This window comes from Sceloporus occidentalis, unplaced genomic scaffold, assembly GCF_023333645.1.
Source record: "Sceloporus occidentalis isolate IW3139 unplaced genomic scaffold, rSceOcc1.0.p SCAF_2, whole genome shotgun sequence".
Lineage (NCBI taxonomy): Eukaryota > Metazoa > Chordata > Lepidosauria > Squamata > Phrynosomatidae > Sceloporus > Sceloporus occidentalis.
The window spans coordinates 50,078,135-50,131,605 of NW_028316982.1; the positions used below are offsets into that span (position 1 = coordinate 50,078,135).

The 53,471-nt window shown below is 40.0% G+C and overlaps 1 protein-coding gene across 1 annotated transcript; it reads right to left on the reverse strand.

The window, feature by feature from the left end:
• Positions 1 to 15,125: 15,125 nt before the first annotated feature.
• On the reverse strand, positions 15,126 to 50,052 carry UBXN7 (UBX domain protein 7). Its single transcript, XM_089509337.1, has 11 exons — positions 49,871 to 50,052; positions 41,166 to 41,313; positions 39,654 to 39,721; positions 36,622 to 36,687; positions 32,663 to 32,775; positions 23,964 to 24,110; positions 23,661 to 23,751; positions 21,922 to 22,049; positions 21,261 to 21,651; positions 18,510 to 18,589; positions 15,126 to 16,231 (listed from the first exon to the last, which is right to left on the reverse strand). The coding sequence occupies exons 1-11, from the start codon at positions 49,941 to 49,943 to the stop codon at positions 16,070 to 16,072; spliced, it is 1,467 nt and encodes a 488-aa protein (XP_089365463.1). The 5' UTR covers positions 49,944 to 50,052; the 3' UTR covers positions 15,126 to 16,069.
• Positions 50,053 to 53,471: the final 3,419 nt, after the last annotated feature.

Consider the following 53,471-nt stretch of genomic DNA (forward strand, 5'->3'; position numbering starts at 1 on the left):
CCATCCAATTCAACTTCTTTTGGGAGGAAATCCCACAATCTGGATGCTGCACTAGGAAAATCCTTGTTGCAGATCCCAAACAATCATGCTTTTGAAATTTGTGGGAGACATAGTAGATAGAGCCTCCTAACTCATGAGTGGTGCATAACTGGTATAACAAGAACAGTGATGTTCACTATCTGTACTTGTTACTCTAGTATGTGTAAAAAGTATGATGCTTGACATGTAAACCAAGATTCTGCATGAAGGAGACACCACAACTTTATGCTGAACGAAATATGTCTAGGCTGCATTGTACCACCTTGTTTCAAAATCATAGATTCCTAGAGTTGGAACAGACCACAAGGACTATCCAGTCTAATCCCTTGCCATGCTGGAATATACAATCAAAGTACCACAATCAAAGCACCACTGACAGATGGCCATCCAGCCTCTGTTTAAAAACCGCCAAAGAAGGAGACTCCACATATTCCATGGTCAAAAAGCTCCTACCATCAGGAAGTTCTTCCTAATGTTTAAGTGGAATCTCTTTTTCTACAGTTTGAATCCATTTACTCCATGTCCTAGTCTCTTCTCTGGAGAAAACAAGCTTGAGCCATCCTCAATATGACATCCCTCCAGCTATTTAAACATGGGCCTGGTACAGACAGGGCTAATATGCCGTGCTGGCACCGTACTAGAGTTAAGGGACTGTGCAGCAACCGCATGGTTCCCAATCCTAGTATGGTGCAGCGCTGTAACAATGGTGGCACCCTGTATACACGGGTGCCGCCATTGTTAGGTAAGTGCTGTGCGGCATCCGCACATTGCCACGTGGCGCTTACGTAACCAGTGCGCCAGTGGAGCACTTGTTGCACTACCCCTGCGGCTTTAAAAGAACCCGCTTTTTGCGGGTTCTTTTTCCTCCGCAGGGAAGCCACGCAGTTTGGCGGCTGCGGCTTCCCTGTGGAGGAAAAAATGCCGCCGCCAGCCCAGATCACATGGAAGGTATGTACCGGGCCATGGCTATCATGTCACCTCTTATCAGAACCAAATGGGCATTGTGCATTGATTGTGCAATTTGCAACCATGTGCAATCATTGCACAATGTGCAAGAATGCACAGTACACACATACACATCTCTGCTTTTATAATATTTAACTGACTATGATAGTTATGCATTAACCAAAATTACCCGCTCCCTGGTGAAGTTGTGCATGTGTGAGGTATCAACAGAATGCACCCAAGATTGTGAAGAACATGCAACAACAAAGTATTAACATGTCAGCATTCTAACTGGCATGGCATGTTCTCAGTGACGAAACAGTGCAGTTTGGGATGACAAAAAGACATACTATATTACCAGTCAAAATGTGGCACTGGAGAAATGTGTCTAGATTCTCCACAGAAACTGGGTTATAATAGTAGAATAAAATACAGTGGTCCCATTTGCTGGGGTTAGGGGCACAGGACCCTTGGAAAGTGGAAAAATCACAGATAAAAAAACAACACTATTGTGAAGTGGAAGGCTTTCATGGCCGGCATCCATCGTTTTTTGTGGGGTTTTCGGGCTATGTGGCCATGTTCTCGAACATGGCCTGAAAAACCCACAAAAAACTATGGATGCCGGCCATGAAAGCCTTCGACTTCACAATAGTGTTGTTGTTTTTTTATAGCCTGAAAAACCCACAAAAAACTAACAACACTATTCTTTTTTCCTAAGAGAACACCCCTCTAGAAATCTCCAGGTCTCCCCGTACAACTCTATGGTGAACATCTGCCAAAGTTGATCATAGAATCATGCTGGAAGACCTACAAATGCCTAGAGAAGTGTTTTCTTTAGGAACTTCTAGGTTCTTCTCTAGGTTCAATACCGCAAATAAATCTGTAAAAATCAAAGCTACAAATGTGGAGGGACAAGTGTAGTCTGAATCAGTCTCAGCAAGACAGTAACAAATTACAGTGTGGTTGAGATTCCATGACTGCATCCACACTGCAGAAATAATCCAGGTTGACACCACTTTTACTGCCATGGCTCAATGATATTGAATTCTGGGAAATGTAGTTTTGTGAGACATTTAGCCTTCTCTAGCGCCACAACAAACTACAAGTCCCAGAATGTCATAGCATTGAGCCATGGGAGTTAAAGTAGTTTCAACCTTAATTATTTCTGCAGAGCAGATGCAGCTCTTGACTAGTCACTTGATCAAGCCACCATCAGCTGGACCCCAGACCATTCATTCATCCCAGCAATTCCACTTACCTGTAGGGGGAAAATAGATTACAGTAATACAGAAGAAAAATCCTGGTGGTGTCACTTTGTCCCTGCCACAAAGCACAGTTTGCACCACCAACAGCTAGTGTCAGTGTTGCTCCAGACCGCAAAACAGAGATTTCTTTAACCGAGGCAGCAGAAGTTGATGGCTATTTAAAGTCTTCTGGCTGTGGCAAAACGCATTCACTTCTTTTCACCCTAGATGGTCACAGAAATTAAGTTTTTACACATCAGTCATATGTCCCATCTTCCCATGATAGGCAACTTCAATAATTCAGTTGATGGGGAAAAAATAGTCCACAGAAGGAAATGAGTAATTCAAGAAGAAAGCAGTTTCTAAAAGGAAGTGGACCTATGAATGGTTGCATAAGGAACAAGCTTTAAACAGACCACGTGGTCAAACAAAACAAGAGTGTCCATCTAAAAGGACAGCTGTGGCTAAGGATGTGACAATAATTTGTTATGGTTTGCTAAATATAAGGAGTGTTGATTTCTTGGCTCCTTCAACTGTTTTATGTATGAGCCAAGGAATTTGCCACATGGTCATCTAGGTGAAAGAATTTTCAGATGGTTCATTTGCAAATGAAGTAAATGGTCTGAAATCCCTTTTGAAATTCATTGTTCTAAAGGTTCTGTTGTTTTATTGCATGACTGCAATAAAACAGCAGGGGTGCAAGTGTGTGTGCATTTTCATATTGGAAAAGTTTAGCAAGTGTCATAGGAAGCCATCTTGCCAATGAGGTGTTGAAATTGTGTGTTGTCATTTTGCAGTAACTGGATTCAAATTTGTCAAAGCTAAAACAAAAAATGTCACACAAGGGAAGGTGAGTTAGCACCAATAAAATAAAACAGTAACACTTTTAGAACAATGAATTTCAAAAGGAATTTCCCACCCCTGATTGGAATGAGTGATCACTGCCCCTTGTAAGGGATGAGACATTGTAATTATCTCATACTTCTCATGTGGGAAGAACAGTAATTTTTTCCCCTACCATTCTTCAGGCTCAAGAAGAATTATTTTGTCAAACAACAACAGAGCCTTAGGGTTATCTACCTTATCTGTTTGTTTGTTTACTGCCTAGATGTTCATCATAGGATAGGGTTGCTATAACCCGGCGGGGGGTGGGAATTTCCCGCTTTTGGACCATCTGCACGGTCACGGTACGGCTTGCCCCCGCCCCCGGGTTTGCTCCCGCCCCCGGGCTTTTTTATTGCGCCACTATGGCGGCGCCTTTGGCCGCTCTTGTGGCCGCCACCGCCGCCACCACCAATGCAGCTGTCGCTGTGTGGTGGCCTGCCTGTGGCTGCTCCTCTGGCCGCCGCCACCACCGCAGTTCGGTAGGTGCTCCAGCGCGCCCACACTCACAGTATTTAATTTTCCTGGGTGCGCTGGAGGAGCACCTACTATTGGCTGGCAGGCTGGCCAATAGCGGAACAGCCCGCCCCCTGCTTCAGGAGTCTATGACTGCTGGCAGGCGGTGGGGCTGTTCCAGCTCTCTGCCCCCATTGGCCGCCCAGGTTAAAGAGGAGGAGCTCTCCTCTGTTTACTTCCTGGGCCGGCGAGCGGCGAAGGACTGAGGCGGCGGGCAGAGGAGGGCACCGGGCAGCCCCCGCCGCAGCAACAAAAGTGGCAGCCGCAGCAGCAGCAAAAGCGGCAGCCACAGCAGCAGCAGCCAAAGGGAGAGGAGAGGACCAAAAGTAGGCCTCTGGGCCGGGGGGGGGGACATTTTTGGCTAGCTGTGTGAGTGTGAATCAGTTTGCAAAGGGACCTTCCACGTTTATCATCATCATCATCATCATCATCATCATCATCATCATCATCATCATCCAAAGGCCTAGCTGTGTGCGTGTGAATCAGTTTGCAAAGGGACCTTCCACGTTTATCATCATCATCATCATCATCATCCAAAGTCCTAGCTGTGTGAGTGTGAATCAGTTTGCAAAGGGACCTTCCATGATTATCAATATTATTATTATTAGCATGCAAAGAGCTAGCTGTGTGAGTCAGTTTGCAAAGGGACCTATTATTGTTGTTGTTATTATGCAAAGACCTAGCTGTGTGAGTCAGTTTGCAAAGGGACCTAACATGATTATCATCATCATTATTGTTGTTGTTGTTGTTGTTGTTGTTATGCAAAGACCTAGCTGTGTGAGTCAGTTTGCAAAGGGAACTTCCATGATGATGATGATGATGATGATGATGATGATGATGATGATGATTAGCATGCAAAGAGCTAGCTGTTTGAGTCAGTTTGCAAATGCCCAAATGTGTTTCGTGTGTGTTTTGGAATGGGGGAGGGGGGTTGGCCAGAAAGGGAAGTACATTTCTGCCATCTGTCTAGGAATAATGCCAAAATGTCCTCCATTTTGATCATGCCTAAGAAACATGCATTTATATTAACATTTTTTAAAAAAAAAAATCATAATTTTTTCGCATGTCCTCCATTTTTATAAAATGTGTCCTACATTTGAAAATATTGCCCTACATTTGTCCTACATTTGTCCCGGTTTGGAGGTCCAGACTTATGGCAACCCTATCATAGGATGATGTCTAGATGAAGGGCTCTCAACTTGGGCTTTTCATTTTATTTGGATTTCAGCTCCTAGAATGCTGGCAGGGTCTTCTGGGAGTTGCAGTCCAAAACATTCGAAGGATTGAAGGTTGAGAACCTTGCTTCAGCCCATGAAAATATAGGCTCTACGTCTTAATCAAGAAATAAATCCAATTGAACTGGGGTGACCTCCAGCTGCCCCTTTTACAGCCAGCTTGGGGCTGTGGCAACTGCACACTGTGGCCCCAATCTGGCCTTTCCAGGGTGCAATAGCTATGGCGCCACAGCTTTATGATATTCTTTCAGTGCTACATTGGGCGGATGCAGCGCCAGAGGAGCACTGTGATGCCACGTGCCATGTGGTGCAGTGCGCAGCATCATGCTGCCCTGGGGGCAGAGCTGGGCCATGCATCGTATGGATGCTATGCCCCAACTCCGCCCCCAACCCAGCCTTTCTTAGCAAAAAGCATGGTGTGAAAATGTTCTTTCTTTAGCTCTGTGTAGGCACTTGATTCTTCTAATGCTTACTTTCATTGTTTTCTATTATTATGTTTATTTATATCCCACTCTTTCCCCAAAACTGGGAGTCAGGACAGCCATGATGTATAATCTGTTCTATGTATCATCCTCTCTCTCTCTTTCTCTCTCTCTCTCTCTCCTTGCTTCCCATGACAATTCCTGTTTACAATAATCTTCAGTCTGATTCTTGTTCACTTTCTCCTCCTCACATTCTCTCTCTCATCCCACTTTTGTCCTTCCTTGTCACAACTCCTGGCTAAATATCTTACCCTCTCATTTTCTTGCTGCTTCTCCCTTTTCACATCTCCTAGTTTAGGGTTGCCATCCCCAAGGACCTCCAAACCGGGAAAAATGTAGGACAAGGTTTTAAAATGTAGGACCTTTTTTTTTAATTTCCTCACCAGGAAATTAAAAAAAAAGGTCCTACATTTTAAAACCTTGTCCAAGGCCTCCCTGGGGCCTGGGAGACAGTGTCTCCCAAGCCCCAGCGAAGCCTTGGAGGACTCCGCGATCGCGGAGCCGCCTCCAGGGCCTCGCTGGGGGGGAATCCCGGGGGAGGTGCCAAACCGGGGCGGGACCGTGCGGACCCGCCCCAAACCGGGAAATTCCCGCCCCCAGGTGGGATATGGCAAGCCTATCCTAGTTGAACTCATTTTCCCCCTTTATCCTTCATGCCTCCCATCCTTTTTCCCCCTCCCCTTTTCAGTTCTCCTGAGTACAGGTTTCTTCTTTTTCCTCTCCTCTTCTCTCTCTCTCTCTTCCTCTTTCTCCTTTCTCCTTCTACATATTCTCATCACCTTTCTGCTATATCTTCCCCCTTCATTCACTCTCCAATTATTGTTTGTGCTGCCATCCAGAAAGAAAACTTCATAATCATTACTATGTTGTTAGATCTTCAGCACCAGAAAGATGACGATGATGACAATGATATCATCATCATCATCATCATCATCATCATCATCATCATCATCATCATCAATCTCCCCCTCCCCATGTGTTCTTAAAAAGTAGCAATTGCAATGGTGTTCAAAACAGAGCTAGGACAAGTTGACTTGCTTCTGTTCAGAGTAGATCCTAGAAAACATAATTTCGAACCAGAGACTTCTTTTTAACAACTGTGGCTGATGCTTGATGTGTCTTTCCTAATATTACCAGAAGCCATTTTTAGAGCTCAGGTTTTGGTCTCAGAGCCTGGATGCTCCTGACCTGGCATCCCATGTGACAGTTGTGTCATATGCATTTTCCATGATGTTTGCTGGGGTGATGTCATCTGGACATGTTTGTCATCTTGGCATAGTCCATTTGTGGAAGAAGAATGTAGCAACATTGCTTTATAGCCAATGAGTGGCCAATGCACTGCACTTGTTCCTTAAAAGCCCCCACAAAACACCTCTGCCAAATTTGTCAACACTACCACTTATCTAGTCATGCTCTGGTTAAAAAAAGATTCCAGTTTCACACAGAAGAAAATAAAATTTGTTTTCTAATGTTTTTGAGGAATATAACGCTTTCATAAAATAGTACATTTTCCTTCGGGATTATACATAGTATCTTGGGCTAATAGCTATTCTGAGTTTCTTTTAATAGCATCTGACAGTGTGTGAATGGTGTGCAACCAAATAAACTCAGTTTTGGGGACACCAACTGGAGAACAGTCCCCGACCCCCAGTTTCTACCTCATCATTTCCAGCACTCCTGTATTTGAAAGAACTGTTTATTTACTATATATACTTGTTTATAAGTTGAGAAATTTTAGTCAAAATAGACCCCCCAAAAAACTGGTCAATGTGAGTACAGTGTGCCCATGTTATATGTGGGCACGCTATACATGGACTTGAGCGTATGTGCTCAAGCTGTGGGGAGTGCATGGGGCGCAAGGGGTGGCGCATACCATTCAAATGAATGGGGTGTGTGCCCGTGGTGCCCTGTGTGCTCCTGCACCACCACACCGCCACACTCATGAGCCCCATTCAAATGAATGGGCTCAAGCATACGCGGAATTAGCCTTAAGCGGTGGGGGGGGGGGGCGGAACAGATCCCCGTGTAAGGCAAGGGTCCACTGTGCTATACCTTAACTCTTATTAAACAAAGGAAAAATCCCCTTCTCTGAGTAGAGTGGCAAAAGGAAAGAGATTAGTCTGTCCTGGGAGAACCTAAAATAATAATAACAACAACAACAACAACAACAACATATTTATATCCTGCCCATCTGCGAAACTCAATTGGGGCAGCTTACAATGTTTAAAATATACATACCAAAGTAATTCAATCACATCCCCCCTTAAAATACAATTAAACAGTTAAGAATTAAAACATGTTAAAATATGTTAAAAGTAGTTAAAATATGTTAAAAGTATTATCATTATAACAACAGTAACAGGTGAAGCACCAACCCTCTGAAGATGCCAGCCACAGATGCAGGCGAAATGTCAGGAATAGAACATGGCCACATAGCCTGAAAAACCCACAAAAAACTATTCTTTGACATTGCTTTGCTTTTCATCCTTCACATCCTTTGTTAAATGGCCTTAAGTTTTACCCTCAATTTATCCACAGGCTGTATCAAAATTCATAATGTTGGCCTCCAAACCTGCCCTCGTGAGGTTGACTTTTACATGGGTATATACAGTATATCACATGCCCACATATTCTTGCTCAGTTTACCAGCGCCTGGAAAGACCGTGGGTGAACCCTGTGTGTGTACGCTAGTTCTTATTCTCCTCCGGACTGTTTACTTTAAATAGAAAATTAAATCTCATAAGAGTTTCATAAGAACTGTACACCCAGCGTCCATAATCATGCCACACTTGAATCAGCATTTCTTGTTCCTGCCACCACCACCTTTGTCATGGAAACTATTACAATTTCATTTTCATTAGCAATTTGCAGGTTTCCTGGAATGTGAAAAATGTGATCAAGTAGCTTTAACTTTTCAAGCAGCACAACAGAACCAGAAAATCACAACAGGGTCCACTCCAAGACTGTATGTGTGGGACACAACTTTCTCTCACCCATTTTAGGACCGTGACACAATAAAGGGGAGATTTTTTTTCCCTGTTTTGTAACATGGGTCCAATTTTTCACTCTAATACAGATCCTATCCCTACAAAATTTATACAGTTGGCCCTCCTTAACCACATATTTTTTTATCCATGGATTCAAGCATTCACAGCTTTAAAATATTCCAAAAAAGTATAAATTCCAAAAAGCAAACCTTGATTTTGCCATTTGATATAATGGACACTATTTTGCTATGCCATTATATTTAATAGGACTTGAGCATCCACTGATTTTGTTATCCGCGGGGCAACCTGGAACCAAGCCCTAGTGGATAACAAGGCCCCACTGTATCCAGATTATTCCAAGGTAAGTCTGAGACATTTGATGTGTCTTACAAGCTGCCTCCTTATACCAGCATGACTTATTTGGACAAGAAATCAAATGTCAGCTCAGGACCTTTATTCTTCTCTCGGGAATCAACTGGCCATCCAGATATCTCTGAATTGCAATTGTCAGCATTCCTCATATCCATGCTAGACAGGGTTGTTGCAGTTCAACCATGTCTGGAAGATATCATAATTTCTACTCTTGTTCTACATAATGAAGTCATCAGTACAGCACTGAAGAACTTGCTTGGTCTGCACTCATCATACAGTGTGACCTTGCACTCAATTGGTATCACCTCAATAAGCACATTGGGCACTGTTTATACAGGGTGGGTCTAATATGTTTTTGTCCGAGACAGAAAAGATGGCACTCATTTCCCCTGTCCAAGTGAAGGTTCATAGTACACAGGGCTGGACCAAGGTATTTTAAAGTTCTGGCCTGTCTATAGAAACTGATAGAACTAGCAGTTGAATCTTCAACATTTCTGATATATCAGCATGTTCCTAAGGTAGTCAGCTAGCCCACTGGGCATAGAGAAGACTGATGTGTTTCACATAGCTTGTTTTCCAAAGAATGTTCCTGCCCCCCCCCCCACCTGCTGCCTGAAGCACCTTTCAGTCTGCCTAATGGCAAGGCCAACCAAGTATATATGATAGGATGGAAGCACATCTACTCATTCAGTATGACATGCCCATCTTACTTGGTTTTCCAAAACCAAAAACAGATCCTTTTCTTTTTATGGAAACTATTCAAGTCTTATATTGATTGAATGCATACTATTGTTTCCCCCAATGTTTGACCTAACAAGAGAGCCAGAACAGCGTAATGGTTTGGACACTAGACTACAATTCTGGAGACCAAAGGTTCATCCCCCACTTGGCCATGGAAGCCCACTGGGTGACTTTGTTCAAGTCACACACACTCAGCCCAGAAAATCCCATGATACGTTAGCTTTAGGGTCGCCATAAGTTGGAAACGAAGAGACACAACAACAACAAAGTATGCCAAAAAAGTAATGCTTTAGTCTATAAAAAACAGTTGGCCCTCAGTATCAGTAGGTTAGCCATCTGCCGCTGGCCCAGCCCCATTACTGTCAATGGTGGTGTGTGTACATAAATAAATAAAAGTATTACAAATAAACCTTGTTCCTTTCTAAAAATACAACAAGCGAGTAATTAGTAAAAAGGTCTGCTTTATTTCCATGATGAAAATATTACAGTAGGAAGGGCATTTACATGTATTTATAAAAATGCAGCACTTGTATACATAGATCAGAAGTTGCCTTGAGTTTGGTCCTTCCCATCACAGCAAGCTGAAATCTTCTCTTCCCCCACTTTTAAAATTCTTATAATTATGAAGAAAATGGCTTCTACTGAAAATGTAGCAGATTCGTTTTATACAGCTTAAGCTATAAAGCTTTAAAGACAACAATCCAATGTTTAAAGTTAACTCAAGGTCCTGAAAAGTATCATAACCTAGATTATAACAGCATCCCAAATATATTCCTCAAAATTTATACTGTAACGTAACACCTCAATCCCCACATGCTTGCAATGTCTATCAATTTACAGTTCCAGAAATCCTTCTGGAATTTGCCTTTTACTGTTTTCTGCAGACACTAATAGACATTTGAAGAAGAACTTTGTTTTTAAAGTCATTTTTCAGGTGCTCTGCTAGTCAATAAATGACTAGCTTTATAATTGTTTACATGTGTTACATCAGACACACACACACACACACAATTTCAAATGTCAGGAATGGCTTATACATTGGTAACAGATCAGGACTCAGAAGTTTCCTGCACAGCTTTTTGAATCCAACCCCTCAGTCTGAACAGAAAAATCATCTTTCAGGAATGGCTTTTACCAGAGATAGGGTCAGCACTCAGAAGTTTCCTACACAGCTTTTTTGAGTCCAACTCCAAAGTCTGAACAACAAAATCAAAACAGAACTGGAAACAGAATTTAGGATTTCAACATAATCTACAGCAAAAAGCTTGCAGAAGCTGCTTGTTGATGGTTTACTGGGGAAATTATTTTAGGAAACATGGAAGAAGATGGTGTACTTAAGTCCACAGATAATCCAAAAGCAGGAATAGACAACATGTCTTAAGTTATCTGAGAGCACATTTTTGAATGCTTATTGATGAAACAAAGTCTGTAAAATATATGATTATGCATGGCTGCAAGTTTCAAATTAGTATCTTTGTTAAGTTATTATATGCTGCGTTTCTGCTCTCAGAGCACTTTTTACAGGAACCTATGGGTCACAGCTCCCCCAGCACCTTGAGTATCTTAGAGCATCCTTGTATCACTTGATTTTCTATTAATCTCCTAAACTGCACCAAGGATAGGATGAAAAATGGAAGAGAAGGGATGAGGCTTAAGTAAATAACTGAAATCTAATTCACCAGAGCAGCCAAATTAGAATGTAAAAACTATCACCCATTTCAAAAGGCAACTGAATTATCTAGCCTATCAAATCAAGCCAGAGGTCCCCCCACATGTCTGCATCTGTATTTGAGCATGAACATGCATGCCTATTCATGCATGAGCACACAAACACACAGCTTTTCCCAGTCTAGTTACAATTTTGTTACATAAATATAGTAGAGCTTTCTGAAACTGTTTTACTGCCTGTCTTCTTTCTGGTCAGTTTTACAATCCACTTAGAAGCATTAGTTACTCAAAATCCACCCAAGTCATTTCTGTACCTTGGAAGAACCTGCATATGAAACAAACTCCCAAACACAATTCATAATACTTAAACTAATACCCCAAACAAAATTGCAAAGCACTTGTCAGAGAGAGCAAGATGAATCCAGACATGTGCTAGTGGAATTCACTAATGCTAGAGAAAGGTATTGGGATGGGATAATAAAACTGGCACACTGCTCTATCTCCCTCCTTCAACAGGAAGCCCTTGTTAGATCCTGGTTTGCAGTAAGTTTTATCGATGGTTTGCCTTAGTGAAGATGCTTTAGCTCATTCAGGCCTGGATACTCAGTTTTCACAGATAATCTTTACCATCTATAGTTCAATAACTCATTCTGACATGGAGGGCCCCCTAATACTAAGGTGCAGCTTGGGACAGAGGTGTTAGGGTTCTTAATTCTGTAGAGAAACTCTGGCAAAAATGCCACAACATGCATGAGTAAGGATTTTTTCCCCTAATTTACGCAAAACCCCACTGACTACAACTTACGATTTTCACTGAGGAAATTGCATGTCTACTTAGGTTGCTGTAAAGGGACAATGTGAGATGCTGATAAGATTACTTATACACACATGCACTCACAAATAAATGATTTAAAAACAACAGAACTTCCAAGAAGGGAGAATTTCTTGATTCACAGACTTAAGACTTTAACACCACATGGTCTCACTCGAGAGAAAAATGAACCATCACTCACTTGAGAAGGGAAATAAAAAGTTCTAAAATGCCACTTCAGATGCAGCTCACATTTGTTTTCAGCAGAAGGTAAAACTTTTTGCTAATTTATTAAATTATGCATGCATGCATGCGCATATATATATATATATATATATATGCGCATAATCTCCCCACTGAGGATGAGGGAAGGATGTGAAATTGTCTTCTTAGTCATAGAGCTTGAAAAGCGTTTTAAGGATAATGATATATAATGGCACAGGTTTCCCCACATCACCCCATAACTGCTTATAGATTATTTCAATGTGTAGATATATTTATCCTAATTAAAAGTAACTTTTCATGGTCTTAGTGGTGGTGCTCAGTCTATGGAATTCCTTTCCTAGAAAATTATGAGATACTAAATCTTAGGCAAAATACATTTTACAGCTCCTTAGTGTATTATTAATTATTGATATTTAAAACAACACTGGAAGCTACACTGCAAGTGCAGTATAGAACATTTTAAATCAAGTTAAAACAAATGCAACAGTGCTGGACATTAAGCACCAACAAGCTTGCCCTAACAAAGGCATACATAAATAAACTGAAGCAGAAATAAATTCATGCAAAATATGGAACATTACCAGAGCTCATGGACTCTGAAAATGTTGACATTTACCATGCTGTAATATGGATTGCAGGTTGAGTCTGCCTCATCTGGAATTCTAAAATCTGAAATATTCTAAAACCTGCAACGTTTTTGAGTGCCAACATTACAGGGAAACAGCAAAGGCAGGAAGGGAGATGGTGTGACTGAGTTTACAGCCAAACTTTGCACAAGCAGCAGTGGCCATGGCTGCTGCTGTACCACCCAGCTGAAATGAGCTTTAGAGTAGGCTATGGCAGTAGCAAATGCTGGCGACCAACTCAAGCTTTGTCTGAGAAGTGGGCCCCATACCAAGAAGTCAACTCCCCTCCCCACTGGTGGTGGTATAGCTGCTGTCTCCTCTCTTTCCTCCACATGAGCATGTCCAGCCACCTGGCAACTTCAGGATGAGCGAGCAGCTCTGGGAAGCAACCCACAGCCGGCTCCCTTTCCCTGGTGCCGTGACTGTTCCTTATATGCTCATCTGCCCTGGACATGATATCCATGAGCTATCCTCCAAAGCAAAACTTCCTCTCTGAGCCTTAAGGGCTCAAGCCGGGAGGGCTTCGTCCAGACTGTTTCCCCTTCATCACACACTTACTCACTAATTCACTGCAGAGGAACTTAGTGTGCAGGACTGCAACCCCTGAAGAATGAGAAGCTCCGGCCACCACAGCAGCTGGTTATATATATGCAAATATTCCAAAATACCTCTGGTCCCACGCATTTGGTTGAAAAAGACTCATCCTGTATATACATTGCAGTTGCCATTCCTCACAAAATAATTTTTAATGGAAAGACAGCCCTTCATGAACTATAATGAATATGGACTCTCTCTCTTTCATAATCCAATTAGTGTGTAAGCAGCATTCCTCCTCAAAGTAGCAGGCGTCTTAAAATGTGATCTTGAGGGTAAGAGTAAGTTGAATGGAGGCTGAAATGAAGGGAATGTAGATAGGAAGGAGGAGAAGGGATTGGAGAGGGATTATAGAGGAGGAAGATTACGGAGAGATGTTGTGATAGGAAGTAGAAGAAAGAAGAGGAAAGGGAGAAAGGAAAGAGGAGTAGAAGAAGAAAGAAGAGTGAAGAGAAGAACGAAGAATAAAACTTAACAATTATTGGAGGAGTATGAAAGTGTATTTAAATGTATTAAAAATGATCTTGTCCTTTCATATCAGCCAAGAGTAGTTGAAGCTGTACTGGCAAAATCAATACAAATCTGGAAGGTTAAAAGCATTCATAATCCAAAAAAAAAATTTACAAGGATGAGAAGGAAATAACCTAAAGACATTACGCTAGATAGTGCTCCTCTCTTTTTAAGGTCTTAACTTTGCAATGACACAAAATGCAGCATGGTGCTTTGTCAGTGAAGCCCCTGACACCAATTTTCGCAGTGTTAAGTGCTCAGTGAGTAAAGCTCTCCAAACACTTGCAATATGCCTTCTAAATCTGATGGAAAGCCACTATTGTACATTTCACAAAAGAAAAATCAACAGCATTACCATGCAGACTAATAAGAAAGCAGAAGTAAGAGAACAGAAAATGGACCAAGAAACAATATTCTAAAGAAAAGTGAGTAAAGAATAAAAACGTTGGTGTTAAAGGCAGAAGTAACAGGGAAATGTGGTGAGGAGAGAACAAGTTCAATTTCATCTACTAATAACCAGTTAACGATTAGGCTGCAAGCTTTTAGTTTAGTTTTTAAAAAATCGTGTTGATCTTTGTTGTCCTTACCGTGGTCTTTAGGCTAAATGATTTGCTGGCATCAGTTTCCAAGTAAGGAAATTCAAGGCCTTGATATTCATGTCAAAACTAGATTTTTTATCCAATATACTAACCTGTTTCCACAAACGAGCTCTAATCTTGATTTCATACACTGCCAGCTATACAATTTTTAACTTGATATCAATTTTATCCTGTGTATTAGAACATCTTCCAACAAAGATATATAACCTCTCAGATGTAAAATAACAATTTGGTTATTACCAAAAGGTGTGTTTCCATTTAACAATGCAGCATCAACAACTCTTACTAGAAACTTGTAATAACGATATAACACACCTGTGATTTTAGACCCAAACACAATTTGTTACCAAACCCAAGTAAGCCACACTACTCCTTCATAACTTACATCTGATGTTCAACTATACTATTTGTGACCAATTAGAATAAACAATGACGAATAACGTTTCCAAACTCTAGTTGTTCTAGCCAAGGTTGGGGCTGCAAAACATCTTGTTTTGCTTAACTTGTTAGTGTGTTAATCAATTAAGGGATTTTATAAAATCAAAGGAAAAAGCACAAGGGATGGTTTTACCTTTAAGCACAGTACCTATACAAATATGCAAAAGCCCAACAGAATTCCACAAAGGTAGCATGGTGAAACAGAAACAGCTTTAGTTTTGACATAAAAGGTTTAATCAGCTTTACATTCATAGTCAGTATCTTGCCATATTCCACTGATGGTAAAATCCTGATAGATGAGAAATTAGCCCCATGGCTTCCTCTTTAATTCTGAAGAGGAAATAGGAAGTCCTCCAATTCTCATTCAAGCATGAAGGGTTAAGAGTTAAGTTACATTAGATCTACTGGTTACACAAACTGTTCTAATGTTGCACATTTCTATGCTCTTTCTTGGAAGTGCTTGCTGTAACTCTCAAACAGAAACAAGGCAATGGATTTACAGCTCTGTTTTGATTTTCAAATGTAGGCAAGATTTAGGATTTCTTCACGCAACTAATTATGCATGTGCTGTGTGTCTGAAAAGCCAGTGTGTTGTCATCCATTTATAGCAATCTAGCAGTATGCACCTACGGCATGCAGGATTCAGCTTTCAGCAGCTCTTGGCATATTGGGGAAATGCTATGCTTACTTGAAAACCAAATCCTACAAAGGTCAGTGGGAAGACAAGACTGCTTCTTTGTACCTAGCCCATGCTCAGAAGGTTGCCTGAAGAAGCCCATAATGTCTTGTCAGATGATGCTTTGAAAAATAAAATATATTAACGAAAATAGACTTTTTTTTCTGCGGGAAAAGGAAAAAGTATTTCTTGTTCCGGCTGTTTACTGTCCCAGCATGCTGAACATACAGATGGCCCTTTCTATTTTGAAACAACAATTAATCATTGAGGCAGGTGTGCCTTGAACAACTGAAGCATGTATGCTCTCCTCCAACATCACAGCCAAGTAAACTTATCCTGCTGTGGACCACTTGCCAAGGGAATATATAGGAAAAGAGAGAAGTCAGCAAATGGCTGCCTCATTTCAACTCTGTGATCTCATGGAGCCAAACTATGTACTTCGTGAGTTAGTACAATAGGCAAAGATGACACGGGGAGAACTAATTCCTTTCTTGCACAAAGACAGTTTCTTGAGGACAAAGGCCAGCCTCTTGTAATGTGATATCATAGTCCAGATGGGAAAGTTTCCTCCGGGGAAAGTTGGTGAGGAGTTCAAAACGTTCATTAGGGTATCCTTTTGACTGCACATGTTTGATGAGAGCCTTCAGAGAAAGAAAAAGGCAGTGTCAATCACGGGAATACCAACACATGGCATGTTTTTATTGCAATAGATGCAAATTTATTTATTACTTAAGGTTACAACAAAAGGATTATAGTCTACCTCTGTTACAACTGTATAAAGGGAAACTAAGAAAATATGAATTTATTATTATTATTATTATTATTATTTATATAGTGCTGTAGATTTACACGGTGCTGTACATACGAACAATAAAATCGATAAAAATAAAACCTGTCAAATACAAAATATTCTACAAAATACATATAAAACAACAAGTCCCCATGAATAATAATTAAAATAAATTTTATTCTTATACCCCACCTTTCTGCTGCAGCAATCAAGGCGGCTTACATGACAAGAATATGTTGGAATATTTTTGTCTTTGCAGTTCACATTTGATCTATCTATACTAAACCCATGACATTGCTCATAACAAAATAGAATCCTGAATTGCTTACTCATAAGATTGTGCCTGGCTTGCTCACAGAGGTCCAAAACACACTGCAGAAATAATCCAGCCTGAAACCACTTCAACTGCCCTGGCTCAGCACTAGAGAATCCTGGGAAGTATAGTGTATTATGGCACCAGAGTTCTCTGACAGAGGAGACTGAACATCTCACAAAACTAGTTTCCAGAATTCCCTAGCATCAAGCCAGGGTAGTCAAAGCGGTGTAAAACCAGATTATTTCTGCATTCTGTTTTGGACATTTGGTAAAGTGGCTTGCCAGGTTACTTTAGCTTTCTTCATTAATTGCTAGACTAAAGGCCCTGGTTTTACAAACAGATGAATATGTTTATTTCAAAAATCAGTACCCTGTTGAGACACAAATAGTTCTTGAGATAACTTGGCGTGTATAACAAATGCTGCCAGAAATGTTTCAGTGTGTTTTGGAGCTTAGCATGAAAGCCAGCATGGTGGTTTGACTGGTGGATTAGACACTGGGAGATGATGATGATGATTATTATGCTTTATTTATATAGCACTGTAGATTTGAACAGCACTGTACATACAAACAATAAAATTGATAAAATTGATACATTAAAAAAAAAACCCAGATAAAATTGATGCTCCACATTTTGCAACATTTTACCCCACCCCTGAGAAAATTGAGTAAGCCTTTGAAAGACCTTGATACACAGGTCACAGGAACACAAATACAAAATATTCTAGAGGCAGCTATATATAAACAGCATGCTATTGATCTGATGAGGTGGAAGAACTTATCTCCTCACCTGTTAGTATTCAACCACACCACAGATAGGAAAGAGTACAAGATCTGTATGGGCAATGCAAATAGTACTGAAAGCATTATACTTTCAGACATGAGGTAAAGTACCTGCTCTCTTTCACTTTCTACTCCATTGCTTTTGTGTGAGAGCAAAAAACTCTACAATAGATTCCCATAGAATTTTTTCTCTTGGAAAATGAATGGTTAATTAAAATATATGGTATACTTATATCTTGACTTTTTTCCATCATGCAACTCAAAGTAGCTTATTTGGTACTTGTAGTTGTTCTCCAAGAACCAGCATGGTGTTTTGGTTTGAGTGTTGGGCTATGACTCTGGAGACCAAACTCGGAATCCCTGCTCAGCCATGGAAACCCACTGTGTAACCCTGGGCAGGTCACATTCTCTTAGCTGCGAAGGCAAATCTCTGAACAAATCTTCTTAGGGAAACCCGATGATAGGTTTGTGTTAAAGTTGCCATAAACTGGAAATGACTTGAAGGCACACAGCAACAACTAAATTATTCTCCCACCTAGATACAGGCCAGAATCAGAATTGCTCAAAATCCTAAAGGCAGCTGCATCATGTGCTCCCAGAAGCACAACTAATCTCAATGGCTGATATAATTATATCACCTTTTAATATAATTCACCCCATCATTGTCACTACAATGTTTTTAGACTTTTTTAGACAGCTCAAACTGTTAGAACCTATGGATGAGAAAACAAACCTGATATCCTACAAATTCCAATTCCAATACAGCCCTGCCAGAATTACAACACCTGCCAACATACAACACAGCAGATTGGGGGGAAATTCACTAGCTCTTGACACAGAAAGAGGAATGAAGTATGATGAATTTGCCAGAATAGCAGTCACACATGAAATGAGAAACTATAATTTGACTATGAAAAGTATGTGTGAAAAAATCCCACAGCATCTAAAACACAGTGAGAATGGAAAGGAAATTAAGACCAAATGAACTATACATCCATCCTCTACTTGAATCTTTCATTACTTTTACTTACAAGAAGTTTAGCTTGTTCAGGCAGTGAAATCTGTTCCCTCTTCCCATCTGGATACCTTAGCATTAGCTGTGCCTTTGGTCCTAATAGAAGGAAGTTACATGTTAAATAAACACTCCTGTATTTGTCTTCATCACTAAATATGCTGTTAGTTAATAATCATTGCAAAGAGCTTCAGTACCAAGGGATGAACAATCACAGGTAATTTTTGAAAGCTTTGAATTCATGGGAGGGGACCCATAGTTTACTGATAAATACATGGTTGGCAGGGAGAATGTTCCAGAGTGTTCCAGAATGTTCTCAGCATGGATTTCATAATTAAGAAAGCCTTCTGCTCTACAGTCACTGCTAGTTGCGGCAGATAATGCTGAGCTAAACGGACTAACAATCTGACACAGTGTTATACAGATTATAGTTTTCTGTTTCCTCAGTGTTCCACAATAGAGATGCTGAGAATTCTAAACAAATTGTCCTTATTCGGCTACATTTTTTTGCAATTATTTAAACAGGCTATTGTTTCCCCTTCCGCTTCCCTAAAACACTCCTCAGTAGCTGCCATTTTTGCTAAGCTTCTTCAAGTGCCAGTTTGTCAGCAATATTAGTTTGTAGGCTTCTGTCATCTTTTCTTCTCTCTCTTCTCCAGGTGTTCAGGATTTTCTATCCTGGATTTTGTTCTCTTTATTTGCTATTTCTGCTTTTTTGTCCTGGCAGACTATTCTGTTCCTGTCATTGCTGTTTTGCTGAAAGCTAAATATATTTTTTCTGGGCTTTTCCTTATTTATATCCTGTTTGGAAAAAATGTATCAGTACCAGTATTTTACCAACATCTTAATATGTTCCCCTTCTAAACTTTCTTATTCTACTTTTATTTCACCAATCTCTGTATTTTAAAATTGATTTTTCATTTCCTTGATTAAATAAGCACTGGTTTTATTTTTAACTTGAGACATCTGTATCCTCTTTCAAATTCAAGATACCACAACATATTTTAAAAATGGCAGGGACGAGAGAAAAAAACAAAGGCACATTAAAGACTAACTTATTTGTTTCAGCATGAGCTTCTATGGCTACCAATTCACTATTTGAGATGTAATGCATTCAGAAGTAAGTTTCCTCAATTATTCACCTAGCACTAATTTATCTTGTCATCTCTCTGGTTCTTTCTTTTTAGATTCATACTAGTCTGGTTCTTATGTTCTTGCTTTCTTTTACTTCCTACTCTTGAGCTCTCCCTGCTGCCTGCTTTTGTGAATACTCTTTCTTGCTTTTTTCACCTATGTTCAAAATGGTCTTCCTGATATTATTTACCATGCTTTCTCAGTTTCTTCATATGAGAAGTTTCTTAAAATCTATCTTCAGACCACTATGTCTTTTTCCTTCTATATTAAATATTATAAGAAGAAAACAACAACCATATTTTGTACTGTGCAGTTTAAAATATACCATGTCAGTCATAAGATGATGTATAATTCAGCATAAACCTTTTCCTATCACATGCTGTCCTGTTGTTGTTGTTGTTGTTGTTGTTATTATTATTATTATTATTATTATTATTATTTGTAATGTTGTCTGTCTTGATGAACTTCTTGAGCAGGGTTGGGTTTTGCACTGTCTATAATGCACCTTGTCTTAGACTCTTATGAAACAATGAAACTACAAAGATAAAACTTTCACCTCAAGAATAAATTGTATGACATGTGAACAATATTATTCTATAGGAATATGATACGACACATAGAAATGCGTAAGCCTTAACTAATATGAAGATACATTGTATTCAGTATTTCTCATTAGTCTGCCAAATAAATCTGAAAAGATTTACTGAGGGGTTTTTAAAGCAAGGTCATGATGACAAAAGAAAGCATTAATACCTGGAAACAGCTGCTAATGATAACAATCAAATCACAAAATATTTGGTATTATTAGCTTTCAGCCCACAATGTCTTACATGGCTGGTTCAGTTATCAGCATGGCTCTCTGGTTTGTCTGTCCCTTCCGATTCGTGGGGGATCTGTTCCGGACCCCCCTCCTGCGAATCGGGAAAATTGCCAATACTGGAGTCCCATTGATTACAATGGGGGTGTGCTCCCACGCACAGCGCATGCACCATTATATCCCTCCCGGCTTGCCGTCTGCAAAAGACCAAGGAATGCAAATGGCAAGACTGCAAATCGGGAGGGACAATTGTACAAGTATTGACTTTAAGACATAATTTTAAATTTAGAAAATAACATACAAGTAACTATGCAAAGATATGGAACTTTTAACGTTGCAAACTCAATAGCTAATTACGACGTAAGGAGCAAAACCATTACTAAAGAGGAGGAATATTTTTCCTCCATAGGTGTTTTTATCGTTGCCTCAGTCTAAATTGGTAGGCTGTTCTTTCCTATACTTTCCCCACTTTACACAGAAGATACAGGAAGACAGTAAATTATTATAAATACAGTCCAGGTACTAATCAGAAATGTTATCAAGACAGATCTGATCAAACAGTTAATTTTAAATTTAAATCTTAAAACAGTTTAATTTTTTAAAAAAATGACATTTTCATTTACCACGCTGGAATAATTTCGAATTTTTATTTGGAGTTAATATAGGGTGATTCTGCTATGTAGTGTGCCAACAACACTGAATATATTGGGAGTGATAGTAAAGACTGTTTAGATAATCTTCAATACAGCAATTTCGTTTCTCTAAATCAGTTTAATTATTTTAAACCTTTAAAAAAAACTGGCAGGATGTCACACTTACCATTAACATTCAGCTCCTTCACAATAGCTTCTGGCTTTGCCCCTGTCTCCTCTAGCACCCCAGAATCCATGCAAGACAGTTCTCGATGGTTTGTTATCACCTCAGGTTCAGTCCTTGCTGTGGGTTCAGGCTGGGACCTTCTACTTTCTTCTTTCCTACACCCCAAGTCCTTGTGTGGAGACTTCCTAGACTTGGCAGAATTGTCTGGCTCATCATCATCTGAACCACAAACGGAAATAAATTCTTCACTTCCAGAGAAAAGCTCTGATTCAGATTCTTCATCCGACCTGCTCTCCTGCTTGACTTGGTCAGAGTCAAAATGTGTTTCCTGTAGAGATGCTCTGATGGCAGCTTCCAGCTGGCTATCTTCACTTGCATCAATGAGGCTTTCCTAGTCAGTGCAACCATAAAACAAATGGGAAAGAAAAGCTATATTAATACATCCACAAGAAAAGAGGAAGGAAACACAAGAGAGATCAAACAGTCTGCTTATGCAATAACGTTTTTGATTACAAGTAATATATTGCCTCTTTTTCTTCTTTGCACTTTTGAATGTTAATTTGAATCATGCTATCAGAGTGTAATTAAATGTTTGTATAACAATGACCAAGAAAATCCACTCAATTTATCTCTCCCACCATCACATAAAGGTTATACTTACAGAGCGAGTACGTTTCTGGGGAGGACTGGTAGAATGTCCATCTAGTTGTCCATGTTCCCCTAGAAACCCAGTCACTTGGTCCAAAAAAGAAGTTACGTCTAGCTGATGCCACTCCACTAGCTTCTGTCCTGTGCAAAATAGTAATAAATCATACTTCAAGAACTGGAATCTCAACTCATCACCAAGTTAAATTAAAAACCCATAAATATTAACTTTTTACAGAATTCTTTTTCACACTGCAAGACAAGTGATCCGCATTATTTTAATAGGATTCCTAATGCATCTGTACAATGATTCTGCAAAAACAGCACCAACATAATAACTAACAAGTCAAAGGACAGAAATACTAAGCTTTTTATTCTTAAGTATCAAATAGCCAACCACAGTATAATGGGAGCCAGTTATATCCCATATATATATTACAGAGAGGAAGGGGAGAGAAATAATTCCGCAGATGGAGGCAGAAGGACCCACAGTCGTTTGCTGCAATGTATGTGCAATGTCTGTCTTCTTGACAGAAAAATTAACCAACTACATGTGGAGCAAGTGCAAACTGTTAGCTTTCTTGAAAGAGAAGGTCAGTGTACTACTGCTACATGTTAAGTGCACCATGAAAATTCCTGGATAGAACCCCAGGAGAACAGGTCCTACAGAACCAATGGGAAGAAACTGCCAAGGAAAATGATGAACTTGCAATAGTGAGGAAACACTCTGGATGACGGTCACTATCAGGAGCAGACTATAAAGAAGAGATTCAGAACCTCTCCAACAAAGCAATCACTTCCGACATCTTCATGAGTGAGGTCCTTTCCAACTTTATGATTCTAACATTTACCACACAAAATAAACTATTAGACTCTACTGCATAAAATGAACTGCTATCAGATCTACAGTCCAGCTGGTCTAGCATGTTCAGAGTGATAAGACAGCTACCTCTGGCAAGGGCAGGACATAAAAAGCCACAGCCCCTCTCTACTGTTGCGCTGAAGTTGTGGAATGACCTGCTGGAAGAGATCCGCCACATCTCCACTCTTACATCCTTTAAAAAGGCTCTTAAGACGGATCTCTTCCAATAGGCCTTCCCAACCTAGCTAATAAATTCTAGCTTCCTCCCATTGTACAGTCGGCCCTTCTTATACACGGATTTTTTATACACGGATTTAAGCATACAACGGTTTGAAAATGTTCCAAAAAAGTATAAATTTACCTTGATGTTCCATTTTTTATTAGGGACACCATTTTGCTATGTCATTATACTTAATGGGACTTGAGCATACACGGATTTTGTTATACACGGGGGATCTTGGAACCAAACCCCAGCGTATAACAAGGATCCACTGTATATGTTTACAAATATGATCTCAATTTTTTTGAGGTATGTGTCTCTGCCTGCCAAACTGTTTTTAATTTTAACCTAATGCTGTATTGCATTTTATTGTTTTTAAACTTTGAGTGTTTAATTGTAGTTTTAATATTGGGGAGGGAGTTGGAAAGGGATCAATTAGTATTGTATTGTATTTCTAACACATTTTTATTGTTGTAACCTGCCCGGATTCCCTAGTGATTGGGCGGGCTATTAAAAAATCATTTATTATTATTATTATTATTATTATTATTATTTATTACATAAGAATTTATCTAAAGATGCCATACAATAATACCTTACCAACTTTAGAATCTAAATTAAAGCAAAAGTATTTATTCTACAGTAAGATATATACATCTACTTTCCTTCTTACCTGTTCTAGGGTCCAGAATAGAGACATATGGGAAATCTGCTAATTTGTAGAACTGTATGTATCTTTGTCCTTCCTCACTGTCATGATACACCTATCAAAAAGTAAAAAAGTGCTTTAATTGAGAACATTTTATGATTAAAGAAAGCACCAGCATTCAAGAGTGTAACCTAACTTTGAATCTATTATATATATTAATCTTCTGTTCCCCCAAGCATTATTTGGGTGTGGTTTTCAAGAAAGATTAAATAAAAATATTGGCTTGGTTGTCAATCTTTCATTCATTCTGAAAAATAATCTTCTCACCTGCCAAAAAATGAAGTGTTCCCGGATAATATTTTTCACAGCCTCATTGCTCCAAACATCACGGTTAAGACACTGACAGGCAAAATCCTGCACATTCTGTATGTTAATCATGAGCCATTTGTTCTGCATCTGACCACACTCCTTGGCCTGGAAACAGAAAGAACAAGAACAAGATATGAAGAGCCAGCAAGAAACAATGCCAGCAATGATGGCTTCAAGTTTTTGTTCCAGGATTCATTAAGCTTCTTTGCATTGGAAACACTATAAGGTCTCTAAAAGATCACCTGCAAATAAGTCTGACAACCAGTGTGCTCAGTCAGAGAACTCTGCAGGTCGACTTGTTATCACACATTGGTATTCCCAAAGTGGTGGTTGTTAACATGCCAAGCACAAGAGAGATGAGGAAGCAGCATTTATTTATTCTAAAACTGAGAAAAGCTAAATACATTATTTTAGAGTCCACTAGGAAGTGAATAATATATATCTGACTGCAAGACACAATGGCTGATTAAAGAGGTAAAGTTGTGGTGGATTTGCATTACCGATAGACTTGCATTCTTTTTCCGCTATTTTTTCTCTCTACTTTTCTTTTCATTCTTAAATACTATATTTTGGTATTATTGGAGAACTACTTTTTGAAGATCATTCAGACTGCAAGTGGGGAATATGGGAAGGTTTGAAGTTGCAGGAAGAGATCTTACTGGTTTGAGTCACAAAGCTGGCATTGCCTGATTGGTTGGTTGCAAGTTAATGTAGGAGTTTGATCAAGAATGTAATTCTGATCGCTGAATTGCCATACCTGTTGAAAAAAAGAGTGCTTTATCAAAAATTGAAAGCTCATACTTCCTGGATATATAAGGGTGAGGGAATGTATGGACTTCCTTAAAGGAGATTTACTAATGAGCTTGCACCATTTGAATTATTCATGAAAGGGAACATGAATCCACAGCTATTCCTAGAGCTGATTTTGCTTCATGGAAAAGACAAAGGAAGCAGAAGCACTAATTTATACTAAACAGAGCAACAGCGAACATGTCTAACTCTTTCCTAGAGTTGCATCAAAGTAGGTTTTCTTAGGTCAACCACTAAAGTGCTATTCCAATGAAGACACTTTAATGCCAAAATACAACTCTTGGAATAAAAGCTAATTTGAGCATCAAGTTGGCTTAAGGAGGGAAGCTACAAAACCTTACAATAAGCCTAGTTCCCTAAGCATTTTTTCTTTTTGGAAGAAATGAAGGTGAATAGTTTTTTGTGGGGGTTTTGGGGCTATGTGGCCATGTTCTAGAAGAGTTTCTTCCTGACGTTTCATCCAGTATCTGTGGCTGGCATCCAGCCACAGATGCTGGCGAAACGTCAGGAAGGAACTCTTCTAGAACATGGACACATAGCCCAAAAACCCCACAAAAAAATATGGATGCCGGCCATGAAAGCCTTCGACTTCACAAATTAAGGTGAATGTGTGTGGATAATACACACATTGTTCAAAGGGTATTTTACAGCTATATCTTGGGACACATTGCCCATTAACAAGCAATGAAGATATTTCAATTATATAAAGGACTGAAAAGATTTGTATGTAATTTTACAGACAAAACAAAAAGCTCTAGAATTTAAATATATGCTATCAAGACGTTGAAAAACAAACCTTTGGTATTATGCACTGTTCAGCAACACTTTTTACTTGTTGATTCCTGTTGATGGGTTTATTGTATTTTATAAAATGTCTGCAATATTAAAGTTATAATTGCAACGATATATATGCAGTATAGTAGGTACTTTATTTTAAATTATTAGCCACTCAGAGAAAGCTAAAAGTAAAATAAATAAATTTGTGTTAAATTAATGTATATTAAATAATAATTTAGCAACATTACTAATACAGTTGGCTTTCTACATGTGTCTTTGACTTTTGTAGATCTGATTATCTGTGGATTTGATTGATATGTTCTCTCTAGGTCCTCCAGCACAACTTTGCCAGAGGTTGACTATAGCGTTGCGCTGGAGAACCTGGAAGTTCCTAGAAAAAACACTTCTCTAGGCAATTGCAGATTTTATAGCTTGTTTTTATGATCAATGTCTGACAGATATTGACCACAGAGTTGCACTGCAAGACATGGAGATTCCTAGAGAAGTGTTCTTTTAGGTTTAAAGAATAGCGTTTTTTTATTTGTGGTTTCCACATTCACGGGGGTCCTTCACCCCTAACCCCAGCCAATGTGGTGGCCACTGTATTAATATTGCTCACAGCAGTTTTATTAACCATGTGATATGTCAGACTGATTTTAGACTTTGATGCAGATATTAGGCATCTGAGTAGAGTGTCCATATACCCTACTTAGAGAAAAGATCTCTATTTAAAGGTCTGCTCAGCTATGTTAAATTTAAAGATAACATTGTAAGGGGAAGCCCTCAAAGCTGCCTATTAAGAGTGCACCTAAACTGGACAGGCATGTAGATCACTTGGTTACAATCTCTTCCTCAGTACAGTGAGATGTACTGTATATATAACACATGCACACATCTCTTAACTAAATACTTTATGAAATCCGACCCATTTTGCCCTCTTTTTGATCAGAAATCCACCTATCCAGAATGAAGTAAGTTTTACTTCAAAGTAAATACATCCAGAACTGGAGATCTAGGAGCCTCTTGTGGTGGAAATATTCCTTGTTGAAATAAAAAAGCTATAGAAAGATGGAGTCACCTTTGTCAGCCAGAGAGATGGTTTTTGAAATAAAGGCTTGGAGTTTAGAAAACTAGAGCAAAGGAATAAGGAGTGCATCTTGACCTGGATGGAAGCTGGCACCAGTAAAAAGACATAACATAAACTACTGGGATAAGGACATTCAGAAGCAAGGTTAGGAGGAAGGCTACAGGAGGGGGTAAGGAGTGATGATGCAGTTTTAATGTATGCATGTATTTCTGTTCTGATTGTAAGAATTCTGTATGTTTAAATTGTAATTAGCCAATCAGGTGTATTGAAGAAGCTTCTTTGTCTTGAATAATATAAAAAGAGCCATTTTGTCTTGTTCGGGGTCTCAGCTTTTGGAACTTGAATTCCACTGAGTTCATTGTTTTCCTTTGTCGACAATTGGAAATAAACTTATGGATTTTCAATTACTAGGTCCTCTTGCCAATTCTATTGCTATGCTAATCCTAGAAATTTAAGTTTCCTGAAATTTCTGTTACACTATTTGGCAAATGATAACTAGAGCAACAATTAAATATGTGCACACAAGAAACAAACTTGACATCTGATTGTACTTTTAAGTAAACTGTCACAATAATCCAGACCACTGTACAGTTGCAAATTCCTGGACCAAACCTATACCCGAAGCTAGAAAGGACTCATCCTATTCCTCACAACAGGTGCAAATAAAAATTTGGAGCAGTTCATTTTTATAATACACAAAAGTTTTCAAAGTAATCAAATCTAAAAAATTCACATGGTGCAAACTCAGTATTCTCTTTAAATTTATGAATTAAGTTTTCAAATTGCAGAGGGTCTATATAAAGTGAGAACCTGACAATTCATGAAATCAGGGTAATGCATCTTGCTTTTAGTTAATTGGCAAACAGATTTTATCTAACTCAAGTTTAGCCAAAGTGTCTGTGCAGCAAGTTATTAAAAACCTTACAGAGTGCAGGTTTTATTTCAAATATTCATCAAAGCAAGTGGATGCTTATTTCTGTATTTTGCTTTACACTGTAATATGCTTTGCATATTTTGGTTTTCTGGTTCTTCCATTTACATAAAACTAAGTTTAATATGGGTGTGAAATCCCCTGAAATTAACATATGTTTTAGACTAAATGATTGCACAGCTTGAAAATTGCAATTATAATATTATATTACATAAAATAATCACAGAATTTTAGTGTCTTGTTTCAAATTAAATTTGTTGCCAGAAAAGAACAAACAAACCAGAGTGTTTCAACATTTGTCATGAAAACCCATCTCTCCGGGTGGTGATGGAAATAAATGCATGATTATAGTATATGCTATTCTCTATGGGACCTTGCAAACTGGAGCCAAGAGATGCTTTCTAAGGTGCTTTCTTAACCCAACAGAGAAGGGGAAAGTTAGAATGTATAAAATTGTAGAAAAATACAGTCGGCCCTCCACTTTCATGGGGGATTGGTTCTGGACCCCCGCCCCCACAAAAACGAAGACTCGCACTTACTCAAGCCCCACAGGCCCCATAGGCTTGAATGGGGTGTGCACCCACAAGTGCACACCCCATTGAGGATAATGTAGGTTGCCCTTCAGTGTATAATCAAGAACATGGATCTCAACTCCACGAGAAAGGAGAGGCGACTGTACAGGTAAATTTGAAGAGTATTTTGCAGCGTACAGATTCCTTTATACAGTGTGACCACGCCATATGCGGGTGTGCCATACGTGGCTTCCAGCATATGCTGGAAGCCCTGCCAGAACGACTTCTCCCGTGCCCTGGAAGGAGCAATGGGGTGTGCCGGGCGTGTGCCGCGAGAACAAGCCCCATTGTATCTAATGGGGCTTGAGTTTACGCAGTTTTTCCCTTATGCGGCGAGGTCCAGAACGGATCCCCTAAGTAAGGGAAGGGCCAACTGTACTGTGGGACCTTGGCTGCCCCCAACAGTGGCATGCGCGTGTGGCAGCCAGTTGTCACCAGTGGCAGAGCATACATGTAGTCACACTGCTATTGAGGACAATGGGACGGGGTCTTACCTGAATTCCTGTTGTTTCCAATGTCAGTGTGGCTGCATGCATGAGCTGCCACTGGGGACAGCAAAGGCTTAACTGAAGTCTCATTGTCCCTAATGGCAGTGCCACTGCATGCACACACCACCACTGGGCTATCCCTAATGGTGGTGCAGCCACATGCATAATCCGCCATTGCAGACATCGAGACTTAAGCATCTGCAGATTTTGGTCTCCATGGGGAGGTGTCTGAAAAGGATCCCTTGTGGATACCAAGGTCCCGCTAAGCCTCTCAAAAGTCTCGTGGAATAGGGTAGGCTGACTGATACATACTTAGCCCAAGTAACCCAAGTCAGCTCATATCTGAGCAGATTTGAAAATTATTATTCCAATATGTAAATATTAGAGAACTAATAGGAATGTGGTAAATTCAGTATTAGTGTTTTATCAACTGTATTTGTATTATTGTATTATTTTATTGATGTAATCCTGCCTCGATTTTTGGGAGAGGTGGGAAATATAAATAAACATTATTATTATTATTATTATTATTATTATTACTACTACTACTACTGTTAAATATGCTTTCTGATGACCACACAACTGCTGATAAAATGCACCACTAATATGGCTAGGTCTGGAAGAGGAAAAAGTATGGTAAGCAATCCCAATTCATAATACAGAATCATAATGATGGAATGAAAAAGATGCCACCTCTCATGCATCAGGCTGCCTGTATATCATTGCATCAGTCGTGACAACTAGGTTTATTATGTAGCATGGACTTATTTTTAATAGTTTTATGTGGCTGCTGCTCCAAATTGTTAATATTTTTTGTAAATTTATTTTGGAGAACAATAGTAACTACAGAATTAAAATAAAGGAAATCTCATCCCTCCTGAAGCGACAGAGTACCATAATAGCTTTCAAGAATTAGATAGTTGGACAACCATCGTACTTTAGTTTGGGGTGAGCAACAGGCAGCCCATGGTCCACATGCAGCTTCACTACCATTGCACCCTACCACCAATTTCCCGGTGTGCCACTCTCTGAAGAAATAATGAACTTTTGCCTCTAAATCAAGGCATACAATGAGTGTGTGCCTTGTCTTTAAGCTGGTTAGCACTCCTGTAAGTTTCCTGGAAGAGCCAGCATGGAAACAAGGTACGCACATGCCTTGCTATAGAGACAAAATAAAACTACTGGCACACTACAACAAATCTGCATGTGAGAGAGGTTGTTCACTTCTGCTTTAATTAAATACAACACTGAATCTGCAGCTATATGATGTGGGGGGCTAGCAATTTCTTCTTAGTGTGCCAGGCCCCAGTACCGGTTTCCTTGTTTTGTGAATGTTTTCTGGAAACTCACCAAGGACTGGCAGCTGATGGTTCATGGACTACCATTAGTCCATGGACCACCATTTCGAGTAGCTCTGAAATATAACACTATGGAGCTACACTGTTTAATTCAGCCTGTAACTTTGACACGCAAAGAGCCTTGAAAATCATCTCTCCTTGTGTGTGCATTTTAGTGTTAAACAAGGGAACTTCTGTGATTATGAAATTATTTTTCTACACATGGGGAAGAAGCTGGCTCATGTATGTTACTTTTTATAACTTATTTCATAAACAAAGTAACAACATAGAATCATAGAGCTGGTAGAGACCATAAGGGCCATCCAGTCCAACCCCCTGCCATGCAGGAACTCTCAATCAAAGCATATCCAACAGATGGCCATCCACCCTCTGTTTAAAGACTTCCAAGGAGGGAGACCCCACCACACTCTGAGGGAGTGTGTTCCACTGTCAGGAAGTTCCTGCTAATGTTGAGGTGGAATCTCTTTTCCTGTAAAATTCTTTGTTCTAAAAGCACATGACGGTTTTGTTTTTATTATACACTTTAGACCCATTGAAGAGGGACCACTAAAAGATCACTTCTTTCTTTTTTGTATTTCCTAGCATTCAAAATGGATGCGTATCCTAAAACTTGCAAAAGCATTTTCTCTTATTTTTGTCCAAAGCAATTTAAGATTTTCAATAAAATGCCAAATAAATTGGCACAAAAGATAAAGTTAACGGATTGGAAAAATTATCAATATGCTTTATGAGTAGAATCACCAGTACAATTAATAAGGAAAACAGAATCCACTTTAGGGAGCTATAAAACTATTAAAACTATAAAATACTGTAATATAAAAATAGATTTTATTCTTGAAGAGCTGAACAAACAAACTTAATTATGTTTTCTCTATAGCTACAACAGAAGGATTTCTTGCAACTAAAGAACAAAAAAAATCTTGATTTTTGCATGTTCTACTACAGAAATTCTTTAGATTACATGCAAGTGCTTTTTAAATGCACATGAATGCTAGGAAATACAAAAAAGAAAGAAGTGACCTTTTAGTGGTCCCTTTTCAGCTGGTCTCAGGTGTATAATAAAAACAAAACCCTCATGTGCTTTTAGAACAATTTTTTTTCAGTTTATAAAATGAACAACAGAGTAGAAAAAATGTTCTTTGTCTGACAAAGCTTTTCAAAGCATATGGAAGTAAATTCTGATGAAAACTAACTTTTTTTCCTTCTGTGCAATGTCTTTTAGCATATATACAATGTTGCATATGTCAGGGATGATGGGAGTTATAGCTCTTCACCTCTGGCTCGAACTCACCACCTTGTTATGCACCGGCGCTGACCAGTTTTGGCCAGTGATTAAAGCTTTGCTCTAAAGCAGCAGAGTTACAGAGAATAGGCTGAAGACCCTGACAAACTCTCCAAGCCTTCTCACTCTTGCTTCCACAGAAGCCTTCACACTTCTTCAGGATCCAGCTGGCTCTTGTATCTTCACCCAAGACACCAGACAACTCAGTAGTCTTATATAAAAGATCTACTTTATTCTACTATATACAGCTCCAAAACTATCCAATACTCCACAACTACTACCCACAAAATACATTGGGATTCATAGCACTTATTATAGTCATTGCAAAATACCACCCACTCTTGTCAGTATCCACCCAGTGGGCGTGTACATCCACTCTCATTGGTTCTCTTGGTTCAACCCACAATTAATGATTTCATCATCTCAGCCTTGACCACTTAACAATTCTCAGGTGTGTTCAATTATCCACTTTGCATTTCTGTCCTTGGCATTTAGGACTTGTTAATTACATTACCTTTTACACCTGTGTGGCTTCTAATTGCTTCTGCTGAGTCACCCTGACTCTCACATACATGTTTTATTTCATTCACTGTATATCCCATGTTGCATTTTCCTTAACAGCATATGCCCCACTGCCTACCTCCCCCTCCCCCCTGGCTTGATAAGAGTTTAGAATCAATGCACTGTTTACAATTAATACCTAACATTCAACATGTGGGATTTAAATACATTATTGACTTCAATGTATTCCCTATTCCCTTTAACCTTCTCAAGCAGGATTTCCCAACCCAAATTCCAAGCTTCTACTTTCCTTTCTCCAGTATATTTTGATGAAAACTAACTGATATAAGAAACTGTTTTAAAACAAACCAGACAATTTATCAGTAATGCTCATTACTGCTCATTTGGCTCATTACTATTCGTTCTGGCCACAACAGTTTTTCCTGGTTTTCAGACAAAGGTTCTCCCCATCTCTGAGAGTCCTTTTCAACCTATAGCATCAGAAATTTAAAGTGGCGTATTTTATATACATTACGTTCCCTATGACCAACTAATTAGAAAGACTTTTCAGTCTAGGTACAGAGATAGAGCAATCCTCTGCTTATGTACACAGTTTGACAAGGAATGGAGCTAGGGTACTGCTCCATCCAATTCATTATTGTGTGTGTACATACTGCTTAAATAGTGACATCTATTAAATACCTCCTAAGAAAAGTGGCGGGAAATAATGATGGCCAGAGTTACCATGATGCATAATAAAACACTAAACATACTGAATTGTCATGATACAAAATTACACAATAACCTGTGCCCAAATACAGAACCATTTATAGTAAATGTTAGCAACCTACTGTTTCAAAACTCCCTTTATGCATCAGATCAATTGGAGGCCTGAAGAGATCTGCAAGGGTGGTAAGTTTCTTGTCTATTGCTCCTCCATTCCTTAATTCTTGCTCTTGACGAACTATAGGGGACCAAAGAAAAACAGAGTTAGGACATTTTTTTTCATAAATCAGAGCTTGGAAAATACCTCTCCACCTCCTGTCAAAACTTAAAACTGCTTATATATCAAGGTGCCTTTGTAGACAGAGAAGAGAAAACTGAATGCAGGCAGTTTTAAGTTGTGACTGATTTACAAAACAGGGGAATCAAAGAGCAGAGAATTGAGCAGACACAGTTATGAGTTTTCATGTTTTAGGGCTCTTGCATTTTCAAAATGGAGAATCAAAGGTTTGTTTTATTTGCTTTTCCTGTTCCCAGCAAACCTAGGGGCAAACAAAGTATGGCCAGATGAACTTAATTTGGCAGTCTGCCTCCTTTTACCCCATAACATCTCAATACTACATACAGACTATATGACTTTATCTCCCATTGCAATTTTTTCCCATGCACTTGCTTGTCAAACGTTTTTGAATGACAAGGAGACATGTGGTCTCAAAAACTTTGCATAGAGATTTTTAGGCCTTTTAATTGTTGGTCTAATAAAAGTACTATCTCAATATGGGTTTTAGGATTTGACTTGTAATCAACAGAGTTACATTTTGAACAAACTCAACCTGCCTGGCTTCCCACTTCTCCACACACAGGGGGTTCTTTTACTTCAGAAGGCCCCCTGGAAACACATATATGGGAAACACTGAACCTTTACCGAATGTATACATTTTGCCCTCTTGTTTTCGTGGGGGATCTGTTCCGGACCCCCGTGAAAACGGAGACTTGCCTGTATTCAAGCTCCATAGGCTTGAATGGGGCGCATGCTTGTGAGTGCACATGGGAGTGCGCCATGGGGTGCGCTCCATGGAAAGTAGCGGAGCTAGCCCCTCCATTAATATTCAATACCACAGACCTCAAGTCCCCGCGAAAGGAGGGGCAACTGTAGTTAGAAGTGATTTCTTGCTTTTGTTTCCTGCTTGCGGATGAAAAATATTGAAAATCCAGCCTCATATCAGTATACAATGAGCCCTCTACATTTAATGGAATTAGGGATGAAGGATCCCTATAAAAATGGAAAAACTGCAAATAAAATACCTGAGAAAATACTTCTCTAGGAATGTCTAGGTCCTCCAATGCAATTCTATGGTTAACATCCAATGGAAGTTGACCATAGAATTATGCTGGAGGACCTACAAATGCCTAGAAAGTGTTCACTCTAAGAATATCTAGGTCCACCAGTGCAACTCCTGGCTGACATTGGCCAGAGTCATGCTAGAGGGGCTAGAGATTCCTAGAAAGAACATATTAATCAAATCTGCAACAAATACTGGCTCAGTTATATCTGGCTCCCTAAATGTGGTGTCCATGTGCACCACTGTGCCTGCAGTCATTTGCCTTGGAATGTAGCAGGCTCTCTACCTTTCCTAATTTTTTTAAAGGGAGTATGGAATGTTGAAAACAATGATCGGGCCTCTAATTTTCAAAATGGCTTTGAGCCCCACACAGCACTCAGAGGCATTCTCAGAAAATTAAAGTGGTGGTCAGTTTCACACTTCATTCTAAAGTCTACTCAGACATTTAGAAAAGAAGGAAAAGGGGAGGGGGAAGTGTTATCTTTGAAGGCAGAGACTGGGGGAAGAACACTGGGGAGCTAAACAGGATAACATGGAACAAGGGGCCTGTTTTCTTTACATTGTTTTGTTGCCTCATTCTGTTTTTGATTGGTTTGGTTAATGTGAAGTTGAAGGCTTTCATGGCCGGCATCCATAGTTTTTGGTGGGTTTTTCGGGCTATGTGGCCATGTTCTAGAAGTTTCTTCCTGATGTTTCGCCAGCATCTATGGCTGGCATCTTCAGAGAATGCTTGCTTGGAAAAGGTTGGGTATATATATACTGTGTGAACCTAGGAATGCAGGAGTGATTTGCATGTGTATTCCAATGTGAAGTCGAAGGCTTTCATGGCCAGCATCCATGGTTCTTTGTGGCTTTTCCAGCAGATAATGATCACCAATGAGCAGACATTAATCCTCTTTTGCATTAGCCTCCCAGCCTGAGGCCTGCCATCAGCACAGAACAATACACGTGCAAAACAATCCTGCATTCCCAGGCTCACACAGTATATACAGACCCACTTTTTCCAGGCAAGCTTTATCTGAAGCCCTTCTGATGTCTGAACTGGAATAACCATTAGCCTGTAAAGCCTGGTCCACATGCAAATTACTCCTGCACTCCCAGACTCACACACTGCATATGTGTGCGTGTGTGTACACACACACACCCAACTTTTTCCAAGCAAGCATTCTCTGAAGATGCCAGCCACAGATGCTGGTGAAACGTCAGGAAGAAAATCTTCTAGAACATGGCCACATAGCCCAAAAAACCCACAAAGAACCATGCATGTGTATTGTTCTGTTGCTGATGGCAGGCCTCAGGCTGGGAGGCTAATGCAAAAGAGGATTATTGTCTGCTAATTGGTGATCATTACCTGCTGGGAAAGCCCCTGACTCTGAGTGGTTTCCCATTTGCATTTGCTGAGTCTTCATTTTGCTATTCTTCAGGACTAGTAGCCAAATTTTGTTCACTTTAAGGGTTTCTTCTTTCCAGTTGAAATTATCCAGATGTTTGTGGATTTCAATGGCTTCCCTGTGCATCCTGACATGGTAGTGGTTGGCATGGTCCAGAACATCAGTGTTTTCAAACAGTATTTTGTACCCAGGATGGTTTGTGGCATGTTCTGCTACTGCTGATTTTTCTGGCTGGCCCAGTCTTCAGTGTCTCTCGTGTTCTTTGCTTCTTGTTTGCACACTGTGTTTGGTAGCCCCTATGTAGACTTGTCCGCAGCTGGATGGTATGCGGTAAACTCCTGCGGCTGTGAGAGGGTCTCTCTGGTCTTTGGCTGAGCGAAGCATTTGCTAGATTTTCTTCGTCGGTTTGTAAACCATTTGAAGGTTGTGCTTCCTCACCACTTTGCCTATTCTGTCTGTGACTCCTTTGATGTATGATAAAAATACCTTCCCTTTGGGTAGCTGCTTATCTTCACTTCTCTGGGTTTTCCTGGGCCTGGCAGCCCTTCTGATGGAATAACCATTAGCCTGTAAAGTCCGGTCTACATGCAAATTACTCCTGCACTCCGAGACTCACACACTGTATATGTGTGTGTGTGTGTGTGTGTGTGTGTACACACACCCAACTTTCTCCAAGCAAGCATTCTCTGAAGATGCCAGCCACAGATGCTGGAGAAACATCAGGAAGAAACTCTTCTAGAACATGGCCATATAGCCTGAAAAACCCACAAAAAACTTTAAGTTTGGTTAATGTTAGATGGTTTGTTTTCTTAAGTCTAATAGTTTTGCTTGGAGAGGTATGTGGGTGTGAGTATGCCGATATTACCAGGTGTATGCCAGGTATCTGTCTATGCATGCTTAAGCCTGTTTAAGCCTCAGCAGTGCATCTCCTGTGAAATAGGTATTTTGCTGTACTTTCTGGTGGCAAGTAAGTGATTTCACATTTGAGGCTCAGACCCAACATCTGCTGTGTATGTAACTTTTTGGCCAAATTACTTGTCTCTGACCATCATCGATTTTTCTTCTGTAAAATGAGTGCTGAAGCAGGAAACTCTGAGATCAAAAGAGAGGCTTGGTGTTTGGAAGCCCAGAACCCACTTCTACCTAGCCTTCTAAGATCTGAGCATCTCTAGATGCTGTTGGATGCCAACTCACAACATTGCTGGATCGCTCACTATGCTAGCTGAGGCTGCTCGGATTCTAAGAAGATTTGGTGGACCACAGATTTCTCACACTTTAAGAGGTCCACATCAGTAAGCACAGATACTGCAAATGAACAATAGGAAGATGACATAATGGTCTGGAGATACTTACTAGTTTCTGTCTGGAAATCTCGAAACCCATCAAATATTGAACGAGCAGGTCTGCGTCTTTTTGGAGCTTCAAATGGACAGAATTTAAAACACAGATTAATTATAAGAAATATTCTGATGCAACTGCATTACTGTGTTATTGCAGAAAAGTCTCAAACCTCAGAACAGTTTTTACTCAAAGTGACAGGTTGTCTTAGAATGTCAGTAATATACGTATTGTGATATCTGTGCACATTAATTAGTACATAAGTATTGTGTTCTAAGTTTTGGATGTCTGTGTGTTGAGGCACATTTATTTTCTATTTATTGGATGCTATTCCACTTCTACAGTTTAAAGGGACTTCTAGATGAAAAATATACCAGAGAAAAATAAAATCCAAACACATACAACATTATAAAAAAGGGGAAATCAAGACAAGCAGGGCACAATACAACAATAACAATAAAAAAAATAAAGAACAAGGTAATAAAAATACCCAGTGCTGAAGGGCTGTGCAAAATAGTTCTTCACAGACCAGTGAAATCCACAATGTGGGAGGTCACACAAAATTCTTGGACAGAAGTGTGAAGCCACCAGCTCATGGGGTCTGATATAAGTATGGACCATAATGCTTCCTTATACTGTCCATATTCTATTCTTATCCCTATCTTGCTTTCCCACTGCCAAGTATTTCTCAAACTTTCCCTTCTCCTTTCCCAATGAAAGGGTTGAGGAAGTGTGCTTCTTCAGAGAATTAGGATGTAGCCTCAGGTCATCCAGCACAGGATTGAAGAATATGTAATTCAGGATCAATGGAGGGCAAAACTATGCTCACAAACCTTGATGCCACAGCTACTGCGCACCAGGAAAAGAAAAGGTTCATAAAGGTTCATACAGGGAGATTTTTTTTCAATTTTTTTGTGACAAAATATTAGCATTTTGTTTTAATGTTGCTTGCATCAGAAATGGACAAAAATGAGGCCCTGCAAGTCCCCAAAGCTGTTTTTGTGGCCCAAGACCCCCTCAGATTCCTTAGACCAACATTTTTCTGTCCCCTCCCTCCCAAAAAAACAAGTCAACTGCCACTTCTGGAAGTATCCAACAGTGGCAATTTAAATTTTAAATATGCTCTAACATCAATTCCCCTGCTTTGTTTAACATAAATAACAATATATACGTGTTTTTCAAAATAAGCAGTGGACACTGGCCACTTCTGGCTTTTCTTCTCAATATTTTCAAATTTTTTTTTATTTTTTTTTTACAATTTTGGCAGTCTAAGCTGCCAGCTCAGACTCTCTACTACTGCCTCAAGATTAAATTGATATAGAAAAAGAGAAGAATAATCGAGAAAAATAACAACAACCCAGAGGAAAGTCATTGCTCAGCTGGCATATTAGCACTGCAAGGAGAGTCTACTTAATTTTCTCACTAAAGTTTCTTTTTCCACATCATCCTTCTATCTACCCCACCTGTCTTGGAGCATAAGAAGTAAATGATGCAGGTTGAATGGAACTTAAAATTGCAAACCTTGGGGCACTTAGGAACCCATCCAGCTATTGTAAGGACCTGATCTTAGTTACGTTTCACTGAAATATGCCCTGTTGATTTCAATTTGTGATGGGCACTGGAAACGTCTCAGATAATGGGTTAAAATTATACCTAGGATGGAGAACAGTGGTGTAAAGGCGTGTGCGCGCATGTGTGTGGGGGTTACTTGCAACTATTGTCGGATAGTTTTACATTTTCTTCAATGTAAAAAAAATGGATGTGGTATGTACATACAGTAATACAATTATCCCTGAAATTTATCAGTACACTTACACTATAACAAACAAGAAAACCTTACGAAATTCATCTTGTCACCGTAAGTCAACAAGCAACTTGTAGGCACATACACAAACACTAATATTTGTATCTGTAAAATTGAGGTGTATCTTACATAATGAGCTAGTCACCCCTACCCAATGATTCTCCAATGACTTTTCTAGTGTTGAATAAGCAGCTTCATGAATCTCTGTGGGCTAGTCATCAGATCTCAAGCTATCCTATTACCTCAGTTACACTTTTCAGAGTGGAATCTCACAAGATATCTAGTCACCATCCCCAACTGACTTACATAAGCTATACAGTCACCCCTCCCGATTTGCAAAGGATCTGTTCCGTACCCCTGCAAATCAGAAAAACCGCAAATATCCAAGCCCCACTGGATATGGCTGCCAGCTCCTGTGCACGGTCCTGCGTGTGCGCCGCCCCCGTGCACCACTGTGACCCTCCTGGCTTCCCATCCACAGAAATTCAAGACCACGAACAGGAAGTTCACGAACTAGGAGGGAGAACTGTATTTCTCAATATATCTTGCAGCAGCAGCAGCACCAGTCTTTTACTGAAGTACCATGAGAGACACAAACTGTCATTTCAGAGAGAGATATCCTATGTGTAGTTATTTTTAATCAGTGTGCCAAAGACCTGTATCCGCTGCAACTGTTTCTTTCTTTCTTAGAAACTTGCTGCGCACTAGCAGCCAATAATTTGCAATCCAGCACGAGTCCACAAACCATAACTTTAATCCAGCCCATTCTCACAACTGCATAAATACACTTTATACTTCAGCATTTATTATCACTCACTACTGCAGCCAAAGAAGTGAGTTTATACCCATGAAAGCTCATATGAAAATAAAAACCAGTAAGTCTTCAAGGTGCTGGCACAATTTTTTTTCTTCTTCTCACTCCTCCTTTCTTCTTCTTTTTTTACTCTGCCTCATTTCTCCATCTTTAAAATGTGGAAATAAAAGTGGCAACATACTTCAAAATAATACAAAACAGCATATTCCCCAGACTGCCAATTAAATATGAAAGGTGGTATTTTATGCATAATTGGCACTGCTGGGGAATGAAAGTAATACAAACACTTCAATTCTGCAAGGTAACATGCTACAACTATAAAGAGGGGCAACATATAATGGCAAAGGAAGCCTGGAGAAAGCTTGTCAAAGCTCATTCTCAGTTATCACCGAACATGGAAGGGAAAACATTACAATGAAGCTTACTTACCTCCAAATAATGGCTCAGGTTCAACCAGAATTTCCTGCTTTTGTGGAATTGGTGCTCTTACTTCATCTCTATAAATGTTAAAAGCACATAATGACCATTACAATACGTATCACTGTACAATGCATTTCAAGGAGGCAAAAGCTATATCCATCCAGCCAAATTTTTTCTGTGGTGCCTGCAAAATCTATACTTGATGTCTAATTCAGTGTAGTTCACTACACTAACCATATAGTAGTGTTTTCACAATAGCGAAAACAAACTCAAGTGAGTAGAATAAGAAGACTGACAGTAGGACTTTATTCCTGAAATCACACTCTTCATGGCTATCCACAGAGCCTGGAGTAGAAGACCTGGACAAAGTGATCATAAACTAAGCAAATGAATAAACCCAACTCCAATAATATTCACACATTTTAGCATACTCATTAAGAAATTCAGGAGTAAAGGGTGCTGGCCTTTTGGTAAAATATGGCTTTCAATGTCTTCTAACCCTAACATTACTCTATCAAAAGCACTGTCCACAGTATGTAAACCCAACTAGCATACTTATTTATATCTTATGTTTTCTTATAGCATGTTTCAATAAGAATACAGTAAAACAGCAGGAGACCACCAGTAGACTTGAAGATATTCTGCTAGTTATATTTTTATACTTTTCCACACAAGTAATCCAAATGCAAATAGGAACTAAAAACAACCACATTTAATTATCACCACTACTACCATCATCATCAACATCACACTTCCTGGCTTATTTGTACATCAATCAATAAAACTAGAAGAATAATGTTTTCATAATTTTCAAGAATTATAATTTCAAATTATGATCAAGCTTTTACCTCCCATTCCAGCATATATCCTTTGATGAAACCAAAGCAACAGGCAAGTAACTCAAGGAATTCAGAAAGTGATATATTTGTTGTTATACAAGTATGACAGGTATAGAGGTTCAGTGCTGATATAAAGAGGAGGAGGAGAAATGTGAAAAAGGTGCACTTGTGATATCACAAATGTGGGACATGTAGGTACATAAAGGCAATGGTTTGTCTGGACTTATTCCCTGATATCTTTGTTTCTTCTTGGCAGGCAATGTCACACACGTAGTCATATTTACACATCCATTTCAACAAAGATGAAGGCCTAAATCCAATTTGTTGTCTCAACTAGTGTAAAACCACTGAATCAATAGAAATTACATAAATCCTCACTTATCAAGTTTCCACTGATTTAATGTGTCTGCTCTTGCTGGTACTAACAATTGAATTTAGCTAAACAATCTCTTGCACAAAGGGGTGGCAGTTGAATTATTAACGATGACATAAATACAGTGCTGTATGAACTGCATCCTATGTGTAGTTAGTTACTAGCAATGTACAAAAAACTTTTAAAGATAAACTACCAAGTGATACAGAAGCAATTTAGTGAGAGAAACTATGAACTACTACAGTAATATCTCTTGTTATCTGTCAAAAGTTAATTACTCATTATATGGCTAGTCACAAAGTTACATACTCTGTATGTGGCCGGAGGCTTGATACACTTGCAGAACTAGTGCTGGGTTCCTCAGCTATCCCTCCTCCATCTAGGAACATAGTAACAGCCATTTCCAGATTATTGTTGCACGCTTCAAGCATATGCTTGCCTACGCTTTCACTGGCACCTGCAACACAAAGAAAAAGAACATCAGGTCACAAACAAAGCTAAAAGGAAAGATCAAAGAATAAGTAAGATCACTCAAAAAAGCAAGTCTTCAGTTCCTCAAAATTAATAAAGCTGGGTAAGATCCTCTGCATCAGAGCTGGCCAACTGTGTAGCCAAGGGTCTGTTTAGGGGAATTTTATTATTATTGTTATTAGCTCAAATATTGCAAGAGGAGGGCCTGCTACGACAGCCCTTGCAGAATCGTCTCCCGTTGTGTATATGGGGATCCCAATAAATAGAGCTGAGACAGACTTCTAGAATTAATAACCAATTTATTTATAAAGGGAAAAACACATACGATTCACTAGCATACACACACACATACAAGGCTCAGGAAAAGCATAGGTTAGCATGGAATAGGATTTTAGGCATCACTGGGGTGATACGTACCAGAATGTAGACTCCCTCCAGGAATCCAAATGGAATATGATGGGGATGGCATGAGGCTCAGCCATGGAATGACTGGCCAGGAATCAGGAGCCAGGTCAGGGTTCAAGGGGACAGAGCTTCCCCCTGAAATCCAGACTGGCCCAGTGAACAGGCAAATCTGATGATATTTATAGGCAAAATCTTGCTTCTGGCAAAGGGGCTTGATGATGAGAACAAAGGTGTTTAATTACTTTCTTTTCACCTGGATGTCCCTGTCTGGTTGTCTTAGTGGTCTTAAGCTGCTCGTACAACAGACCCTGGGAGGGGGCAAGAGCCTCAGGCAAGGCAAATATTTGCTCTTCCTGGTCCTATGATAATCCCTTTATGCGACTCTCTAGATATGATGATGTGGGTGCCCCTCAGGGGTGTGTGTACATGTCCTCATGCCTTGCTGGCAATGGAGGACAGGCTATTAGAGTTCATCTAGGGGTCATTAAGGGTTATCATTTATACCAAAATTTATATGGAGCAGCATGGATAACAACTGCAGAAGAGGCAGGAGCTATCCACACACACCCAGGCCACACTACCACTCCCAGAGCAATGCGTGATATCATGCCACTTCTGGTGTTGAGTAGTGGCTGAAAAACAGGGGCAAGAGGACCCAAACTGCCACATTCTTGTGAAAGTTTGGGTGTTTTATCAAGCTAAATGAATGAATGAATGAAAATTTTAAAAGAAGCTTCAAAAGACTCTGGAAAAGCTTCAGGGGCTATAAAGTGGGGGCCCTGGTGCTGCATGCCTACCACACCCCTGCTGTACCTTTCTACCCCACCACACATTTAGTATACTGTAAATATATGTTCACATACATATGCTGAATTTCACAGTCATGTAACTCATCTGCTGCACCAAGATAATCATGATAATTTAACTCGCCATTCATCAAGTCAAAAAGTATAAGAAAGAGCTGCAGGTGTGCTTGCAGAATGGTGAAGGTACTACACTTATACAAACTTTGGGGGGGAAATCAACCACTTGCACAATTTTTTCACTACCGCTGTGCCCCAACAAGATTCTAGCCACAGTAACTTAATATATTTACTTCACATTTTATGCTTCTGAAAAATGAACTAAAACAAAACCTATACATCTTAATGAGACAAATATTTGTATTCTAGCCATGGTGCACACACAGATCTCTCCCTTAAGTTTCTGCCAACTCCAAATATATGCAAGCTTTCCTTCTCCTAAAATCTTTGGCATATATAAAGGATGGAGATAGCAAAAGTTTTATCAAGATGCAGAATTTAGGAACAAAAATTCTCTCTATCTCAATAAGTGATGCAGATCTGTTGATTTGTATTAATTAAGACATAAAATGAGATTACCCAACAGACATTTGAATCCCTTTTTGGGAGAAAGGCAGAATATAAATCCACCAAACAAACTAACAAGTCAGAAATATTCTAGAAGGCAAATCCCACCTTCATATCTCTATTGTTGTGTATCTTCAAGTCATGTCTGACTGATGGTAACGCTAAGGCAACCACAAAGCCAGCATGGTGTAATGATCTGAGCATTGGACTATGACCAGAAATCATGGTTTGATTCCCCGCTTGGCCATGGAAACCCACAAGGTGATCTTTGGTGAGTCACATGTTGTCAGCCCCAGATAACTTTGATAGGTTTACCTTAGGGTTGCCATAAGTTGGAAACAACTTGAAACCATACAACAACAACAACAGCAGCAGCAGCAGCAATCACAGAGTTTTCTTTGCAGAATTTGGTCAGAGGTGGTTTGCTCTTGCCTTCCTCTGAGGCTGAGAATGTGACTTGCCCAAGGTCACCCACAGGGTTTCCACGGCCAAGTAGGAATTCAAACCCTCGTTCTAGCCCAACACTCCAACCACTGCAATACACTAGTTCTCACAAGAAATTAGGAAAGGCCAAGGGCATGCTAAAGATTTCAAGAACAACCAATCCATACGACCGGCAGGATGTAAATCATAATCTCTAAGCTAAGTATCCAAGAAGTCTGTAGGAAACAGGTGAAAACTGCACCTGGTAAATCTGTCCATTGAAGAACCATTGCTAAAATGTGACATTTTAAAACCCCTTATTCCCCAAATGTGCCATCATAAGACAAAACATTTGTAAGGAGCCAAGCAGATGCACACATATATGGAAAAGGAGAATGATGAGGATATAGAAAGGGGAACCAATTGTAATACAGTTGCATCAAATCATACAAGGTGATTTCAGAAAGACACTGGATGTAGATCTTGCTGAAGTTGAAATCTCTGTCCCAATACTGAAAAGGCTCAAGTAATTTTTTTAAAAAAACAAACTGGGTATTAACTGAAAATCTGGGAAATTATTTTTAAAAGAAAACATTATAAAGGATTCTGAACATGGGATCTGCTAGTCAAACTGTTGAGTTTTTCCAATTTTAAAACAGTTTCCCATCCATAATCTCCAAAACTAGGCATTATATGATTAATAAAGCAGCAAATTATAATTTCAAACAACAATATTTTTGTGTTGTTTTTCTTTTGCCCCAAATGTACCTCTGATCTCTGTAAGGCAAGTTAGAGAAGTACAGTTAATACCTCCAACTGTAGTTTTTTCATTCAATATAATTTCAGTGACATTATTTTCAATACTCCTAAAACGGATAGAGACAATCAAAAAGTTCTAATTATAGCCAGAGCAGCCAGTGAAAAAACTGAATAGGATAACAGTATCATTTTGGTAAAGAAAATGCACATTGCCATTACTGCAACTTAGAAGTTCAACTCCACTTTTCAATTGGCTTCCCTTGGGTAAAGTTGATTCAGCAGTAAGGACTGAGTAGCACAGACCAATTAAAATGAGGTGATTCAACCTAGTGTAATGGATTATTAAAACACTAACACTATTCCTCCCTCAACTGTCCCATATTTAGATTTTGTCTCCAATGGAGACCCCTTTAGAAGCCATTTGTAGAAAGCAACATCTCTGTTTTGAAGCAGAAACAAGCTGGATATATAGAAGATAAACAACATGGAAATAAGGTTTCTAAAAACTAAAACTATTTATAAACATGTATTGCACAGTGTCAAATTAAACTGTCCATAAAATCTACACAGTGCAATCCTACGCATATCTACTTAGAAGCAGGTTCTAGTTAATTCAATGGAACTTGGGTAAACAATTACAGAAGTGCAGCCACTGTCTGTGACTCAAAGCTGGAAAACATATAGGAGATAAAAATAACCAAAGCACTGAAGCAACTTCACTATAAAAAGGTGTTTGTATTATTGATACTTGCTTGGACATAAATATATTTGCAAACCTCTTCCAGATGTGTTTACCAGCTTATTGCTTTCACCAGCCATTTTTCCTCCTGAGGGCAAGGAGGCCTTTGGGCCATACAAATTCCATTTTCCTGGTCATGCACCCTGCTCAACAGTTTATACTGGTATGAAATGCCTTTCCCTGGTACTGGGAACTTACACCACAGAATGGGCAGGGGCAATGAAATCCTAGCCATCTCTGCTGTTTCTGATACCATCAATCACTATATGTTTCTGGATTGTCTGGCAGAGTTAGGTTTAGAGGGTCATGATGCTACAATTGGCAAGCAAGTCTCAAAAAACGGCACTGGAGAATTTTGCTCCATATCATTACTTCTGTTTGCCACAGATGCTGGCAAAACGTCAGAAACTCTGCTAGAACATGGCCACATAGCCCAAAAAACCCACAAAAAACTATGGATGCCGGCCATGAAAGCCTTCGACTTTACAATGGCAAGAAATGCCAGAAGCTATAGTTCAACAACACGTGAAAGGCTACACAATCTGCAACAGCGATGTATCTTTATCTAGACAAGACAGAAGTACTATGGGTGGGAAAGTTTGCTGATGTGGTCAGAGGGAAGTTTACTGATGTAGACAAGTCATATTGGAAGGGGATGCACTCCCGAAGGATTACATTTCTAGCCTGAGGGCTCTTCTTGACTTGCCATTGACAGTAGGCACCCAAGTGGTAGCAGTAACTAATTTTTGGTTTAGTATGTCAGCTGTCATTCTAAATAGTGAAAGTAAACCTGAGCTGTTATGCATGGCAATTACGTTTAGACTGGACTGTAATGTACATGAGGCTGACTTAGTTGAACCCCAACCTGGCACCTAATATGGCTGCTCACATTCTTATTTGGGCTAGCTGATCACATCACACCATTTTTGCATGAGTTGCACTGACTGTGTTTCTGGTTGCACTTCAAATTCAAGCTACTGAAATGTAAAACTCTAAATGGCTTACATCTGTGTAGCGGGAGACAACTTACACAAACATCTTTTAATTTTATCCTTGGGGGCCCAAAGATATCCCACCATGGAGATCAGTTGAGGCTTGTGGGCAACAAAGCTGAACATATGACCCTCCAGATGTTGTTGGTCTCCAATTCCCATGTAGCCAGAACAACTGTGTAAATTTACAGCACTTTATAAATAAAGGATAATAATAATAATAATAATAATAATGAGGGAACTGTGGTCCAACATCACTTCCCCTGTGTGTACATATGTGTATATTTTAGATGGCATGCTTTTGCCAGGGCTGACTGGTTTGTTTGTTTTTTACTTGTAAAGACCATGTACATTGATAGCACTACACAAGTAAGCTATTATTATTATTATTATTATTATTATTATTATTTACATGTTACCAGCAGTTGACAAAAAAGTACTTCTCCATGGCTATGTTGCCTAATGATATTTGATTGGGTTTCATGACAGTTGGCTAATTCATCCTGTCATTTCACTCTAGCACCAAAAAGCACAATTAGATAAAAAATAGCCTGTCCTATGCTTAGACCACTGGTCCATCTTGCCCAGTGCTGTCAATACCAACTGACAGCAACTCCCAAGGAGTAACACTTTCATGTTTTACAACTATCCTGCTGTTAACAAAAGTAGGTCTTTCTTTGCTTTTTTCCAGAAGTAGGTATTTGTGTGTTGACAGATAATAGTTATCAATAAATAGAACCTCCATGTGACAGCTACTGTCACACCACATCCAAGCTCCAGAATGGACTTGGCAGAACGCGGATCATTATCTGAGATGGAATGCTGGATTTCCCTACCTCAATTAGTTTTTTCAAGTTTTCCCAGTGGATAACTTAAAGAAAAGTCTGGTGCAATAAATCCTACAAAAATACCCTCTCCTCCTCACAATAATACAGTTGTAGTAGTTTGAGTGTTGGACTACAACTCTGGAGACCAGGGTTCAATTCCCAGCTTGGCCATTTTAAACCTTGGGCAAATCACACTCTCTCAGCCTCAGGGGAAGGCAATGGCAACCCCCTTCTGATCAAATCTTGTCAGAAAAACTCTGTGATAGGGCCACCATAAATGACTTCAAAGCACACAACACAGACACATACATCATCTTAGTCATCACATCCTTACCAAATGATTACTCTTATCACTTATATTTATACAGCAACTGCTTAATCCAGCTCTGAGTGTGTAGTACGAAAAGCCCAGCAAGAATGACTGGGAGAGTAATGCACCTGTAGTGTTTATATATTCCAGTTAGGAAAGTCTCTCTCTCTCTTATGCAGAGTATTTAAGGAGAAAAATGAGTAATTATTTCTAGGGAAAGATTATTATTGTAGATTACTGCATTACACTCTTATAGTTTGGCTACTGCACTTTTTCCTAATTAAAATTTTATTGAGTTTTTAAAACAAAACACATAGTCTGTAGAACAATGATAAAAACAACAACAACAACAATTAACTACAAGGGCCAAGGGTATGATCTGGCTGCCTCCTGTTGCATTCTGGGGTTTGTAGTTTAATGAGGCCAAAGAGCTCTATGGCTGAAAATTCTAAATGCCCCTCCCTCAACTACAAATCCCAGAATGCAACAGGAGGCAGCCAGAATAGTTAAAGGGGAATAGTCACACTATAAGAATGTAGTGTGATAATGTCCATAATTATCATCATTATTATATTTATTTGTATCTTGCTTTTTCGCCAAAATTGGGACCCAAAGCAGTTTACAGTCTAAAAACACAGTACAACTAAAGCATACAAAAGTGACAATTAAAATTAACCAATTACACTATTAAAACAGGTCATTTGTTTCAAAATAGAATACAACCAAAAAAAGATTTTAAAAAACACTTTAAAACAGTACAGTGTGCCTGCACCATACGTGGGCCTGCCGTATGAGTATTTGATGTTACACACACAGCAAGCCATGGAGGACAAGATGGCTTGCACAGGAATCACAGAATCATAGAGTTGGAAGAGACCGCAAGGGCCATCCAGTCCAACCCCATTCTGCCATGCAGGAAATCTAAATCAAAGCATCCCCATTGACAGATGGCCATCCAGCCTCTGTTTGAAGACCTCTAGGGAAGGAGACTCCACTACACTCTGAGGAAGGAGTGTGTTCCACTGTCGAACAGTCCTTACTGTCAGGAAGTTCCTCCTAATGTTGAGCTGGAATTTCTTTTCCTGTAGCTTGCATCCATTGTTTTGGGTCCTGTTCTCTGGAGCAGCAGAAAACAAGCTAGCACCCTCCTCAATATGACATCCCTTCAAGTATTTAAACAGGGCTATCATATCACCTCTTAATGAGCCGCCATAGATTGTAAAGGGATTTAACCTTACACAGTTTTTCCTAAACGCGGGGTGTGTGTGTGTGTGTCTGGAACGGATCCCCCATGTATAGGAAGGGGCCACTGTACAACACCTCCAGGACATTCTTTAAAAGCCTGTCTGAATAAAAAGTCTTAGCTTGCCCACAGAAGACCAACAAGGAAGGGGCCATTCTGGGTAGGAAGTTCCAAAGTTTAGGACCAGCCACCAAGAAGGCCCTCTCTTATGCCCCCCCCCAAGGGTGCTTATGATGGTGGTGGGACTGAGAGAAGGGCTTCTTTTCAGGATCTTAAAGTCTGGGGTGGCTCAGGCAGGGAAATACAAAGATATAGCCATGTTAGTCTGTAGCACCAGTTTGTAGGGAGATTTTATAGCGGCTTTGACACTAACTGAAAGAAAGAGGTTGGCAGCATGAGCTCTCCTAGACAAAAGTCTGCTTCCTCAGATGCATTTGGTCCATATGCATCTGAGGAAGTAGACTTTTGTCTAGCAAAGCTCATGCTGCCAACTTCTTTCTTTCAGTAAATCTCAAAGATCTCTCTGCATACTGGGAGATATGGTCTGCCAAACAGCCTGGGCCTGAGCCATATAGGGCTTTAAAGTTCATAACCATCACTTGGAATTGTTCCCAGAAACAAACTGGGGCTGTTTCAAGAGGGGCCTGAGTTCCATCCCGCGGGGCCCCAAGGCTGGCTCAGCCTTCCATCCTTTTGTAGGTCGGTGAAATGAGTACCCAGCTTGTCCTGGGCAATTGGCTTGCATGAGTGCAGAGTTCTGTATGAAGTGGTATAGAAATGTAATTACTACTGTACTGCTAAATGCTATGGTCTCTGTATCCTGCCTCAATTAACAGCCGGGATGGATGGCCCTTGTGGTCTCTTCCGACTCTATGATTCCCTGGACCAGCTGAAGTTTCCAACCCTTTTCCAAGGCAGGATGTACTAAAAGAAATGACAGTACCTCCCCATAAGGAAATCATTCCTGCCCATTAGGATTCATTGTGGAATACTTGCCCATAGGGAATCACAGGGGAATACTTGCCCATAGGGACACATTGGGGATACTTGCCCATTGGGAGACATAGCAGAATGCTTGCCCATAGGGCATCCTAGGAAGCATCTCCCATGTTTCTCTATGGGTAAGTATCCTGCCATGACCCTCCATGGGCAAGTGCCGTCCCTTCGAGGGCCTTGCGGGGAATGCCACCCGGGGCCCTTCGGGCAGTGCCTCCTCTTCCGTCCACCATCCGCAGCCGCCTTCCCACAAAGGCGCTTCTTCCCCTCGGCGCCTTCCTCCGCATCGCTCCTTCCCTGGGCCGGGCGCCTCATAACTCCTACCTCAGCGCCCCATTTTCGGAGCCCCCTCCCTCCCTCCCTCCCTCCCTCCGCCGACCCTCTCCTCCTGCCGCCCGGCCTCGCTCCTTTCCCCCTCCGACGGAAGGACGGAAGGTCGGGGGGCGAAGCGGCCTTAAGGCCCGCGGGGCGCCTCTCACCCGTGATGGCGGTGAACTGCTGGATTAACCCCTTCAGCGCCGTGGCGGCAGCGGAGCCCCCGGGCGCCGCCATCTTGCCGCCTCCCTCTCGCACCGAACAACACTCGCCACCGGCCGACCCCACTGCGCACGCGCCGCAACGGCGCTCCCCGATTCGCCCGGCTCGCTTTCAATTGCAATATCGTTTTTTTCTTCAGAACCGGAAGAGGAAGTCCCGCACGCACCGCCTCTCCTTCCCCCCCCGAGACTCTATGGTCTCAGATTTGCCAGCTCGCGATACCCCCTAGCGGCCGGCGGATCTCATGACCAAACACCAGAGAAAGGACTTAGAAGGAGGAGGAGGCAGCTTTTTCACCCCATTGAAGGGGAAGGGGCTGGCAGGCATCTCTCCTCGAATGGACTTTTACATTTCCTGGACCAGAGGAGGAGATGGATAACCCTCCTCATACCATCTTAAATAGGGACAGAAACAACAAAAATGGAGGCATCTTACTAACAAGGTTGAGCCCTTACCTTGGCTGCATCTACACTGGAGAAATAACCAAGTTTGGTACCACTTTAACTCTTTGTCTGACTCTTTGCTATGGAATTCTGGGAGTTGGAGATTGTTGTGGGGCCCAGAGCGGAGCCCAGTGTGGATGCAGCCTTTGCTGTCTGCTTTCAAGTCATTTCTGACTTATGACGACCCTATCACCAGGTTTTGTGAGGCTGAGAGAGTGTGACTCACCCAAGGTCCCATGGCCAAGCTGGGAACCAAACCTTGGTCTCCGGAGTCGTAGCCCAGTGCTCAAACAGTCACTATGTCACGCTGGCTCTGAAAAGTCCAGAACAAGATTAACATCCATCACCATCACACAAGCATCAAATGGGCATCCCCCGAAAGGAAGAAGTGCAAGGGAGAATCCTAGGGTTGGAAGAGACTCCCAAGGGCCATCATCCAGTCCAACTCCCTGCCATGTACAATCAAAGCATCTTCTGTCACAGATGGCACCCAGCCTCTGTTGAAAAATCTGCAAAGGAGGAGGCTCTACCACATTCTGAGGCACAAGTAGTATTGGAGATTATCACATGTGAAAAAGGATGGGAGTGAAGTGGATCACTCCCATCCTTATCGCACAATCACACGAAGATTATCAGACAATGACGCACATATCCTGTCATTATTCTGTCAAAGAAGTGGAATTGTTGCATTACTTTCCACTGATGGAAGTTTCCGTCAATGAAAAGTGACGGGGCAATTCCACTTCATTGACGGGATAAAGATGGGATAAGCGCTACATGTGTGATAATCTTTGTGTGATTGCACAATAAGGACAGGATGGGAGCGATTCTGATGAAAAATCTGTACTTAGGACAAGAGGCTAATGTTAGGAGAGAATAAAGAAGAAACAGAATGGTTCCCAAACGGCAAAGGCAAGGCTGCGTTCTATTTGTTCAAACGTTATGCAGAAAATATCATATGAAAAGCAGGTTTAGATTCAGAAGCAGAAGAGAATATAGGAGGAAGGAACATCTACAATCTAAGATATGCAGGTGACACCATACTATTAGCAGAAAACATCACAGACTTGGAACATTTACTTAAGAAGGTCAAAGAAGACAGTGCAAAGGCAGGCTTAATGCTGAACTCAAAGAAAACAAAAATAATGACCATGGAGGATCTTCATATATTCAATCTAGACAATTAAATAGTAAAAGAATTCCCATAGAATAAGGATAAAGGAACTTAATTTAAGGGAGAATATTGAAATTAAGGTAAAAGAAGGACAAGATTTAGAAGTGATCTATTGCTCAATTTTTATAGTATGGTGAATATAATAATTTTAGCATAATTTGCTGAAGTATAATTGGTTATGTATATGCTACATGTCAATAAAAAAGAAAAGAAAAATGGAGTTATGTGCCCACATCCGTTATGTCTATTTTTTGACTGCTGGGAAACAATGTCATTCTGCTAATGCAAATGACCATGTTCTTGTGAATTCCTATATACAAAGCAAAAAAGCAAAAACATTTTCCCCTTATGCAACATGTAGTATGTGTAGGGACCATAAAAAACAAATGTGCTATTGCTTACATAACTGGAGAAAGCAAGAGAACATGGACTGACTGGAACATTTGTTGCAAGTTCCAACTGCAAACAATAATTCAAGAAAAAAAAGCGACAAAGGTCCATATTTAGATTAAAAAAATAAATGGCAGTCAGACTATAATAAGAACTCCCTGAAGAGAAATATTTTTATAGCCAATTACTCCTAAAGAAAGCCACTTTAAAGCTATGAACTGTACTCTGGACAAGTTGAATAAATGCAATACAAGTTGAGTCTTCCTTATCCAGAATTCCAAACTATTCCAAAAACCAAAACTGTTTTCATGGGTGGCTGAGACAGTGACACCTCTGCTTTCTGATGGTTCTGTGTACACACACTTTGTTTCCTGCACAAAATTATTAAAACAGTGTATAAAATTAAGGTATATATGAAACATAAATTTTGTGTTCAAAGTTTGATCCCATCTCCAAGATATCTCATTATGTACATATATGAAAATACAGATATTCCAAAATCTAAAACACTACTGGTCCCAAACATTTCAAATAAGGGAGATTCAACCTGTACTGGATATATGGAATTACCTTACTGCACTCAAAGATGAGTTTATCTCTGTTGGTTCTGCTGGACCTCTCTCATCAACATTGGATCGCATCATCTATGCTGGTATTCTTCTGGACTGCCACATTGGGATGGGACTTGGGGGCACAGTTTTACAGTGATTCCTGTCATTCTTGGAGAAGCACATGTAGAAGGTGGTGTTGCAGGATTCCTGTTCCATGCCATAGCCGTAGGGATTCCTTAGGACTCAATTGTATCCCTCATACTGTTCAACATATACATAAAACTCCTGGGAAATGTTACCCAGTTTGGACATTCAATATCATCATTATGTTGATGACACCTAATTCTGTCTCTCTTATCTATTCCAATCCAAAAATTTAAGGGTTACTCTGACATTCAAACACAGAGGAAGAAAATGTTACTAAAACACCCAGAGCACTCCACTATCACATTAGAATACTAATGAACAGGAAATTCTAATTAAATATCATGAGTTACAAGGATTGCTACTAACTGAAAACAGATGGGTTTTGGAGTCCTTGTTTGCATCATGGCCAAAATCCAGGTGCCCAATATAGCAAACAATGGGGAATTTGTCAGTCAGAGATAATCTGGACAGAATTAGCCTGGGGGCTCATTTCTACCACTGGCTGTGAAGGAATGCTTTTCTGCTGTGTACCATGTGATACATCATTTACCACCAATAAAGTTTATGCTACAGCAGTAACAAGTGTCTGTGCAGCACTGAAAAACTCTTGGGAAAGTCTGGAACTATACCCAGTTCTGGCACAGAAGAGGGACCTTCTATAGAACACTTGCCAGGAAAACCACATTGTAATCTTGAGTCAAAGTGATTTGTCAGGTGTTGGGAAGAGGTTTAAGCTGATATTTTTTGTATCAACTGGAACAAAATTTGTGTTGATTTATGTGTCTTCAAGTTACATACAACATATGGCAACAATATCATAGGATTTTCTTGGCAATGT

Bases quoted from the DNA above. Each gene is read 5' to 3' on its own strand.
- UBXN7 (XM_089509337.1), bottom strand. From the start codon at position 49,943: ATGGCGGCGCCCGGGGGCTCCGCTGCCGCCACGGCGCTGAAGGGGTTA. The intron at 24,111-32,662 runs GTAGGTTGCTAA...TTCTGTTTCCAG, and splicing joins ATAAAGGGAGTTTTGAAACA to GCCAAGGAGTGTGGTCAGAT. The intron at 22,050-23,660 runs GTAAGAAGGAAA...TATTTTGCACAG, and splicing joins TATTCTGGACCCTAGAACAG to GACAGAAGCTAGTGGAGTGG.